The following is a 59,281-nucleotide window of genomic DNA, read 5'->3' as shown; positions in this document are numbered from 1 at the left end:
CCGAAACAAACAACAGTGGTGTTACTCTGTAATAACTTAAACTGAATGTTTAAGAAAAATGTTTGAAAGCACACCAAATTATTTTGCATTTTGTGCTTTGTAAATAAATTTAACATCTGCATTTATAGATTACACTAAAGATTAGTAAAAACATATTTCTTCAGTGTTATTAAAAATTAAATGTAAGTAATAAAAATCGATTAAATTAATTTTTAATTTCTAGTTACATAGTGATAATTTCTTACAGTTGTGCGTATTTTCTGACCAGCGAAAGAGAGATGTAAGATCATGTGCACAACAGAGGCAGAAATAAATAATGCTCATTCGGCATATATTTGTCGCTCTCAACTTTGATTTCGTCAACCAATCCGCCGTCATAAGCAGAAATGCGGTTTCTACAAATAAAACGTTGACAAGTTTTTGAAACTGCCACAATGAGTTTACTGTTCGTTCTTACTTAGATTTGAAACATAGAAAAGTAACGAATATACTCACGCTAACACGGACATTTCTTAGATCGCTGCATAAAACTAGGGAAAATAACAAGATCCACTCATTACGTAATTCGTAGATGCCACAGTTCTCCTTATGATGGCAGTATAAATATACAATTGTAGACCTTCTTTATTTTATCACACTTCAGTGTAGTACACACAAGTGTATTATACTACTTTTTTAAACAAAGTAAAATATTGCAGAAGTTGTATTTAATAAATTGAATTCATATAACATTTGAATCGTCAAATAATCATGTTTCTTTTCTCTCTAAAAAATGAGGTTCTTCCTTTCATCGCATGCATAGTAACTTTAAGAAATCAATAATGTATCAGATCTGATTGTAAAATACTTGAAAAAATAGTTTTATTTCCAAGACAGGTAAAAATAAACAAGTAAAAATATGATTTTTTATAATCTTAATTAAAAGCATCATCCCGTGTATTCAATTTGCAGTAAAAAGTATTTTTTTCATTACTACGAATATTTTAAAGCAAACTTTTAATCGTTACATTTTTATTGACAACGTAAATAAAATGACAATAGAGTACACTTCAATAAAAGGTCTACTTGGGTGAGGGGGGTAAAAGTGACTTAAACTTCTTGGATCGAAGAGTAATATAAAACGATTTTTTTGGCTGAATTTCAGGTTTCTCGACTACCCTTGGTAGATGTGATCAGTCAAAACGTGTTTTCTAATTTTTTGTAGAATTGTTGAAAATTCTATAAAAAATAAATTTTTCTAACCAAACATGCATTTTGCTCTATCACTAAAAATTTTTATTTAGATTTTTAATAGTGTTGAAAAAATAAAAAAACCTGTCGTTATTGGAATTTTTTTGCATTATCACTGCGACAACTAAATGCCCAAAAGAAAGACTCTGTGAAACTATTACTAAAAACTTATTGTTTTATAGATGTCTTACGTTTATAAAATTTATTTGTAGTTGTGACAATTCGAAAAAACGTAACTAATAGGAGTTTTTAATTTTGTTGAACGTGTTATACTATTTTAAAAAATTTTTAAAAAATTCAAGGTAATTAAAAAAAATTTTTCGTTTTGTAAACAAATTTTTTTGGTTATGTTACTTAAAAAAGGCTTTTTTTATAGAATTTTTGGAAAATTTTAAACATACCTAGAATTTTTTACACTTAAAAATAAAATTTTCTTTATTAACCAATCTTTATTACCTTTTTATTCACAAAGTTGAAGTGAGAAAATCATTTAAACCGTTGACCCGGCTGGACTAACAAAAAAGGTTTCCTGCCAATAAGTAAGCTTACATGGTTTTACATAAAAATAGTAATAGTTCAAGTAAACGGTTTGAAAGTTAAATGCTTGTTGCACATCATCAATGGATTTTATTGACAGCTATTTTATTGGTAAAAAAAATTAATATCCAACAATTACATGGACATGCATTTTTCTTAGAAATATGAAGTGACTTATAAATCATTGGAATTAGCGTTACTGGATTAATTACACAGGACTGCACAAAACAATATGTAAGGGTTTTGATTAGTAAATATATAATATCTAAATTCAAAAATTTGTACAGAAAATTTGCATGGGAGTCCATTTAGATTATTTTGATTAGGCGAAATTCTAAATTTTACAATAACACTTAGAAAAAGACAGGAATCTTTACGATTTTTTATCCAGTTTTAATTTTTAAAAACTTTTTCTCTTTGGACAGTTTCATTTAATGTTACCTTAGAAAATTTTTATTATTATTATTATTATTATTATTATTATTATTATTATTACTATTAAAGCTTAGGTAAATTAATTTATCTCACTTAAAATTCTGTGACATTCGATTAGTTTGGATTTTGAGGTTAAGATAGGGGGCTACAGGAATTGAATCTTATAATATGTAATGGGGAAAATCAGGACAATAGACTATGCCAAAAAAGCTTATTTAGTTTATAATTCTGTGATATTTGGTTATTTGGGATCTCGAGGTAAGGTTAGGGAGATGTGGGGTTTTAAGGTTAGATTTAGGTCAAGAGGCTATTGGGTCAAAACTGTAGGCTGAAAACTTTGGACACTAAATTCTGATTGAGCTATAAGGAATACTTACAGAGAGTATCTTTACAAATTGGGACCTTTCCACTTTTTTTTAAGTCCTGTGTTATTTAAATAATTTAAAAAATTATCACAGGATTATAATCTTCTTTACAATATTCTATTTTATATACACGTAAAGCTATTAAGTATTAGAACCGTGCAACAATTTGAAAGAGCGCCACCACTGGCGATAGTTGGAATCACTGGACTGGAGATAATGCACGGAAGTAAGTGACAATGTCTCTTTAATAATTTAATCTTACAAATCTATCGAGTTAAAAGACGATTATACAAGTAATAATGAAGTTTTTTTATTATCTAATTCATTATTTTTTGTCCATATGTTTTGGGGTTGTATATTTTTTGTTATATTTGTTTTCAGTTGTTATTTAAAAATGGATAAGGTTATCACAGATAATGGAAAATTCATAATTACTTGTATAAACGTCTTCTAATGCAATAGATTTGTGAGATTAAACTATTAATGATAAATTGTCACTTACTTCCATGCATCATCTTCGGACCAATGACCCTAACAATTGCCAGTGGTGGCGCTCTTTCAAACTGTTGCACGGTCCGAATAGTAATTTATAACATACAGCTCGAACATCGTTGCATAGACTCCATTCTAGTTTTGAACGCACTCATTCATAAGTCAACGCTACTGCTTGAACTAAAAGTTGTTTTTTTATTTTGCACAGTCAAAAAATAAGATATAATATACTGCGAAGACATTGTTCCTCGCTATATAAATACGTAATTTATAAATTCGAGTCCACACTATAGAAACAAAAATATTGGCTAAACTGAATACAACCAACTGTTTTCAATTCAACCAATCTCGACAAATTTCTCACACGACTGAAAAAAAAAAAAAAATAGTCAAACGTGGATAGACAGACCCGAAACAAAACTCTCGGGTACAGTGCCGTTCAACTTTTCACTCAAACGAGAAATTGCTCGCTGGTGAAATGCTCCGAAAATTGAATTTTAAAACTAGCGTTCAAGAAAAAGCAGCACCAGCAACGGAATAAGAGACAGAAGTAGCAGTGATGGGAAAGCTCTCTCCACAATAACAAAAAAAAAAAAAAAAAAAAAAAAAAAAGGAAAAGACCCACCACACGACACGACAAGTCACGTTAGCGGCGCGATGAAAACATCAAGGCAGCCTAAACGCTCCATAAAGCTCGATCTCTCCCCCCTTTCTTTAGCATACGCGAGCTTTTGCTTTTTCGGCACCCATCGAGGAACTCACTTTGTCCCGTGGAAAGCCGTGTTGCCGTCTGCTGGCGTATTAGATTTATGATAGTGCGCACCGCACATTTGCCCACCTCTCTTAGCCTTTCTAGATGTACAGTTTCATATACGCAGAGCTTTCCTATGATGAGTATCTACAACGACAAGGGGTGTGGGCCATTCGAGGGTACCTATACACACACACACACACCAGTGTGCGCTACATTAACTACAAGTGTATCCGCAATCTCTGCAGCAATTTCCGATGTGCTTAGCGCCACTGACGACCTCTACAAGCTTGGGTATGGAAAGAGAGAGAGAGAGGTTCGAGGGGACGACGAGCTGTACGTGCATATTCTGAGCTGTGCTTGCTCATTTCAGCGCAGAAACGAGCGTGAGCGGGAAAATAAGGTCGGAGATCGTTTGGCGTGCATGCACTTTGAATCCAAATTTGTTATTCAAGCTCACACAATGGACCATAGCAGTTACACAGTGAATTTGCAGGGTTAAGACTTAGTTAGGCTGGTTCATCCTGCCTACTTTACTTTTTATGTTTTGAAGTTCTTTTCAAGGGGCTGCGCATTCTTCAAAGTATTAAAAAAGACTTCGTAAGTCATTCTAAGTCTTTCAAAGCCTTCAGAAGTCTTCAAAAGACTTCAGACATTTCACCAAGACTTCAAGAATGCCTTTAGCTTAAAGTCGTTAAAAAAGACTTCATAAATCGTTCTAAGTCTTTCGAAGCCTTTAGAAGTCTTGAAAAGACTTCAGACATTTCACCGAGACTTCAAGAATGTCTTTAGCTTAAAGTCTTTAAAAAAGACTTCATAAGTCGTTCTAAGTCTTTCGAAGCCTTTAGATGTCTTAAAAAGACTTCAGACATTTCACCGAGACTTCAAGAATGTCTTTAGCTTGAAGTCTTTAAAAAAGACTTCATAAGTCGTTCTAAGTCTTTCAAAGCCTTCAGAAGTCTTCAAAAGACTTCAGACATTTCACCGAGACTTCGAGAATGCCTTTAGCTTAAAGTCGTTAAAAAAGACTTCATAAGTCGTTCTAAGTCTTTCGAAACCTTTAGAAGTCTTGAAAAGACTTCAGACATTTCACCGAGACTTCAAGAATGTCTTTAGCTTGAAGTCTTTAAAAAAGACTTCATAAGTCGTTCTAAGTCTTTCAAAGCCTTCAGAAGTCTTCAGAAGACTTCAGACATTTCACCGAGACTTCAAGAATGCCTTTAGCTTAAAGTCTTTAAAAAAGACTTCATAAGTCGTTCTAAGTCTTTCAAAGCCTTCAGAAGTCTTCAAAAGACTTCAGACATTTCACCGAGACTTCAAGAATGCCTTTAGCTTAAAGTCTTTAAAAAAGACTTCATAAGTCGTTCTAAGTCTTTCGAAGCCTTTAGAAGTCTTGAAAAGACTTCAGACATTTCACCGAGACTTCAAGAATGTCTTTAACTTAAAGTCGTTAAAAAAGACTTCATAAGTCGTTCTAAGTCTTTCAAAGCCTTCAAAAGTCTCCAAAAGACTACAGACATTTCACCGGGACTTCAAAAGTACCTATAGCTTAAACTCGTTATAAAAAACTTTGTAAGTCATTCTAAGTCTTTCAAAGATTTTGGAAGTCTCCAAAAGACTTGAGAGTGCGCAGGCCCTCGGTTCTTGTTTAACAAGTAATTTAGACGCATGAATACTTACAGAAGGATGCATTTGTATTTACGTATGTAAGAGCTTGGCAGATTTGGAATTTGCAAAATTTGAAACCACAAACACACATACACAAGGATGTACAAAATTATATTATATATTATATGAAAATTATCTTATTAACTATGATGATAACTTTTCTTGCATGTTGTTTGATTTGTATTAAAAATTGGAACCCAAAAATGAAAATTATTCAAAAGATTAGCAGGTAATTGAACAAAAAGTTGTATGGAAGAGAAAAAAAAACAGTCATTCCATTAATTACATTTTAAATGCATGAAGGCTGGATTTCAAAAGTATTTGTTTGACGTACAGTCCCTGATCCATACAGTTAAAAAAAAATCTCGAACGTGCTTTTCTCATCCCTCGAACGTAGAAGGTAAGTAAGTACATTCACTAAAGTATTCTCAGTCCGATCCGTCGGTTCGTTTCGCACGTCTTGCTCATCCATGGACAAGCCGGTATACACGTAACCATATTCGCATATTTCCGCGATTCGCTGACGGCTGCTGCCTCGAGTGAAGCAAACGGAAGCGGGGTCTGATCGAAATCCGGGCGAGCGGAACGCGGCCTGCCACCGCAAATCCGTCCCAGCCACTTCTCCCCAGCTGTGTGTGTGTGTGTATCGCATCGATTCGACTGGACGCCGTTACTACGGCTTAGCTTCTCCTCTGGATGAATAATACCGCGGGCCTTCCATCAAACTGCGGAGTGGGTGGATGGAGAGAAGGGGGGGGGAAGATAGAGCTGCTCCTTCGCGATATCCGATCTACGACACGCGGGTCGATCGGGGCGCGGCTGATTTGGTTTCGGGGAAAGTTCTGACGTAGCTTCGACATTGTTCTCAGAATTCTATCTCGCGGATGAAGAAAGTTCAAGGAAGGGAGCGGGGGAAGCTGGTGCTACCGGGTGGTTCTCTCGGAATGCCGGGAGCGTGGGATGATGACCGAGCGTGTACACCGGGGTTGAGCGAGGGGATTATGGCTTCGAGTGGGGAAGAGCTTGTTGAGCTAGCTTGGCTGTGGATTAATGTTTGTAAACTTGATTAGAAAGCTGGCGCATCTTACGGTGTTAGACAGGTAGCCGGGTCATAACTTGCGGTGTTACCGAGTACGTTGGAGGTGGAGTTGTTGGGATTGGATTCTTCTTTGCCTCAGTTTTTTTCGTACGGAATTACATTTTTTCGTAGATCAACCTGTTATGAATGGTATATGATCTGATGTAGCTTACATTAAATTACTTAATGGGTGATGATATTTTTTAGAGAGCCGTTCTGACTTGTAAATTATGACATGAACCATGTTTTTTTTGCTCTGTTTCTTCACTTTTACGTAGATATGTGGAAATAATGAAAACTACATTTATTCACCTGGAATACGTAAAATTGTACATTTTTTTTACACAATGCGATTATTAGTTTTCTAAAAGCTTCTATTGAACTTAATTAAAATTGACGTCAAATGGTGGTACTGTTATATTTTTGTATTTATTAAAAACAAAAACAACGTTTCAGCCGTTTGGACAACGTCCCAGTCCTCATGAGGTACAAAAAGCTCTGACTCTTTCGAAAGGGCTGTGAAATCGTAATCGTAATATTATTAAGCTTATCTGTCCAAGATAAATCTAGTAATCAATTTTGCGACTTATTCCTAGTATCTAGCATTGCTCAACTTCTGCTCGCATCATTAGTTCTAAACATATTGCAATACAGTACATCCGATACGACGGTGTATATCTATTGAGTCAAATAGTTCTAAGATTTTTTAAACATGAATTGATTTATGTGAATTCTTGATTCAAAATGGAGCCAAGACCTAAAATCGACTGAGCTTGTCATTGGGACATTGATCTTGTTTGATTTTAGAATTTGCGATTCGAAAATTATAATTTTTATCATCATTTAAAAGAATTCTCTTTTCAACTTGATACTCACTCTAATGCATATTCAATAAATTCAATTATTGTAATAAAACGGCAAAAATGGAAAGAGACAGTATAAACACGGCAAAGAAATGACCGAAATTTTCAATAAAAATACGTAAATTCCATTACAATCAGTTTTATTCAACCCCACTTGGTATGTTTGTCATCGCAAGAAAATACAAGTACGAAAACCATGTGCTGTCTGAATCGTTGCGTTAATCAACATAATGTACACTGAAATATGTATCTACGCACGTATCTACATCATAAAAATGTCACGCGTAATAAATTCCATTCCAAAAATTGAAAGCTCCACATCAAATTTAATTTCAAAGTGTAGACATTGCACTCATCACGCACACGAGCATCCTTCAAAATCACGAGCAAGAAACAACACACAGCAGCGACGTTATTTTTTTCCTTCACTCGTGAAACCACGCATTCGCTCTCAAGCTTTTTTCCCACACGCGGATACCCGACCGGTATTGTACAATATGCATAGCATCCGCTTATAAAACCCGGCTACAGGTATACAAAAGCCCGCGCATTATACGCAAAAGCAAAGCGCTGCTCCCGCGCCCGCGAGCTTTTTCCGCGATTTCCGGCCTGTCACAACAACTTCTCCCTCTGCCTTCACGTGCAGCTCTTCTCGGGCGCACTGCATAAAATGAAAATGTATGGCTGTACGAGCACCTACACCCACACACACAGTATTGTATCTAGGGTACGTTCAATATCTTCCAGCAACGGCCCCTGTGGCACGCGAGGCAGTGACAGATGCGCGCCTGCAGCAACGGCAGCTCCGAGATCCTACGTATGGGTACGTAGTCTGTCGGTAGGAGCGCACCGCACATAAGCGGTACCGAAAAACAAAGTGTTGACTGCTCACGGCATGGGTTGTACTGTGGTGTGTTGTGTGTGCGTATATAGGTACGCTCGTGAAAGACTGACGAGATGCGCGACGGACGTGTACTGCGATATGTTTTGGGGATACACATTCAGAGATGGGTTCGCGTTTTGGTGTTTCAGACAGGTGGGGGTGGGAATGAGGGATCGGTTTTTTCTCGCGCTGTTTCGAAATTCTCTTTCACTTGTCGATGAAAAAGAGAGGTTCTTCAAATAAATAGAAAAAAGATTCAGTTAACGTATGAATGAAAGTTATTAAATGAATAGCACTAATATTCTAAGTTACGATAATTTAGCTGTACAGGTTTCGATTGACAATACGTTACGTACTCATTATCACCACACTGATATTTTACTCGAGCCAAATAACTTCATCATAATGAAGGTTTTGATAACCAAATAAAAGGAATGTTTTGGAAAAATTTTTTATGGTTAGATTTTTTCTCTCGAAATGATGACTCTGAAAGAAAAAATATAATAAAAATTATAAAGAGATTCTAGCGCCATTCTTCACAGTAAATCGGATGCAAGGTGGCAAACTAAGAAAAAAATTATTATCTTTAATAGTAAAGATTTTTGTTTCAACAGTAAAAATTATGGTTCAAACAGTAAAAATTTACATGCAGGAAAGCTAATTTTTTTGCCAGCTTGCATCTCATTTACTAAGCAAAGCAATTTTTCTATAATTTTCATTATTTATTTCTCTCAGTGTATACTTATTATTATGGTTACGTTTAAAAACTTGTTAAATACAAAGTATTTTCGTCATTACTTTTAATCTGATGGTTTACTATTTTATGATGTAATTTTTATTTTCATGAACCTTACTGGAGCTGTATCTCTGGCATAATTAAATTTGTTTGTCAACTCGTCGTGATATATGACGCATAAGTACCTTGACTACCGAGTTGCCTTAAACGTGAAAGAAAAATTTACCACTTGACCGAAATGTATTCGTGAGGAATATATGTCCATGAGTAGAGTGGATGGATGTGTTTTAAGAAAAAATAGTGAACTTTTGCTAAACACTCTATTTTCTTTTAACAGTACACATTTTACAATATTCTATGCTTACGGGAGTAATGAATTCCCTCAAATTATTCAATAGTTTGAAGTCTAAAGGCATACCACATTTATTAATCCTAAAAATCTTGATAAATCATATACATCCAACCATCTAAAAAAGCTTCAGTTTGCTGACCTAGTAATTATACCTCAACTCATACCCTTTAAATTTACTTTTTCCATTCTCAACGAAGGACGTTTGCAAAGATTTTCTACTGCTAACTGGACTCGTATTCCATCTGATTATACCAGGTCTGTTCAAAAATTACGTAGGCTGTTTAGGTTAAAGTTAATATTCTGATTCGAAAAAATTAACGTCTGACTGTCAAAAAGTTTGTTAAATGAAGTGGGCCATTGTTTACACCATGATGATGAAAACTTCTTGTCAAGGATCATATAACGGGTGATGAACCTTAGGTGTACGGTTCTCATATCAAAACAAAGATTAAATGTTCCCAGTGGGTGGACAAAACATCTACCAGATCAAAAAAGCTTACCAGGTTTGTTGCAATGTCAAAGTGACGTTGACAGTTCTCTTTGAAGATCATGGTTTCGTCTATTACAAGTAATTTTTCCAAGTCTTCACAGTGAATCAAATTTACAATACAGAAGTTCTTCAGCGTCTAAGAGATGCTATCCGGTGGAAGAGGTTAGATGATTAGTTCCAAAGAAATCCAAATGCTTTTCGAAATTTGGATTGTAGTGCGAAAGTCATCGTTAAGTTCGTCATTCAATTTTATATTAATTTTTTTTTTTTTATTAACTGTACTTAGAATCTCAATTTTACCGTAGTATTAACGTAATGATAGCCTAATACAAAAAAAAAAAAAAAACGTAATGGTAGAAGTATTTAGGGATTTAAGCTGACTTGTCCAAAATGGGATTTAGGACATGACTTTAAGATGTAGCGTATGTATTATAAAGTTTATGTATTACAGCGGTTAACTTGATTTAATCATCAATAAAAATTTCAGAAGCGTTAAAAATTATTAAAAACGTTGAAAACTTACTGAGGAAGAATTTTAACGCTTTAAAGGCATTTTTTTACGACCTAGACTAAACAGCAATCATATTTTTTCAATAGAATAGTTTTAACACAATTGATTTCTATACAGTGAAAAATTAACTGAAAGTTACAGGTTTAAAAATATGTTCAATACACAGAATTTTTTAATATGTATGCAGTATACGATTCTACTTAAGTTCGTCGAATAATTTTTTGTACGCATAGATTCAATTTTTAGGTAACTAAATGATATGAAAAACATTGTAAACTATATTTAAAAAATGGTTTTATTGAATAATAAATATTAATACGCCAGACACAAAGTCAGGTTTAATCATACTATGTTATTTGAAAGATTGTTACTGATAATTGGTTGGTAACATGTTGCTCAGATGTAATATACATGTTATTTCTCATAGTCGAGTCGTAATGAAATTATTTTTACTTTCATAACTCTGAAAAATTTATGCAATGTTTGTAGTTTTAAGTTTAAATTATTTATAGTTTTTCATAAAATTTATTTTTTAATTACTCACAGATTTCGCAATGTCATGCAAACTTTTAGCCATAAACGCTCCTGTCTGTTTTACCATATTGCTGAAGATTCCGTCTTTTTTTTGCAGTAAAATATGTGGATGGTCAAATTCCTATTAAAATAGTTGATTAAAAAACAAACAAAAATCGTAATATAGTTGCCCATATTGTAATAGAATATTATAGGACCCTACCTTTACTTGTCCAGCATCCATTACAAGAATTTTGTCACTGTCTATTACCGTATTTAAACGATGAGCAACAATAATTACCGTACAATTCTTTAACTTTTTTCGAATCGCTCTCTGAATTAGTTCGTCAGTTCCTGGATCAACATTTGCAGTGGCTTCATCAAGAATAAGTATTTTATGATTGCGAATGATAGCCCGTGCTAAACAAAGCAGTTGTCGTTGTCCAACGCTAAAATTTGAGCCTCCCTCCATGACCAACATATCAAGACCCAAGTCTGAATCAAGACATTGTTTCAACTCTACATCCTCTAAAGCTAGCCACAATACATGGTCTGAGTGCTCTTCAAACGGATCCAAATTATTTCGAAGACTTCCAGCAAAAAGCACTGGTTCTTGAGGAATAATGCTAATTCTTGATCGTAAGTCTTGTAGAGGTATTTGATCCGTAGGAACATCATCAATAAGTATTTCTCCCTTAATATCTACTAAGCGGAATATGGCGCTTATTATTGATGATTTACCTGCACCAGTTCTTCCTACAACGCCAATCATTTCATCTGGTTCAGCTATAAAATTCAAGTTCGTAAGAGCTAGATTATTTTGGCGATCATAAATCAAATCAACGTTTTTAAACTCAATTTTCCCATTTTCCGGCCACTTATCTAAGGGTCTACTTCCAACATTATTGTCTAATACAGGCTCTTGAGGAATATCTGCATATTCTAAAATTCGTTCCACAGACGTCATTTGATTTTCTAGTTCCGTTGTTTGTCGAATACCCCATTGCAATGATCCCGATAGCATAAGTATTTGAGTTACAATGAGACCAACATCTCCTGCCAATGAGATTTCATGTATTGCCAATAAAGAGTACACAACTATCGCCAAAAAAAATGCAGTAAGCATTTCGATGTACATTCCAAACGCTCTTGAACCAGAGAAAAACAAGAACCATGCTGATGAATGTAAGTCTTGATGGTTGTCGAATTCTCTTGTTAATATGTTCTGAGCATGCAAAGCTCTTATAGTTGTGAGACCTTGTATACTTGCACTCACGTGATTGAATACTGGCGATCGGGCTGAAATAATAATAACGTTGAACAAAAACATTGATATATTCTACTTATAGTTGACTTAAGCTGCCGTGAGTATATTTCTTTATATGACTCTGTCAATATTATAAGTTATGATTGACCTAACAATTTTTAAGAAATTTTATATCTAAATAATAAAATAATTTTATCATTACTTATTCCCTCCAATCTCTTGATACTTCGACATGGTTTTATGTAAAACTTCCGTAAGAGATATGCAGTTATAGAAATGAAGACTACTGGTAAAATAAACCAAACATTGACAATCAAAACTAAAATAATGACAGATATTGTTTTCAAGCCAATTGTTACAACATCCATCAATGTTTGAGGAAGTCGAGTATCAATTGTACCCATATCCTTTGAAAATCTAAAACGAGAAAAAATATGTATTTAGATTTTATTGCAAATTGTACGTATCATCTTACCTGTTCATAATACGTCCAACGGGATTTGAATTAAAAAAACTCATTTTAGCGTGAATTATACTTTTGAGTATCCAAGCATGAAGATTTTTTGAGATCTTCATACACATGTCAAAAAATATGCATGATTGAATGAGAGTAATAAACACAGTAAAAATGACAATGGATCCATATACGTATATATACCAGCTTCGTCCTCTAAACACATCATCCTCTAATATTGTAAAATTTGCTCCTTTTTCTTCCATATTAACCCAATAGGTTATAAAATAATCTGAGCCAGTTGACGCTAATTCACAAGCAACACAAATTAAAAGAGCGAAAGCTACAAGTAAGATGCTACCTGCTGCCGCAAGATATTTTGAATATGTTTGTAATTTAATTTTTCCTAAGGTTCTACTTTCCGATTCTTCATTTTCTTCTTGGTAAAAGTCTGTTGATTTAGAAGCCACACTATCCTCTGTAGCAGCTCTCTCATCGTTATCGGGGATTTCGTCAGACTCATTTTCAAACCGCATCGTTTTCTTTAAATCTATCTCAGAATTAAGTAGTTCTGAATATGTTCCCTCTGTGTAAGTTTTACCATTTTCAATGTAAATTATGTGATCAACGTGCTTTAAAAGGTGACATTGGTGAGTAATTAAGACAACGGTCTTATCCTTTAAAAATGTTTTAATACATTCTTCGAAAATGGCTTTGCTGACATGTGTATCAACTGCAGAAAGAGGATCATCCAAAAGATAGATGTCTGCCTCGTAATAAATAGCACGAGCTAAATTAATACGAGAGCATTGTCCACCACTTAAGTTGGCTCCTTTTTCACTTGCCAAGGTGTTGTCACCACATGGAAGTAATTGTAAATCTCGTCTAAGTTGACATACATCGATAACTTTATTATAACGATCTTTGTTCATTGGTTTACCAAATAGTATATTTTGCCTAATGGATGAAGTAAAAATCCACGCTTCTTGAGATGCGTATGAAATTTTTCCATTTATCTCAACTTGTCCAGTTGCCCAAGGAACTTCTGATAATATTGTATGAAATATTGTTGTCTTTCCAGCACCTACTTGTCCTATGATTGCCGTAAGGGATTTGGGTTTAATTCGCAAGTTGAGTTGTTTTAGAGCTTCAAATTTTGATCGCGAGTTCCATTTGACAGTGACATTTTTCATAGATAATGCATCACTATTTGATATCTGTGATTTTACATAATTTTTATTTATTAGTAAATTCTGAGTTTCGTTGGACATCAAAAATATCTGAAGACGTTTGAGAGAGACTAAAGCTTCGGACAGTTCTTTGATAGCTAAAAGTGATAATCAAATGTTTTCGATATCAATTTTAAAAAAATTGTTTTAAGTTCGACTAAAAATGCACTCAATTTTTACCTAGTGGAAACATTCGATACAAAGTTGTTCTTATAATGTTATAGTAAGCTGTGACCATATAAACTTTTTCAGCGTTAATATCATTTCCAAAAAAGACATAGGCAAGTATTGTTAGAAATGTACAAATTCGAGGAACATAGAGATCAAAAGACCAACAAATTTCTGATGTCACTAAATTATTTCTTACAACTTTTACTTCTTTTCTGAAAAACAATCACAAATTATTCACTCAATTTTTTCCACTAACACTGGTGGTATAGAACAAACAACTTTTAATCATATTATTTTTAAATATACAAGAATTTTTCGAAAACTCTGCGTACTTTCGAGATCTGTTGATAAGAAGTGCAAATGGTTTCTCCCAAGCATACATTTTAATGACTTTAATACCTTTTATGATTTCATACGTCAGTTTCAAACGTTCATCTGTCTTGCATACGAGCTTCGTTATAAAATACGACACAAGTTTTCCGTACACAACTGCAGATACAATTAAAATGTTTAAAGAGTAGAGTAGCTATAAAATAAATAAGTATTTAACATCTAAATATTACAACTATGTTTAACTTACGTAGAATGGGTACAAATAGCAAAAGTGCGAAAAGTCCTAGAGATGCAGCCATATCGACCTCTTTGTAAAGTAAATATGCTATTATTGCTGTTTGAATAGGTGATATCCATAAATAATGTGATGATAGAACTGAGTAATCTAATCGATTGACGTCATTACTCAGCAAATTTATTATCTGGATAATGTTTGATTTTAAATTTAAAAAATTGCTACAACCGTAAAAATAATTAATAAGTATAAAATATAATTACTTGACCAACGCTAGTCTTGCTATCAGGTGCAGATCTTGAAATTTTTAAAAGTTTCCTATAAATAAGAGAACAACAGGCAACTCTTATTTTCATACCTATGTGCATCATACCATACATAATTGGATGGTACGTGAGGCATTCAAGGAGTAATTCAATCACTATACCAGATCCCCAAATAAACGCTTCGGACTTATCCATATCATGTTGTCCACTAAAGTATCTTAATAAGTACGCTAATATAATAGGTTGAGCAATTCTGCAATGATAATTAATATATTCTATATATACACATATATATTCGAATTTTAAATAATTTTCAACATATTTATTTATTTACCTTATGATTAATTCAAGAATTCCTAGACACACACCAAAAGATATGATATCACAGCTAAAACACCTAACTAATGTTTTTGATAGACTTGGTGCATATTTCTTTTTTGTCTTTTGACATCGATCGTACTCTTCCTGCCATAAACATGATAACTGATTTCCCAAGTTGTTACTCGAATGGTCTTTTAAAGGTGCGTAAAGATCAGATATTTCGAGTTCTCTCTTATACCCGGTGTAATAAGTTCCAAATAACCACCTTAATAAGTAGCAGATGTACAATATCGTCTTTTATTAAGTTTTATGATTTTATATTATGTATTTTATATTTAAATGGTTATCATACTTAAATAAAGTTACTGATACGATGTTAGCACCTTCTCTTGGATTTGGATTACGTCTTGATTCCTTGTTTTCCATGCTTTAATATTATTCTAAAGCATTTTATTAAATCAGCCAATTGCTTGGGTGTAATTTATACATAAGTTAATTAACGCATAAACAAAAATTTACAAGACACTAATTAAATAGCGTTAATAATATTCACCTCTATTATATTTATTCTCTGTTTTCGCCTCACCAAAACGATCGTCAGCTTGTCTTGATCTCATTCAATTAAACCAATCTTAATAACATGCTACTTTTAACAATAACAAGTTTTACGTCTGTCTTAAACATAAGTTTGACATCCAAATTTTTGATTTAATCTCATTGTCAAATGATATTAAAAACTGATTTTTACATTAAGGTATAAATTCTTATAAAAAAAAATACTTTGAATGCATTCAAATAAAAAATATATACTCTTCAGACAATATTTTGAGAAAGAATTTAGGAATCTCATTTAAGAAAACTTAAACGTTATCAAAATGAACCAATTTCATTGAATTACAAGAGTTACTGTCATAAGAACACGTGAAACTGAAGACCAAAATGAAACTATCACTTTCATATAAATGTGTTATCTGGATTTCAATGCAGCTGGCTTTTAAGTTTACAAATGAATTAACTGACAAACAAGATGTATTTGAGCTGCATTAAGCATTGATTCATGTGAGTAATCTCTGTAGATATAACTATGAAAGTTAATGTTCAAACAAATTACAAATCTATCTTTGAAATCATTCAGAGGCACTTAGTAACATAAATAAAAAATTTTTTTTTTCTTATTTTATAGTTTACAATAGTAAAAAAATAAAAAGTTTTATCATGTAATGTTAGTTAAATAATTATACCCATTGAACGTGGTAAATTACTAAAACTTAATTAGGATTCTTGCAAGTGATTCAATTGGTCATGAATTAGTAAAAAAATAATTAGTATTATTTACATGTAATTTGATTATTATAAACATTTAGTACAAAAAATATTTTTTTATTGTTAGTCGAAGAAATAAGTAAGCTATTTTTGACTTATACCTTTAATAAAAAGAGTTTATTGAATGTATTCCTTCTTTTAGAAGCTAAAGATTATAAGAAATTATAATAGAAATTAACTACAATTTCAATAAATAGATATTATACTACAGGAAATATGCCTTAAAAAATACCGTATACTTTACAACAACAAACATGGATAAATTACCTTGTCTTTTTTACGTATCTTCATCCATTTATGTATTTAGTCTTTAGGCAATGTACATTCGCCCCAGTTGCCATAAGAGACTATCAAATCAATATACTGACGATGTACCATTGATTACATTGATCAAACGTAGTCCAAAGGTGCTTTGCTTTGCGTTCTATAAATATACATTCAACGGAATCTCTTTCATATCACCAGAGAAAATGGAGAGTATACTCTTCACATATTTATGTGTATACGTAGTAGCTGGGGTTGTTGGCGAGCTGTCACGACCAAAGTATACACGTGTACCGGTTTACACCCATAAAGGGGTCTTGCCGCGACTGTGTGAATTCATTGGTGCTGCTCTGACGATTCTCATATAGACATTTTGGTAATGCAATTCAGGCTGTGATCAATGTAGACACAAGTGCAAGTAAAATGAGAACTACGAGAATTTTGTTACGAAATTTTGGACATGACTGTTTACTGTGTATATTTTTAAACTCGTTTTATTTTATAATAATGGAGCAAAGTTAGAAAAGTCGGTTAATTCTTGTAAATTAAATATAGAATTCATTAGTCATTTGCTAATAGAAATAAAAGTACTTCAATAAGTGATAATAGTGTTGTAAGGATGATCCATCATAGCTTTAAAAATATTATTTTTCTATCTAAAAATCTTAAGACATCTGTTCCTGAAACATTCATTCATTTATAATGATCAATGAACACGTGGAAAAGTAAAGGTCAAACAGATCTTTTGAAGACAAATTTGCTCTCCTTTTTTATCAGTCTAACGATAATTGACTTATCTGTGATAAAACTGTATGACAACCTTGACTTACAATTTTTATTTTTCATCATCGGTATTAGACTATTTTTGGTTTTAGACACGGATAATAATAGTAAAATCTATAACTCACTATTTTTTGTATTGTACAAAAAAAAATCAATCCTACCAAGAAAAATGATTCAATTATAATCCATACTCATTTTTCAATGCATGTTATAATACTAAATACAAAAAAATATTACAATAAAAATAGCATAGTTGACACGTGTTTTTATAGGGCAGCTATAAAATTATTATATAGTAAATACTATGATACATATAACGTATGATAATAAAATTGCAGGGATACATTAAAAAATGAATAAGAAATAATCATTTTAAGTTTTAATTCATGTTATAAGCCTATATCAAAAGGAAGTAATTAAATACTACTATAAATAGGTCAAGTAAAAGTACTGCGGCAACATTGGTTTTTAACACGAGATTTTTAATAGATATTGAGCTTAGATCTTAGGTATATTCAATAAAATTTGTACCTCGAGATTACGAGCCAGAATAATACAAAGTTGGCGTCTTATAAAAAAATAGAAAGTAACTGTAAACAAGGCAAACGAAAATTATACAGAAATAACAAATGAGAGTTCCATGTGTGAGAATCTTGATCTATGCTCATTTAGTGTGGTCCCTACCACGCATTAATAGTAGGCGATTCATGCACTGCACGATTTTATCGCGTGAACCCACTGAATTTTTCAGCGTTAAGGGGGCTCCTTCGCGAAAGCCCCCAAACAGAGATATATTATTTCTTGTAAATAAAAGTCTACTGAATTTAATGGTGGTCTAAATTATATTTCGAATGGGTCAAAATTTTGAGAAATCCAAGCTCAAAGTTGTAACTATTAGCACGTGTTCCTATGGGGCAGCGTGAAAAACAATTTGTTTTCGTTTATAATAAACCTAAATTAAAAGTCCCAGCAGACTGAATATATACGTTTTGTAGATGAAGTCTTCCTCTGTAATATGTTGTATTAAAAATTGTGGATAAAGGACCATTTTAGCGAGATATTTGTGATGGAAATAAATAAATAGTGTCCGGGAGGTCAGTAGCAGACGTACTTGTTCACGACATATATATACCATATACCTATATATTACATCGCTATACTACACCAACACAGGTGGTCTGGTCTGGTGGTGTACCCTCGTATGCACTAGACTGGTCAAAACAATAATTAATTTTTCGTACAAAGTTAAACTGCACACATAAATATCATTTTTCCCACTTCATACGTTATTAAAAATATCATAATGATTTTCAGACACATTTGTTTATTGAAAAACAAAACTTTATTTTTTGTTTGTCTTTGACCTCAGCAGTAGTTGTAGGAGCCCCCTTAAGGAGGCATTTTGCCTTATTATTTGAGATCTATAGCTCAGAGATCCTGTGCATGGCGATTGGTATGGCAAGCATGCAGTAGGCAAAGCCCTACTATCACTGTATACATATAAATATACTGGGGCTTAGCACCATTTCGTGACTTTCACGCCAAACCTCTCTTTTAAAAATTATTTTTATTATTATGTATTTGTGTTATCGGGACGCATTTATCAAAGCTTTATGATCAGTTTTCTTGATTTACTTCTTTCCATATGTATTGATAAATACAAAAAATAAATTAATCGCTTACGTACCTTCAAAGATATTAATTTGATATTAATAGGAATAAGATACTGGAATTTTTTAAATAAGGATCAATTAAATTGTACAAGGAATATCGTTATAAATTTTTTTTTATTTTAGTTAAGAGTAAACTTCAAGATTTTTTCCACTCCACAAGCTGTACATAAATTTTTTCTCGTTAATTCTATAAAAAAACTATTTTGATCACTTGTATTGTTTTTCAACGGTACGTATATATTTCTCAAGATTGCATAAAATAGTAAAAATATTTGTATAAATCAATGGCAGTGATTTAACTTCACATGTGTAACATAAGAAAATTATTCGAATTGTTTAGTTTCTTACTCAAAACAATTCAAGCGATTTTTTATATGCACACTTTACAAAATATAAGCATTTAAAAAAAAATTATTTATTCTTAGGCGATTCATTTTAGTGGCTGAGTACTTAATGAGACGTCATTTTGAGAAAAAGCGTTATACTTTTAACACACACAAATTGTAACACTGCTTCTTGACCTGAAATAAAACGAGGCGCCGACGCAGCGCTAGCAAATCTCGATCGCGTTCGTCACCGTTGCCCCTCTCACCTCTTGGGTTTCTGCTCCTGAAAAAGGGGGATAGGCGCGGGAGTTCTCCCGTTCTACGGGAAAAACTATTAATTTACACACAACAAATTAATACCTTTCACTATTTCTTTATTTAACACACTTAACACTAATACACAGTATCTTCTTTCACAATACACGACACAACGCTTCACCTCGTCTTCTGGACGGCGCTGCAGTGACTTCGCCTCGCACCCCGCGAGCCGCGAGCGCTCGTCCACCACGTCCTGCTGGTCCAGGACCAGGAGGGGCTCCTGCTTATCCTCGACCCACACTACTACGCACACACTCACACTCCGTTCCCAATCTCTCACACTGCTATACACTCTTTCGCTCTCTCTCTCTCTCTCTCTGCTAGACTATACACTCTTTCTCTCACTCTCAACTCTACTCTACTATCTATCTTAACTATCTTAATACACGACAACACGCACGAAAAATGGCGGCCCTCCCATGCACCTCGCGGTCTCTCGTAAGCCTCGACTCGTCAACCCAAACTCTCTCTCTCTCTCTCTCTCTCTCTCTCTCTCTCACTGTCTACACTACAATCTCTCTCTCGCACGGTCTACGCTACACACTACTTCTCTCTCTCTCAATATCTCTCTCTCTCTCTCTAGCCTCACCTCCTGGTCAAAACGTCCGCGAGTCCAACCCGGCGTGATGTCGTCCGGTGTCCTCGAGCGGGTCGTTCGTCCTGCGGCTTCACCCTTTCTCTTCTCTCTCTCTCTCAACTCTTCTTTCTCTGCTCCTTCTCTCAGCGGCCGTAGTCCTCGACCTGGAGACCTCGTCGTCCTGGGAGAACACAGCAGCTTCTCGTCTCGCACGTACACTTCTCTCTCTTCTTTCAACACTCAACGCACCTTCTCGAAAACTCTCTCTCTCTCTCAACTCTCTCTCTCTCAACTCTCGCCACGAAAACCCGTCAAGTCACCGAAGCTCTCGCTGCTCGCGCTTAAGCGTGCAGTTTGAGGCTCTACTCCCGACTCACTCACGATCTCTTGCTCAAGCAAAGGCCGCCGCCACTGCCACCGCCACGTATCTCCTCTCGCAGTCACTCTCATACATAGCAGCTGCTGTGTCTCGGTAGTCGCGTTCGCACTTTCCTTGTCCTTTTCTGCTGGCGTTGCTGTGTCTCTGCATCTCAACTGTTTGTCCGTTGGCGTCCTCGTCCCCTCCTCTCAGCGTGTATACAGCTCCCGAAAAACAAACAGTTCGGAGAAGCGCCAAATTAATGCTCTTTGCATACACGTCGCATCAGCGAGAGCATTTTGGAATATAGAGGCCATTTTCAAGGGATGCCATTTTGTCACACTGCCTTTGTACCTGGAAATAAAAAGGGGGGGGGGGTACGCAGGAAGTGGATTGCCTCGTCTCGTACGTCCTCCGGGTCCCTCGTCTTCTTGGATTCTGCTCCTGAAAAGGGGAGTTTGTACGGGATGTCTCCTCTCGTTCTACCGAGAGGAAATAATTTTGGGAAATGCTACCGTGTCAAGTAAGGAAATTGTTTATTGCACTCTCCACACGGCTCTACACAACTCCTCGACGGCGCTACAGCGGTTCCGCCTCGCCGCGCGAACCGCGAGCGCACGTTCGGGGTCCTGAGACCAGGAGGGGCCGCTGCCCTAACGCTCCCAGCCACGTCACGCACGCCTACACACGCGCACCCTCACACGTAACCTATCGTCCCTGTCCTTTTCCCCGCCCACTACACATCTGCTCTCTACTATCGCGCCCGTTTCTTCTCGTCCCTTGGCAACCTTTCTCACCCTGTTTTTCTCTCTCTCTCTCTCACACTATCACTGTCCCTCGTTAACCTGCTCCTTATCCCTCTCAGTCCCTAGTCCCGGTCCTCTCTCTCTCTCTCTCTCTCTCTCTCGTCCTTTCTGCACACCTAGAGCGGAAAACGCGCGAACACCCCCAAGATTCGGCACTCCCGAGCATGCACCCGCGACTTCCTGTAACCTGGCTCTCTCTCTCTCTCTCTCTCTCTCTCAGTCCTCTGTATACTCCGGGACTTAGTCCCGGAGGTCTACCGGCGCTCGCGAGCCCTAGCACGACGCACAAAAAGAACGGAGGAAAAACACGCTACCTTTCGGCTCTCTGACTCGCGACAACGGCGTATGGCGTCCGGCTGGGCCTCGGGCTGCTGGTGAGTCTGTGAAGCTGACGGTGGCGGTCCTACTCCCTTTATCTCGTCTTGTAGCCGCTCTGCTTCTCGTCTTCTCTCTCTCTCTCTCTCTCGTCCTGCAGTCGCTCTGCTTTTTGTCCTGGGTCTTCTCCTCGCGGTGATGATCTCCGACGACGGGGACACAGCAGCTTCCTCTTCTCTCTCTCTATCTCTTGATCTGCCACAACTTTCTCTCGCACTTTCTCTCTCTCTCTCTCTCTCTCTCTCGCTCACAAATCTGGCTAATACGCGCGCGAAGGCTCTTGACTCGAGACTAACTCTCCGTTCCCTTGCAACTACAGCGCGTACCTCTCGACTTTTTCTTTCCTTCTTTCTCTCTCTCATACCCGAGGGCCGCCGCCGCGACCCGAACAGTCGTGCGCGCGCTCACGTGTATTCTTCTCGCCGCTGTTGCTACTGTGTCCTGTCGTCGCATCGTCCTCTTATTCTTCTTTTTCGGGAGCCAAAACAAAAGAAGAATTCCGGGAAGGTAAGTCTTTGCCGGTGATGTCATATGCGTTGCGGCAGCGAGAGCGACATGAGCCGGGAGGCTCAATTTGCCTTGTTACAAAATAACGAAAATAAAAAAAACTGTTGCAATTCTAAAGAAATTGAGTTTACGATAATTCTAGGTTACTTGACATTATCAAAAAAAAAAAAAAAAAAAATAATAATAAATACATAAATGTCAACAGTCAGCTCCATTACCTACAGTGAAGAAATAGATAGTGTTGCCTGCTGCTGACGTGCATTTTTTTGTGAAGCAATACTGCCTCACGCAATGACTTCTAAATATTAATTTAAAGAATAACAGGAAGACTTAAAACTTAGTAACCAAATCCTTAAAACATGAGGAAGAATTAAGTTATAAAAATGTTTTCAATTTTCAATAAGTACTTTCTCACCCCAATTTTTTTTTTATTAAAGTTATCGTTTTCCGTAAATTTTAGGTTATCATCGGTTATCATCGGTTTAGTTACGAAAAATTGATTTTTAATTAATTTTACGGGAAACTACAGGTCTTCAAAAGTACTTACATACTCTTTAAAATTTTTATCTCACACTATTTAGACAGATGGTGGGCTGAAAAATTATAATCGGCTATGGTTACGTCTTTGACTTCTGAGTTAGTACTGAATCACACTTATGTATATTCTTAAGTAAAATTAGATCTGATTTTAGTTTGGTGAACATGTAACATCAATGTTGTACTCTACAGTAACATTAAAAACTTTAATTTTCGTCATACTTTGCAGTACAAACAGTAATACAATGCATCAAAGCTTTTTTTTTTTCAACTCAAACAGTGTATTAAAACTTTTGTTATAGTAAAGACATGGATCAAAAAAATTATTTTAGACACTGATTTGCAACTGACTAATATAATACTAAACGAGTTTCAGTTGCTTCTTCATAGCTCTTTTGTATTCTTTGTTCGTTTTGGTAGAGATTTTCAAATCGTTCCAAAATCTACTGGCTAAGACGTACCAACATAATCCCACTTTAATTTATTTTATTGCTTTTTTACAAATAAATTTTCTATTGGCGTGTACGATGTACTGGGATTTTTTGAAGTGCCAAAATTTTTAGGTCTTACGTTTGGCTCTCTTTTTGTTTAAAGCGACCCAGGAAAAAGTAAAAAACATAGGATTTAATTTACAGTACTATAATTGTTACCTTATGTTTAATATTATATATATATATATATATATATATATATATATATATATATTGACAAACATTCAAACATAAATATCAACATACATCGTTTGATTTAAGCAAAACACAATTCTCATGAGTATCGTCATTCAGTGAGCATATTGTACCTAGCTACTTAACTAATTAATTTTTTAAGATTTTTTTGTTTATATTGTTAAATTTAAAATTGTGTAGGTTCAATTTTAAGGCATAATTGACAAATGTATTGGTACAAAAAGTTGAAATTTTAAAAATTTTAAAAAACATAGTTTTCAGTGTCATTTTCGACTGACAAAAAATGTTATAAGAAAATTAAAAAGGTGATTACAAAAAAAAACATCTTTAAATTATTATTATTTTACTTATAATTTATTCGTTAGTTGGACGTGGTTTTAGTTCTTCGTATACTAGTTATGTTCTAAATGGACTGTATTTCTTTGATTTTCTTCTTCTTTTTTTTTATGAGGAGCGAATGACTCAGGGAGCCGGGTACAGGTTGAGGAGACAAAGAAAATGTAGAAGAGATGCGGAGAGAGAACGACGAATATCGTTCCTCTGTAATAGAGCATGCACGAGACAAATGTTCAAAGTTCACTATGCTTTATTATGAAAAAAAACAAACACTCGATTTGAGTTGAGAGGTCTTCGCGAATAATTACAGTTAACAATAGAAAGGATCGCACTAACGAAGTTCATTAAATTGAATTGAACGAGGAGTATAAATCACCGTGACTGATACACAAGGTGACGAGAATTTATGGCGACTAAAGTAAAGTACGCCTATATGAGACACAACACTAGAAGCAACTGGACTGCACTGTGTGAGCGACGAGGGCGAACTGCTGTCGCTACCGCCTCTAGGCTTATTCTTACCTCTCCTGCGTGACTCACTCGAGCACTCATTGGCTAACGCTGACATTAGTTGATACGAGTGTCTCGAACACCGTGAGGCGCGTGCGCCGCACCATATCAATCCTGAACAAGTTACATCTTAATTGTATCAAATCAATCACTTAATATTATTTTGACATTCAAACACAATTTTTATTTTACTCTAAAAATTATTCATAAAAGTAAAACATTTCAATAATGGATTCACACAAACAACTTTTTTTATAAATCGTTAACATTGATGTCTTGTAATATTGAAAAAAATATTTAATACTTCCTTTTTATATTTATAAAAAACTTGACATTATACACATTTTTTCTAGTTTAAGTAGTAATTTTCTTCTACTCAAATGTTTAACACAGTATTTATCTATATACAAGTTTGTTTTTAACACATGTAAAAATATTATACGTAGTCTTAATTGACTTGCAGATGGAAATATTTTCTGAAGCTTATTGATCACTTTTCTGTCGATAAGTTTAAGTACTTCATACATATTTGAATATTTTGGGAGTAATTGCACTTTTGTATACATAGTATACATAACGTAATAGTATTGTTATCAACGATAATGATTTGTACTTATAAACGTATACTGATATGACTTTCATAGTTCTGTAAAATATTAAAATATAAAGTGTGCGTTCAAGTTATACTCGTAATGTTGTATGGTGTTATCATGTTTCTTACCGATTCGGCTATTTCGCAAAGATTTTCAGCCATAGCTGGGCCAGTTTGCTTAACCATATTGTAGAACACTCCATCTTTATTTTGAAGTAAATTGTACGGGTGATCAAATTCCTAATGAAAAATTTGATTATTATGAATTTGAACGTAAGATGTAATTAATGATTGATTAACGTTAAAAAACAAATGAAAGCACTTACCACAATTTTACCGCCATCCATTACAAGAATTTTATGACTATCCATAACTGTATTCAGACGATGCGCAATAATAAGTACAGTACAGTTTTCGAACTTCTTACGAACAGCCTTTTGGATGAGCTCGTCAGTATGTGGATCGACGTTAGCCGTGGCTTCATCCAAAACGAATATCTTGTTATTCCTAACAATGGCACGAGCTAAACATAACAGTTGTCTTTGTCCAACACTGAAATTCGAGCCACCTTCCATAACCAGCATCTGAAGACCTAAATCGGAATCGAGAAATCCCTTTAGTTCGACATCTTCTAAGGCTTGCCAAAGAACATGATCGGAATACTCCTCGAAGGGATCCAGATTTTTACGTAGAGTTCCGGTAAAGAGAACTGGTTCTTGTGGGATAATACTAATCTTCGAACGCAAGTCTTGAAGAGCTATCTTACTCGTGGCAACATCATCAATGTATATCTCTCCCGTGATATCTGCCAGTCGAAATATAGCATTTATAATGGAAGATTTACCTGCTCCAGTTCTTCCAACAATGCCAATCATTTCGTTCGATTGTACAGTGAAGTTAAGGTTGTTTAGAGCAGGTAGTTCTTGTCTATCATAAGTTAAACTGACGTCTTCAAACTTTATACACCCCTTTATGGGCCAATGATCTGGTGCTTTGTTTTCAGGTGTACGCTTTAACATTGGTTCTGGAGGAAGATGGGAGTATTCTAAGACTCTTTCAACGGATGTCATTTGACTTTCTAATTCCGTGGTTTGTCGGACACCCCATTGCAACATGCCTGACAACAATATAGTCTGCGTAACGACGAGACCTACATCTCCGGCTCTTGTCAGATCATTTATTATTAGTAAAGTGTACACTATGATGGCTATGAAAGTCATACAAAGGAGTTCGATGTACATGCCGAAAGCTCTTGAACCAGAGAAAAAAATGAACCAAGCCGAAGAATGCAGATCTTGATGATTGTCAAATTCTTTTGTTAATATGCCTTCGGCACCAAAAGCTCTAATTGTTGTCATGCCATGAATACTAGCACTCAAATGGTTTACAACGGGAGATCGAGCTGAAAATATAGAATAAATTAATGATCGTCTAATTAAAAATTTTCCGATACATAAAATACACATGATTATGAAGAACGGCATACGTACTCATTCCTTCCAATCTCTTGATGCTTCGACTAGCTTTGATGTAAAACGAGCGAAAGTAGTAAGCTATTATACCTATGAATACCGCTGGAATTACAAACCATACATCAACAATTGCGACCAGAAGATTCACAGCTATTGTATATAAGGCAATTTGGGTAACATCAACCACTGTTTGGGGTATTCGGGTATCAACAATCCCTATATCTTTAGAGAACCTGTAAGAATCGTGAAATTATAACTTTTTATTTGTAGTTAAAGCTTATTTAATTATATCTTATTTATTATAACTTATTTTTATTTATATTGGTTTGTACCTATTCATAATTCGGCCAATAGAGTTGGCGTTGAAAAAAGCCATTGTTGTATTTACAATACTATTAAACATTTGAGCATGTAAATTTCTTGATATTCTCATGCTCATGTAAAAGAATGAATAAGCTTCGAGTAGCGTGAATATCACCGTCACAACAGTAATCGAGGCATAAAAATAAATGTAATAACTTCGGCCACGTAAGGAATCGCCTTCACTTATCGATAAATTGGAGCCTTTTTCCTCTTCCCATTTCACCCAGTCATTGATAAAGTAATCTGCACCAGTTGACGCCGTTTGCGTAGCTATGGTGACTGCGCTCACTAAAATTACTAATAAAATACTTTTTGACGCACCAAAATATCGCAGGTAAGTTTTTAAATTAATTTTTCCTTGAGTTCGGCTTTCTGTTAATTCTTCTTCTTCGTCTTCCGCCATGGCCGATTTTATCAAAGTAACATTTTCTTTGGTAGGTGTCTCAACTTTATCATTAATCTCACTGGACCCGTTTTCATCCTGCAACAGGTCAAGTCCAGAATTCAATAACTCATTGTATGTCCCTTCTGCTTGAACCGTGCCATTACTTAGTACAATGATCTTGTCTACATTTTTCAAGAAATGGAATTGATGGGTTATTAAGACCACAGTTTTTTCTTTCAAGAAGGCCTTGATACAATCTTCAAAAACACCCTTGCCAACGTGGGTATCAACAGCAGATAAGGGGTCATCCAGAAGATAAATATCGGCGTTGAAATAAATTGCACGAGCGAGATTGACTCGAGCACACTGACCACCACTCAGATTGTGGCCTTTTTCTCCAACCAAAGTGTTATCTCCGTAAGGAAGTAATTGAAAGTCCCTCTTTAATTGACACACATTGATAACTTTTTCGTATCGTTGTTTATCCATGGGCTGGCCAAAAAGTATGTTTTGACGAATTGTTGATGTAAAGAGCCATGGCTCTTGACAAGAATAGGAAATTTTCCCGTTGACTTTTACATCGCCATCAATAGGACAGATTTCAGATAAAATGGTATTGAAAAGAGTTGATTTGCCAGCACCAACTTGTCCAACAATTGCCGTCAACGATCCAGGTGTTATTTCAAAAGTTACTTCTTTTAGAGCTTCGTGTTTTGATTGTAAATTCCATTTTGCAGTCACATTTTTTAAAGATATTGCGATATTTTTGTGAGCTTTCGTAACAATTTTGTCGTTGTTTATCGTCAATTTAGGCTGAATCTCCTCCGACAGCATAAAGTTTTGTATACGGTTTATCGATACCAAAGCTTCAGCGATTTCCTTTATACCTATGTATTTAAATATAATTCAATGGTAATATTTAATAATTTCCAGCTAAGAAAAACTATTTCTTTGAACTAATACTTACTCAGTGGGAATAATCGATACAAAGACGTACGTAATACATTGTAATAAGCTGTAATTAAATATACTTTTTCTGCGTCAATGTCCTTTCCAATCAAAATATACGCTAAAATTGTCACAAAAATACAAATCTTAGGAATATAACTTTCGAAAGACCAACATATTTCTGTTGACATTAAATTGTTTCTTATAGTTTTCACTTCTTTTCTGGAAGACAAAATGATGAAATAGTGATAAGTCTACGAAAAATTGGTGATACAGATAATATAAATACTAGTAATATTTACTCTCGAGCCTTATCTATGAGGAAGGAAAATGGTTTTTCCCAAGCATACATTTTAATAACTTTGACTCCACTAATAATTTCATTGGTCAATCTCAATCGCTCATCTGTTCTAAATGCAAACTTTTTTGTAAGTCGAGATATTAGTTTCCCGTAACCTCCTACATGTGTACATGAAAATTGACAAAATAAATAATGTGAAGAGAAAAACTATTACTACAGTCGATACAGTTAAAAGTACTTGCCATGAACCGGTATGAAAATCAAAAGAGTCAATATACCACCTAGTGCGGCAATATGAACTTTTCTGACTAACAGATAGGATACAAGAATAGTCTGAATAGGTGCTATCCATATGTAGTGTAATGTAAAACATGAATAGTCTAATCGGTTCACGTCATTACTTACAAGATTGATCATCTGAAACGTCATTGGTCGTTATTAAGCTGTGCGTGCAAATTTTAGTATCTTAGATTATATTAAAAATGTTTCTCACTTGTCCCACACTGGTTTCCCCTTCGGATACAACCTTTGAGATTTTCAATAGCTTTCTATAAATAAGTGAACAACATGCCACTCTTATTTTCATTCCCATGTGCATCAATCCTTGTCCCGCAGGATGCGATATAAGGCAATCCAAAAAAACGCCAACTACTATGCCAGTACCCCAAATCAATGCTGTGGATTGCTCCATCTCACTGTCTTTTTTAAAATATTTCAGCAAGTTGGCTAATATGATTGGCTGAGAGGTTCTATGACACGAAATTGGAAGTGTTACGATTGGATTATTTTTGTGAAGAAAAAAAAACATGAATTTTACCTTATACAAAATTCGAGGAACCCTAAACACAACCCAATCATCATTACATCACAGCCGAAGCATCTTACTAATACTCTAAACAAACTAGGTTTTCTTTTTGCATGTGATTTCTCGCATCTGTCCAACTCTTTTTGCCAGTACCTAGATATCTTATTACCTAGATAACGACTTGAATGTTCATGCAAAGGCGAATAAAGATCTGTTTCTTCTAGCTCCCTTCTGTATCCTGTGAGATATGTTCCAAACAGCCATCTAGAAATTTTAATTCATTTCATCAATTTTGTGGTAATCAGTCATGAAAGTTAGTTACAAGTACAATTTCCTTCCATTTTTGTAATTTTGAGTTTATGGTTTCTTATGTCATATAATGAAATTGAAATTAACATGGGTCTTTCATATTATGATTTTTAATAAATTTGAACGATTTTCATGTTATGTATGAGTCTTGGTAGTTATGGAAATATCACTTGTCATTCCAATTGGTTAAACGAAAACACTTTTATTTTACTGTAAACAAGAACATACAAATTCAGAAGTAAGATCAAATTTTCTTTAAAAAACAAATAATTGTTTCATCACAAAAAAATTTTTAACTGAATAGAACTTCACACGGGTAGATACCAATATGATTTATCAATGTACGTAGAAAAATTTAGCAATGTATATGTGTTAACACTAACAAAAAATTTTTCTATTGATTTCCATTCCATTACAGGCCACTAATCAGTTAAAAACACTACAAAAAAAGTATAACCTCCAAGTACAGGTATACAGATTCTTAAGGATAAATATAACTGAATTAAAACAAGATTCATCACTGCAAACGTTATTGGCTTAACGCGTACATAATCTTTTTTAACGTACTTGAACGTGATGGCTGATAAGAAATTGGCCCCCTGCCTCGGGTTTTTCACATCCTGTTTTTCATTTTTTTCCATGGTTAAACGCTTTCACGTGCACTTGTTTTCACCCGGTTAAATTATAACGTCCAATCCCACTTCACTGTGTACTCGGAGTAACAATTTACTTGGTTTGCTGGAAACAAACAAAATTAAATTCTTGATTAAGTTGAAACGCGTCAACACTGTGTGATAATTTATTTTCCTCGCACGCAATATTGTGCACGGGGTAACTGACGCGATAACCGGAGTTTTGGTACATTTTTTAACTATTCATAGTCACTGACTCATGACCGATTATTTCATTAACACATATTGTACAGTTAGAAAAAATTTTACAACTTAATAACGTACTCTAGCAGCATAAAAAAAATATTTGACGATAAATTCTAATTTTCACACGTGTGCTATTTCAAGCTATTGGCACTGGTCACGTAATTACTTCTTCATCACATAAGCGTTTGCTTTCCAAGGGGAAAGCCTTTTTTGACTCACGTATGATTTAAAAAGTATCCTGATAATCCATCATTACTAAAAAATTCAACGACCAGACATTTACAAGCACTGTATCGAGTAAAAAATCGCTAAGCCGCATCTGCCAGCGATGTGCGTTCATTTACCCCATGCACTAAAGTTAAAAAAAAAAAAAAAAAAAAGAGACACGTTCACTTGTACTTCACACGCTACACGTACATCCAAACTGTTCGATCAGCAACCTATCAATCAAGAGACAATCGAGATGCGTGAACACAAGCGTGACCGAACGGCTCATACTGAACGAGCACCAATCATCAGCCGCGAGACCAGGACAAAGTCGGATTTCTTCCACCCAAGAAGTAACAAAGGGAGCGCAGGTTGTGCGCTGTTTCGCGACAGAGCGAAAATCAGCAGTATAACGGTACTTAATCACAGGCACCACTGCGTGGAGTAAACTGGCCGCTGCGCGAGCCACGTGCTTATATAAACGCTTGGAAGGCCTGCCAAAGGGAAAACCGAGAGAGCGCCGAACCCGACGGTCGTCTCGCGATGTGTCAGAGTGTGTACACGCGTACACAAACGAGACAGACTCTAGACCCGATTGCTGAAAAGGAGCGACAGATGTTTCTGCTATCTGTGGCACTCGTGGGTGGCTTCTTATCGATTTGTCGATTTGCCGACTCTTTACCTTTATCTGAGAAAAATGATGATTTCTTCCTCCGATGAACGAGACTGATGGAGTGAAAAAAAAAATAAATAAATAAAAAATTAGTCCAAGAATCGCCGAAAAGGTCTTTCACACTCTCTATTGTACATATACGAAAGCAGTTCGCTTATCTCTCCGTTCTCCGAAGGGCCTTTAGAGATATTCAAGAAGCGTTCTGGTGATACCACGATAGGTAAGCTTTCGTTATACCTGGAATTTTCAGTGAAGTGACTCATGTCGTCCGTCGACTGAGAAATATCAATGTTTTGATTCAAACGCACAAGTGAATGCATCTCTTTTCCCGTCCCTCTACGTTGCAGCCCATACAAATTTCTGCACCACGGCAATGATGTACATTATTAGTCGGGTATTCCCCCGAGCGAGCTCCCGATGATGATTTCCTAAACAAAACCGACTGCGTCACGGTTTGAAAGTTTGTGTCGAGAAAACCGCGGCTGAGCTGACAAATCACTCGGACAACAACGAACAATCCATTGCACGCTGGCATTGAAACAAATACGAAAAAAAAAAAAAACAACTTTATGACTCACGCGACTGATTTGACACCTGCGCGGTTCTTGTAATTGTATTTTTATCAAGCCAGCTCGCTTCCCAGCGCAAATGTTGCGTAAATGACACTGGTGGCCATTCCAACGTGCGACAAAAATGGTCAAAGGTCCATGGAGGAGCACCAGCATCTATATCGATGCACATGCAACAACGAGCCAAGCTGTTATCAGAGTGCTGCAGAAAGAAAAAAAATGAATCTGGTGTTGTCGGTGTGCACGCGTGTAAGACTCTTTATCGAGAGTTTGCACTTGCGCTAGCAGTGTGGGAAAAAAGTGTTTCTATGCAAACGATGAGAAAAAAAAAAAACCCGAAGCAATCTCGAATGCCGCATGGTCGTGTACTTTTTGTTTACCAATATGCACTGGTGATGGGTATCATTGCGACGAGAACGTACAATATTACGTGATACACCGATAGCGATCGAATTTGAGTGCCGGCAATCGATCGAACAAGAAGTTCTTTAATAATGAGAAAATCAACTTTAAGTAGCAGTACGGAAGTACATGGAACAGTCGAACATTATGATCTCATTGTCTGGCTGTGCTGCGTAACCAGACTTTACGTATATATATACATGTGGCACCAAGAGGAGATGTACAATATTATAATAGCGCTGCTTCGGGCAGGCGTGGAAAATTTATCGAGCAAGTATATAGTTTCGATAAGCCGTATCATTTAGCGCGCGCGTTATATTTGCGGGAGTCGGTGATTTTTTCTTTTCTTTTTGTTGTCAAGCCGCAAGTTACAATCGACCGTGTTGGATGAGGTAAGTCTGATTGTATAGATTTTTCGATTAAAATTAAACGCAGCAGTAAAAATAAGCTACCTCATGTTTGTTGTATCGACACCTTAAACCGTACGCGGAAATTGTGTTTGATTATCATGAATTGTATTTAAACACACAACGTCGTGGGATTTATACTTATGACTACATTATTATCAGTTATAAGCTCGTCTGATATCAATATCCAATGTTAACGGCTTTATAGCGTATGAATATTGTAACATTACATATTACAATAATAATAATAATAATAATAAAGTATCGTGCAAAATAAGAAAGGGATATTCCATTTTATAGTTTATAGTTCAGGTTATAATCTGGAATTCATGGGAAAAAATACTTTGATTCAGTTTTTTGCATAATCTTGGGTAAACTTATCTCCTAAAAACAAATATATATGTCGCTACGTCTAAAAGTTGGTCCATAGTTATTTAAACAATTTTCTTTTAACAAATTTTGAAAATTGCTTATTATACCCCAGAAAATTTTTTAAAGAATTTTTTAAAAAAGTAAGGGGTTACAGTAAAATACTAGCCTAAAACGCTTTGGAAATGTGTTAAAGGATGGTTATAAAATATTTTCAAACTTTGATAATATCAAAATTGTTGGTTTTTCATATTGTTCGTCATGGATGAAAACAGCCATTGTCACATTTTATCGAACTTTAAAATTAATATTTTGGAAAACGTTAAATTTAGAAAAAAGTTGCTAAAGATTTTTCTTGTTTATAGTATAAATATCCTAAAAAAAATTTCTAAAACAAAATAAACAATGTACAACATTTGTTAAAAAAATTTTGTAAACAATTTTTGATCAACTTTTGGACATGGAAACATGCAAATTTGTTTTTAGGAGATAATTTTACATTAGATTACGTCCAACGTAGTTTTTATGAATTATTTGCTTTATTTTGTAAAGCACAAATTAAATAAATAACAAGAATAAAAGAAATCAGGTGACAAAATAATTGACGAATGAATACAACAATTAATAGTAACAAAAAAAAGTCATTATTTTATAAGCCAATATTACAACACGGTTTATTGTCTTTTGCAAAATATTCTTGTATTTTGATGTTTCACTTTGTGTTCACTTGGTTTACATTACGTCCTATAAAAAAGGAGGATAATTTCGAATCAAGGTCAATTTATTTGTGATGTTATTGACTTGAGCTAGAAAGTGCCAATGATTAATATGGAATTCCCGAGAAAAAATGTTTGTACAGGAAGATGTTACGTCATTTACTGGAAAATTTTTATCAAAATAAAAAATCGAAATAGCTAATCAATTAATAAAGTTCCTTTCTAGTTAAATTTATAGCTACAAAGAACAGAGAGATGGGTGATGACATAACAAGAACATGGTTTAGGTATCTGGAGAATATTCTTAAGGAGTTGCATCATAAAAAAATTTAATCACTAATTATGAATTTATGTGTTATTCAATTATTATAGTCAGTAAATTAATAAACCTTTTCAAAGTCTTCACAAATTACCCTTAGATTTTTATCTGGTACTTGATATTTAAATTCAAATTATTTTTAGAACAGGTTCATTAGTTCCTGTGTCTCAAATTCGCTAGATTGCTGTAAAAAAATCACCTGATTAACATTAAATTATGTATATATTGATCAAAGTATAACATACAATATGGTTACTGATGCAATATTTAATAAAATTAGACAATTTCGACGACGAGTCGGCTCTTATGGAAATAAGTTTAAACGTTTTAGTTGTTATCTTAGTAGGGGGATAGTCGAATACATCAATATTTCAAAGGATACTTTAGCAATTGACTGATGTTTAATATTACAGTATTATTATAAGATACAAATATTATTACCATTATTTATATTGTGTATTAATGCTAGTCCATCGAAAATCATTAAATTGTACTTCTACCAACAGAAATGAATAAAAATTCTAGTCATTGAATAAAAAAGGATTGGAACACATATCGTAAAAAATATTTTAGTAATAGTGCACTTAATAAATATTACAGCTATAATTAAATTTTTTATTTATTGAAAATATTTGCACTGTCTTCATTAAGCGTACTATTAGAAAATATTACTTATCATTAATTTGTCATTTAAATGCAAATAACGATGGCTACCACAAAATTTATAAATATTTATTAAAATTGAAGACATAATAATTAACAGTTAATGAGCAATTTTTCTTGCAATCATCCAGTAAAAACTTCGTAGTGAACAAAAAATTTTAGTTGTAATGAATTTAGAAAACTAGCTACACCCTCTGAAGTGTATACTGACAGAAAAAATCACTTGGATTTAGACACTGCGTATAAACTGTTCAGAAATCTTAAAATAATCAAGCTTTTGATCATTAATAGCTGATGTACGAATAATTTGAAACAAAAAATCAATATTTTCCGCAAAAAAATAAGATTTATGAATAGTAAGGACGAGACTTGTTTACTGTTGGTGAAAAGATTATTTAATTATCCTCGAAAGAATCAAATAAGAGGTTAAACATTTTTAAATAATGAATCCATACCGATTTTTAAACGATAAGTATTCGCTATCACCAAAGATTAAAAAGAATCACTCGAATTCGAGAAATCGATTTTTTATTTATTTCGATCTACATAAAAAGTAATGCACTCATTACTACATTTAATGCTAGGAAAGATTTCTAACGTTTAATGCTGGTACATGCATAATTATTCAATTATTTTTTTAATGATAATCTCGTACCCGCACTTGGTACGAGTTTTTTTACATCCTCGTAACTTCTATAAATCGTTTAAATTGTTTATACTTTTAATATAAATGTCTACAAGATGTTATTTTAAGATAAAAATAAAACTGATTTTTGAAGATAATGACATTGTACTTATTCAAACGAAAAATCTGATCTACAACGCTTGAAAAGAAATATCATACATAACTCATAAATGTACCTTAAACGATTTTGAAGCCGCTTAAGAGTGATTCATTTTGAGTTTTAAGTAAAATGAACTAAAAAGTCAATTGATCATATTGAAGATTGAAAAGCTGTACGTTGCTTAACGTAACTAAGTATGTATACATCGGAGAGTAACGTTTGCCTTCTAAATTCATCGTAACTATATTTTATATTATTTCTATGATGGTAGATTCTACGATTTCTGTGGTGCCGAGCTATACATAAATATATTAGGTTATTGGATAGTAGAGAACAGAAAGATTATTTTGGCGCCACAGAAATCGTAGTCATGCCAATATTGTGAAAGTGTCAAATCGTCAATTATAAACGATAAGAAAAATTCATCAACTGATAAGTTTTTATCGTTAGTCAAGGTGTCTCAAATATTAATAAACAGTTTTTACATCAGTTTTGCATTACAAAGAGTCTGCATTGCATGGCAGAGTAAAATGTATAAGACAAAAGTTGTATTGTATTATGATCCACAACTTTTCCTTTAAACACAAACGTGTAAAATGTATTTAAGGAAACCGACCAAAAGTATCCCGTTTTTGTCCCCAATTTTAATAAAAAAAATTTTTTCGAGGCACACCCTTGAAACAAGACTCATTTTACTCGTAATCCCATGTACTATGAGGAAAAAATTTTGAACACGGGTTTAAATGAGGGCGACACCCTTTTTCCGCGATTTACGTGTTAAAATTACATCTATATACATATACGATAGCTATAATAGATGTAATATTAACATGTAAATAGCGGAAAAAGGGTTTCACCCTCACTGAACCCCAAGTTTAAAATTTTTTCCTCGTAGTACATGGGATTACGAGTAAAATGAGCCCAATCTCGAAGGTGTGCCTCAAAAAAATTTTTTTCCCGACAAAAAACGGGATATTTTTTGTGGATTTCTTTATATGTTGAAACTTGAGCCAAAAAACCTGTTCTTTACGACTCTACTAACTATCTTGATAATTTACATACATACACCAAGTGACATACAACTCAGATCACATTATATTTGGTTTAAAATTTGTTTTACATCAAAAAAAGATGATTTATAAGCGGTTACACGTTTTGTTCTGACAAAAATATAAGGCCCACCAATACATTGGTCGTGCCTAATAAAGTACTCAAGACTTCACTAAAGCCACTGAAACAGAGAGTACTATTGTACTACGAAATCCAATTATTCACCCCTGTGCGGTCAAGCGATCAGTCATGTAACATTTATTGGAGAATCAGTACCGAAAAATCCCAATCCCCGAAACAACAAGCCTCTTCCCTCCATCCAAGAAAAGAAACAACAACCAAGCAAACACGCGAATCCAATTGCGTGTAAACACAAAGCTCCCACGATCGATAAGCTTTCAGTCCTTGTCGAGTATCATACGCCCATCTGGTTACCAATTTTCTCCCTTGTATACTTTCTTCTCCCCCACCATCCTGTACAGCCCCGGCCTCGCAAACAGCACCTCTCAAGCTCTGCCGTACACATTCTACAGACGTCAAGCCTTTCGCGCCAACCTGTGTCCAACCGTGAATCGAATTTGACCAACTAATGGATAGTCCGGCCGCGATACGTTAGCAAATCCACCCGCCTCCTTATCCACTTCTCCCCGACAACCACCTCCTTTCCAGGGGCGCTCGCGCGTCCATTATGTATTGTGCACTTGCGCACGGCCTTATAAGCCCATTGGCAAAGTCCCTAATTAAAGCACGGGGCTCCTGTCTCGCCCTCTATTCTCCGATGCGAAGGCTGGCTAGCCACTGGCACTGCCTCGAGTATTAGCTGAACTCGATTAGAGCTCATATCTAACTTCCTGGCTTCCGTCTCTCTCGTCTCCCCTGTCCGGCGCTCCGTGTGGGAGGGCTTTTGGCCCGTCGCCGTACACCTTCCACATCGGACGTGCAAAGTGCTTGTCATCATCTGTTACACGTTGTTGATTGCAGAAGGGTCGGCGATGGGAAACCAGGGGGCGGGGGCGTGTGCGGGCACTTGTGCCAGATGCGTCGAGATTCGCAACTGTTGCGTCTCCGAGAGCTGTTATGGAAGGGTCCGTACGTGGAAGGGAGTTGGTTCACGAGTGGGAGGCCAATTATGTACGCGCAATATTTGAGCACTGTCGTTTAATACTCATGCTGCAGATTGGTGGAGGTAAATGCTTTTACCTAGGACGTGAATACACGGTGACAGGACTTTTAGGGATATTACAAGGGGCGAGCGAAATATAAATTCTTAGAATTTTACTTGAATAAAAGAATTTCGAGTTTTTTTTTGGCGATCGTATTCTGGTAAGTCCATTTGTAAAAAGAGCAATGATTCTTTTGAAATTCGTCTCGGATGTTTGTACATGGATCATTTCACAGAGAATGCGATATTCCATGAAGCCTATGTTTGAAAATGACGGATCAATTTATTTCGAGTCGGAACATTTTTTAAACGGTGTGAACCAATTTTTCCTAAATGCATTTTTGAAATCAAGTCGAAAATTTTTTGTGCGTGGCCGTAGGTTGGAAAAACAGGCCAAAATATCATTACCACAATGCAAAGCATTTAAAAATTTCATTTTTTGCGACTTCTGGTGCCTTGGTGAAGCCTAATTTTGACACGTGAATTGCGCGCCACAAATGGTTAATTTGGCCAAGTGATTGATTTTCAGATACTTTGAATTAATCGTTTTGTACTCGGTTTTATATTCCGGAGTGTACGAGAAAACTGTCAATCTTTTTCAGATTCAAATCTAAGTATCGCTATTTGTAGTGTCATTTTAAATACAGAGAGTTTTTTGTGGTAAAATAAGTGTTTATAACCGTATAACATATCTACTCTTAAATGGATTTGAAGTTATCGATAAGAAAACTATAGTGTACGAAAGGGTCTGGGGAGCAAATGTGATAAACGAAATTTCGTTAAAAAATTTCGACTTGGGCCAAAAAAAGTACCGTTTCGGTAATGACAGGTTTGCATGAAGTACCAGCCAAAGGTCAATACTACTTTGTTTGATTTTGTTAAAGTACGAGTACTAGACAGTATTATACTACAAATGTCATACAAAATTTATGTTGGGACGAAAAAAAAAAACTTGACCGTTTTTATAATTTGATTTCAGAGCTGTTTAAGGCTACAGATTCATTAGGAAGAGTACTGTACATTACCAATGGATAAAGGCTTCAGACATTCCTTACAAAGTATGAACCCAACACATCAAACTTACCTAACATTTTAGTTTTGTTAAAATCTATTTTTAAGGAGATTTATATTACGTATCATTAAAAATAACTCACCAAGTAAGTTTAATTTTCCTAGTAATTGCATATTTAAGTTATATTGTAGGAATAAGAATTTTAAGGTTGTTTATTTTAACCTCATTAAATAAGATTTACGTAGGATGATTCCAAGGTTTTCATGATTCTTATCCGTACATAGTAACTAAGGTTTCGATTGATTATTTGATAGTCTTCAATTATAAGTAATTTATAAGGGACTTATTGGCGTTGGTAAAGGCCTATTGAACTAAATCTTGCCCTATTGCGATGTTTATAAAAAATGCTTGGATGAAAAATAAAAAAGTTCCGCTGTTTTGACTGAGCAAACTCAGCTGCAATGTCACAAGAGATTTGGCCTCTGATTAAGCGATATCTTGCCAAGTTTGTCAACACTTTTATCTGATAAGACCAGTTTTCAGCAACTTCCACTGTTTTTAAACTAGAATGAGCTTTCGAAATGGCGTTTGATGCAAAATATAATTGAGTATTGAGAAATTCATACAACAACGTCTACTTTTACGTCATCTGATTGATTGTGAATGAATCGAATAAATATCTATGAAAGCTAGCATATTTTGCGTTGTCGATGTCTCCTAACGTATTACAATCTTTTAATTTATCAATCACTAAATATAAATAAATATAATCTTTATATTACTTCAAGCACCTATCAACGTTAATTTAATCATACTTTAATTTGTATTAATAACGAAATTACACAAATGCTTATGTAAACGAGATAAACCGTATCTAACAGTATTATTACAAGAATTTTCATTGAGAAAGCAAATCGTTTAGTAAAGCGTTTCAAATAGCGATGAATTAACTTGAATCATTAATCACCACAGAGACTTATCGCTATTCTTTGGTGAAATTGAATGGACCTTAATCGTCATAAATGCAAAAAATTAATTATAACTGAAGTACAAAATTGAGTGGCATTCACATGCAACGTCCTCATACATCAAGTCTCTATAGCGAGAGAGAATACATTTATGCACGTATATTCTAGTGCTAATACAGTCAGCAGAAGGATTACCAAAGATTCCATCAGGAGTGCATCGTCTCGTGTCGTTTCCTAATTCATCACGCCACGCAACATAACTCAAAGGGGACAGAGATGTACACATGCCCCATACGTACGTATAAGTTGCTACTGAGCTAGAGCAATATCATTACACGGCTCCTCACGGGAGTTTAATTGTGTCGCGCAATTCAATTACAACTTTTAATTTCTTTGTTGGTGGCGGACTCGACGCCGATAATTTTTCTTCACGCCTCTTGCACAGCGTGAATTATCGTCAGCAGAGAGCTCAGATTCAGTACTAGATCCTATATAGGTGCAGGGATCCCGCCAGACGGGCTGGATTAGTCGATTCTTTATAATTGTCTGTCTGCTCGTTCAGCGACTTTCGATTCGTAATTCTTGGAGAGGAAAGATATCGAAAAGTTTTGAGGACCAATAATTGGCTTCATAATTAATTAATCTTTTATCTCCTGCATAAATTTATTTCTTTTGTACCTACTGAGATGGTGAGATGTCAAGTAAGAGAATTGTGAAGATTATCATAAGCGTAAATGTACTTTTTTAGATACCAACATATAGAGAAGTATTAGAAGTGCTTAATAGTCTTATCCTGCCTGGGAATAATTATCCGAAGAGGAATCATCATGTAGCTAAGGCAAATTTAGTCAACACATCATTGATTTGGAACTATCTGATTAACAAAGTGTAATAAACTTTTGATGGACACTAGAAAGGAATGAGGTTAAACTTCGGTATTATTTCAAGATAACCTCATGTTAATTAATTTTCACTGATTTTTATATGAACTTTATGAAAGTAACTCAGCACAAGTATACGTCATTTTGCTAGATGAGAATGTATATTATGATATGGCTGTGATTTTGAATGTTATATAATCTGAAATTTTTTAATGTTCAATCAACAGTAATGCCATCTTAACATTGTAATTGCTGATATTTCATTAATTTTCGTATGCGTATGCGTTTTCATAACAAAACGACGGGATTTCATAAAGTCGTCTCAATTATAAATAAACAGAAGAGTAATGAAAGCACTTGCGTACGTTGGCCGATTCCATCACCAAAGCGTTAGTAAATGAGCCACAATTTCTATAATGGTATGATATGTACAATGACAAATACAGTTATAATAAGCTATAAATGTATTTTTGTTTAAATTCTCGTATTTAAGTATCTGTCTCAGGGTGAATTTCTCTGAATTTCCATCTTCATATGTCTATTTCTCCTTATTTCTATATGTTGTCTATTTTCCCATTCACACAAAACTGTTTTGGCATTGATACCTCTTCATTTTTGTCTTTCTATGTATCCACCTCCTAATCATTAAACTGGTTTTTTTGTCTTTAAGTATATACCCTCTGATTATAGATCTTCATTTTTAAGTCCATGTGACTCAAACTACGTGCACCTGTCACTCTCGTTTTTGATAATTTTATTGATGCTACAGTTTGTTGTTACGTGCATGTCCACGATTCTTTTGCACCTACACATGCAGAAAAAGTACGAAGTTAAAAATCTTTGTCTTTTTTTCTTGACAACTCCTTTTTTTTAGCATTGTTATTCTTTTTTCACTTTTTCAACTTAGTACGTCATTTACGGTTTCAACTTTTTCATCTAAGTTTTTCTTCTTAACTTTTTTTACATGAAAGATTTTTTTATTTTTCTTTTGTAAATATGTTTCCACGTGAGATGTTTTTTTATCTCAGCCTTAGAATCCTCATTATTATGATGTATAAGTTTTTCTAATTAAATGTCCATTTTTAAGACTAGGTAAGTCTGGCTGCGCTACTTTACTAACTGACTAAAGGAATTCTTTATACTCCTTGGAGAATGATTTCTTGATTTAACCTTCCCTGTATCAATATCTTTAACCAGTCCCACTTTTACTATCTGTTTTGGTGACTGTGATTTTGTTAGTAAATACGTCTTTATCCAAGTTACAACGCCGATTAGAATAACTATTTTTATAATCTAAATATCTTTACATCCATACGTACATTTCTTTTTTCAAGAGACATTTCATAGTCTGCGATTTTATATTAATTTGTTTCTGTACTAATAGAAATAATTTTAAGAGTTATAGAGGAATTCCATTCAAAATTACTACTCTTTGCAGTAAACTGAAAGTAAGATGGAGAAATGGAAAAAATTACTGTGTGAACAATACAAATTGTCGTTTGAATGGTAAAAACTATTGTAGTTGAAACAGTTAAAATAAAAATTAACTAAATGCTAGTGATGTCGTTTGAAAGTTGTAGGTAAGAATTAAATTTAACTGTTATATTTTTTTACTATATTTTGTTACTTCGACTGTCTTAACCATAATTATTATTGTCCAAACTATCATTTTAACATAGTTAATAGTAGTAGTCTCCACTTGATGAAGATTCATTTCAATAAATAGGAAAAATAGTAAATACAGTTTTAACGTTTATTATTTTTCTTATCTATTAACGTATTGAAATTTTTCCAATTCGTTTTATGTAAATCAGAAATACGTTATAGCTGTTTAGATACACTGATTAGATATCTTCCTCAGACGTAAAAGATTACAAACTAAATTTATACTACTAAGTAAGTAATCACTAACATTCATACATGTAATTACTATGCTAACAATATTATTCTACACATAGACATTATTATTACAAGTTTTAAAGCAGAGAGTTATTTAAATCCAAGTCAGTTTAGCAAACGATCTGAATTTTTCAAACCATTAATCTCTGCTATTGTTAATAATTCGAATAATCTACCTTTAATTGAGTGATGTCAAGTTATTAAAATTATGATCAAAACTTGTGGTTGAACTCTAACAAATAAGACACATAGTGCGACTTTGTAATCATAGAGCTTTAACAAAAAAGCTAACACAAGACATTTTTATAGAAAAAAGAAAAAAAAATGGGTAAAAAATATAAATAAAGGAACAAGTCTCATTAAACAACATAGCACATATAAGATTACTGTAAACATAAAAAATAAAATGCAAGAGACTAACGTTTTAATGACAAGAGCAGACAGAGGAAAGAGCGTAGTGGCTATCGACAAAGAAAGGTGTAGTTCGAAAACATTAGAATTTTGGAATACAGATAATTTTAAGACCCTACTAATAAATCTAACTGAATAATTTCAGAAAGAAATCGTACTAGTTTATAAGGATAGCTCTTTATTGAGTCGTTTCCCATACTGTTCAGTTGTAATTATAAATCCCCAACCTTACGAGCAAAATATAGTTAATCACTCTAAAAAGCCAGTAGTTTCGTTTATAAGTACTTTATCTTTGATATATATTTTAATACAATATTTCATTCTACGTATAGTATAAATAACTCAGAAGAATTAATAGAAAAAAATTAAAATATTTAAGATTTGAATAATATTGTAGTTTCGTGATTTTATTTGATGTTAAACGTTTATTTCCTAATTTTCCAGTTAACAACATTTTAAAAATTCTGATAATACTATGATAAAAAATGGTACTAATAAATTTTTTATCAGTAATTTAAAAAAAAGGACTAAAATTTTTCATGAGTCATAAATATTTCTAATTTAATAATTGTACATGAATACAAATGAGTAATAACTTAGTATGCTGGTATGTATATGTAGATGATTTTTTTTTGTTTTTAAAGGTTTATTGAGACAAATAAAATTATTTTTAAAATTTTCTTAATAGTCTTTATTCTAAAATTGAGTTTAAATTAAAATAAAAAACAAGTACTAAAAATCTCAATTTCTTATACGTATAATAAGTACAAAACATAGTTTAGAATTTCATAACTTTATACACCTAGACACACTGATATTACTATCCAAAACAGATATATTTATCCGTATTTACATAAAATAGCAGTATTTAATAATTACATACATAAAATGTTAACAGTACTAATATCACAGTTTAATTATAACAAAGAATTAAATATTACAGAAAAAATTGTAAAAAAACGGTTATCATTAAGATTTAATTTCTACAATCATGAAAAACATTGAATTTAAAAAGCCATAAATATCGTACATCGGAAATCTATCAAATGAAAGAAATTTTATTATGTTAATACATACTTGGAAAAAATATCACAAATAAGAGCTAAATACTTCAAGAAACATAGTGTTGAAAAAGCTTTACCTCCTTTCGGGGGGTAAAGTAAAGGCTTAAAGTACTTTCAGTGCTTTTTTCACGGGTGGAAAGTACATTCTTATCCACAAACAAGAAAAATGGGTAAGTTTGTTAATTGGTGCTGCATACGATAAACGTATAAAATGGTTGAGTTTCATAAACATTTCTCAAGCACTAAATATCTTCCTTTGAAACATTTTTTGAACATTTTATTTACAAAAAATTAAAAGATGGCAATAAGGGAGTATCAACAGTTTTGGCTTTTGGTCAGGCATCCAACTTTTACCCATGGCAGTTGCCACTGGGTTTCAAATAAGGCTACACTGTACTCGCTTGCCTCTTCTAGATTTCATGTATGAGTATATAATTCACTCAATCACACGTGTATAGAAAAGTAACAACTTTATGTAGTTATACTTCTTAGTTATAAGAGGTAAGTTAGTTAATTTCTTTTATTGATGTTGCAATAGAGTTTTACATATGTAAGTATATAACGGGAGAACGTTAACATTCTGTTACATATGTAACATTAGTTTAAGTGTAAAAATACAATACCACAAAGAATACATACGGGTTTCGGTTTTCTATATAGCGCTGAACAGCTAATAAATTAGAGACAGATAACGTTTGGTTCTTATGAGTACTGAGCCTAGCCCAATGTTGCCCTCTGATGGTACTTTCTTTTGTACTGATACTCTCATCTTATTAAGCCTTTTTTCCAGAAAATGGTTGAAAAATTATTTTTTTTAACAACGATTACTTTTTTGCAGTGAGGTGGGCTTTGCCCCGCTACTCCCTACGAGGGGCTCTGCCCACTGACCCTCTACCAGAAGCTGACACCCCTAGACCCCGTACAACATTTAATGTGAACCTTTCATTAGTAACAATAAATTTTTGTTCGTATTTAAAAAATTTCCTACTTCACTGACCACCTGTTTAGTTGTGTTTATTACTTGTATTATTTCTCTCACATCTGAATAATTGATATTAATTTTTTTTTGCAAGAACATACTTTTTTTTTATGAATACTTTTAGAAAACAATAAGCCTGTATAACTTGGTTGGTAGCTAAGGAACTTTATTGGTACCACGATTTTTTATTGTTTTTCAAGAAAAATTAAACTTTCAAAATAATTTTGTTTTTATAAATTGTTTATCTAAACTAATTGATTAAATATCTGTTGAAATTGTTTATTATTCCACGAAATTTTAAGAATACTTGTTATTTATATAGAATAGTAAGCTTTTCGTACATTAAATGAACGTATTAATAAATATTTGTATGATTTTAATGCCGTAGATGATTTTTATTACTTTTTCATTAAATTAATCATTAACTGGACATTTAGTATAACCCTGATTTGCACTCTTAAAGAAAAAAGTAGGTTATGCGACTCGGGTGGAGGCCTTCACGCCCTTGAGCATACTTTTGTCCCTCGGGTGGGAATGAAAATTCCCGCTCAAAGGAGAAAAGCACTTGGCAGGCGAAAAGTGCCCCGTGGGTGGGAAATAGTACTTTCTACCCTAGTGGTGTAATAAGCTTACCTACTTTGGATATTTTTAAGTGACTGATGTGCCCTCAATAGGAAAAATAGGGATTTTTTTACACATGTGCATCCAACTTCCCTGGTGAGATGCGTATTTTTGATGAATAGTATATTACTTACCTAGGAAGGAAAAATAAAGAATGTCTCAGATTGCAGGCAATTGACCAAAGATCGGACGAAAGTTTCTACTTTCGGCGCAGTATGATGAAAAACTATTTTTTCTTTTCTTCGCCGAAAATATATTTTTCGTGATTTTAGGGAGAAAAATGGAACACCAATTCTTAGGTGAAAATCGCATTTACTGCTTATTACGAAAAATATTTTGGCATACTCGGTGATAAAATTGCTTCCCCCTCGTGCCAAAGGCGAGGGTGGCAACTATTTAAAAGATAATGAAATACTTTTCCTACAAGCATAACATGTGATTTTTTAACTTCCTGTTCTCTTGATTAAGATTTTAAACTAGTCGTATTTTGATGGATTAACCTTCAATTTAAATTAAAAAATTGTTTGGGCACAAATTTTTTTATTCAAAACTAACACTATTCAAAAATTAAAGACAATATTACGTCAACACGAAACATAGATATGTCAAGACCGAGGCTACGAGTATTTTTAGAAGCTTTTTAAAAGCCGTAAAACATTTGAAAAAATATTATCTCATCTGGATTCTCATACAAACTTTGAGTTCTCTTTCGTGTCACATGTATTTTCCCATTTGATATTTAGAAATTGTATATGTTTAAACTATACGTTTTATTTATTTGTTTTGTTTTTAATAAGTGTTTGCGAGAAATAGGTATTTCCCACATTTGATTTCATTACTCATGTGATGAGACTCGCTCTTGTTATCGATGCCGGTACCTCTGGACACTCGTGATCGTCATTCTATTAGTCTACTCATGCAGAAAACCGTCTTTCCTACACTTGTGTAAATAATCATCATTCAATACCATTCTATATTTTAAAAGGAGTAGTCAAAATTAATTTTTTTTCCCCTACATTAAATGCCAATGCATGTAATTCAAGATATCTATTAAGTTACAAAATGTCCCTTTGCCACGAAAATGAAAATAAAAACGAAACGTAAATAAAATAGAACTGTTCAGTACAGGATATACTTTTACAGTTCATTATACCGGCTCCCCCTTTTGAACATATATTTTGTAAATGTCCTTCCCAAACTCAAAACAACAAAATCTCTCTGGGTAACATGCAGGTCTCCCTCAGCTAAGTTACCCATAACATAACGCGTTCGTGTTTATTCCTTTCACCTTTAGGGCTAGCTGGCGTAGTGGGGGACGCTGCCACACGCGAGCCATGTGGAGGAAATTGAGGAGAGATTGAGGAACGAAAAGAATCCCTGAACGGAGCTACGGTGAAAACACGGCTGAGGGACGACAAAGACGAAGCAAGAAGATAAAGAGAATAAAAAGCGAATGAGAAGGACAAGTGAGGCTGGGTGTACTGTGTAAACAGAGTACATTCGACAGTCCTTTCGTAGAAGGCGGATAACGTCGTGCATACTCCTCCGCGACCTCCACGTGCGTGAACACAATCAACGATATACACGAGTCCTTGCAAATACATACACCGTCCTTGTCGTACGCTCGCGCGTTATATAGTAATGAAAAAAAAACCGTCTTCACGATAATAGACTAGTACTCAAGTCTATTCGTACTACTGCTGCAGGGCGTGTGCACTTTATCTATCCTTGAGTTGTATCCTATACAAATCTCCACCAATGCACCAAAACTCCTATCCTTGCTCATGCACACTTTGAAATTTTACATGCACGTGGCTGCACGTGTGCTTCACCCACACTAACATACTTACCCTTTCCTTCGCTACACACGTACAGACTAATCTGGCGATGGCTCAGCTGGTGCTGTTCAAGTGTTGATGCACGCGAGTGCGTTTAGTTGTTCACTTTTGTTATCTGACAGTCCTTGTTGTATTTTTTTGTGCACGTCAATGACAACACGATGAACAATGACAACAGGTTAGGGTGAAATGTTCTAACTAAGGGATTTTACGTTCCGTGTCGCGTTCGTTCGCGTTGTGAGTGCTAGTTATAGTTGAGGGTTTTCCACACGTATACAAACGTACGAGGTGAAAGTGAAACACATTATTCGCATGTATTGGTATACACACCCCTGGCTGGGAGAAACGACATCTGCGCAAGGCTCGTACACTACCACCAGGGCAGGTTTTCTGGGGCCACTGCTGCTTTGTACGACGCCTGGCTCCCTTCACACTCCCAACTACGTCGGTCTGTGTGCGCGTATACGTACAGGCGCTACCGCCAACGCCACGGTCGAGATATTGACATTAACGGCGCATGACCATTTTACTGTGACGCACACGCACAGCAATTCAAGGAACTGGGAGAGGAATTCAGTCATGGATTACAATATAAGCAGGTAAGTCTATTGTCAGGTACATGGTGTTTTGGGGGTCACGTACTCGAACAAGTGTAGACGTCCTTGATCAAGGTTGATGACTTACTTTTTTATAATGTACTTTTTAAATACATTGAGTCAAATCAAATGGATTTATTTGAACGTTAATCTTTTATTTTCTTAAAAGAGAGTTAAACAAAATTTGGATCTCTAGAAAGAAACTGAATCCAAATAGGTTAATTTGTCTTCTTTTTTAATCATTTTTATGTATGAAAATGTTAGTGACCCTATTATAAAATTTTCTATAAGAAATATTCCAGTTGAGTCATTTGGTACTTATACTGTCTTCGTCAGAAATAGTTGAAGATCCATTACTTTTTATAGTAGTACATTATACAACTGAAGCTGTCAAGAATGTCCCATGTCAAACGTTTATTGCCACCCAAGTCATAGTTAAGAGGGCAAGACCTGTGGTAGTACAGTATTCTAAGTTTCAATTATTCCATAGGTTGTACACTGCATATACTTACAATATAGATTTTTATCAAGTAAACAACAATTCAATAAATTATTAAATATTTTTTAATTATTTCTATTTTAATTCATGATTGTTAATACCCAAACTAATGAACTTTATTCCAATTAATAACATTAAAAAAACAGCCAAGAAATTTGCATTTATTTAAACTACAAAATAATTTTTTCGCTATTAAAAACTTCAAAAAGAATTTTTTTTAAGTTTGTATTTTATACTAAAATGTACAACACTAAATAACGCATTTTACTCCATAAAAAGTAGAACAAAATTTTTTTATTGCCAATGGTGCCCCTTGACATTTTAAATTTTAAAGATTATTTAAATAAAATCCAAATGTTATTTTGCAAATAGAACAAAAGATTTAATTTGTTTACGAAAAGACTACTAATTCTCATAGTTTGGTTAAGATTGTCCATTTACAATTAGTTTTGCGGTAATTACACAACATGAAGATTGAAATAAAATTTTACGTTTTCATGCAAACAAAAATTTGATGATGAAAAAAAAAAGTATATCTTGTAAAGCATTTTCTGATAAGCAATTTTACTTCTTATAGGACTTTTCTGCCTATAATAAGTTTAGATTCAAGCAAAAAACTGGATGAAATACTTTAATTTACTAATAAATTATTAATTAACAATGCGGCTGACACTTGTATCGTGACAAGACTATTTTTTTCGTATTCCTGAGGTAATTTTGAAGAGTTATACAAATTTCCAACGAAATCTAACATTGTTAGTTGTAATTTTCCCTTAAGCACCGGGCTAATACTTAGTTATCAATGAAAAATCAGGGAAAATTCAATAATAATCCTCATTATATAATTACTTACATCATGTGTCATTAGTTAGAATTTTTTTTTTTTTTTTGATAAAATTTAATTAATCCAGTAACCACTTTAACTGAAAACATTGTATGAAAGTTTCAGTAAACGAAAATTCTCTAATACTGTACTGTTAATGTAATGCTGAAAAATACGTGACTAAAATTTTTAGTATTAATATTGTGTAGTAGTTTAAAAGTTTAAAGTTTAAAAAGCAATTGAGCAAGGGAACGCCGTGGTAAAGTAACTATTTTAAACTATTTTTCATGTTTTTATTTTATTCCTAGTACCCAAACTATACACTCTGGTGCTTAACTATTTTGCAAACCATAACTTTTCTTGTCTATTATTTTTTTCAGATTATGCATTCCAGATACATTTGATTTGCAGTACATATGATTCTTCAGAAGCACCTTTGGTTAATCTATAAAAATAAATCGTTTAATAAGCCTTTGTCTCAAATGTCCTTGTTGCACAAAATTTTAAACAAAATATTTTTATATAAAAATCTAACAGCAAGAATCCATCAATATCTGAACCGTAATTACTACTGATAATACTACCTTTAAAAAATGATCCAAAGAAATAATACATGAATAAAAAAAAAGAAACAAAAATATCACACTGCAAATACACTAGGGTACATCAATTAAGACAGAGTAAAAGCTCATCAAATAAACAGATAAAGTGATGGACTTGAAACAAAGAGCTATATTGACAGTCACAAATATCACTGCAAAAACATTTCAACGAGATAAATCAGCTAAAAAGTGTTGCATTATAGAGGCACTGGAGTAAATAAAGAAAGTCCAATGTATGAACTTAGTTGAAACTACAAAGACTTTTTGATGTCGAAGCGAATGATGAATTTATAGACTTATAAGTACAAAAACAAAAAAGGAAAAGGCAAATAATGACTTAGAAGTAATGAATAACACGAATGCAGAAAAGAGAATTCTCTTGGAATAACATACATGTTTGGAGACAGAAATGAAGTGATGAAGAAAATTAGTCATGATGATAACGAAATCGGAGACTGTGATTAACAAAAAAAAAATTACAAAGACAATGGTACACAAACACTTATAAAAGCAACAATGTATGTATGCATATTCTAAGAAATCAATTAGAAACAAATCAATCAAAAAAGAAAGCGGTTAGGTCAGAGAAGTAAGGAGATAAATTATTCTACTATTATAAATAAAAAGTGGAAGAAGAAAGTGAAGGTACAATAGTCAACAGGTGACCAAGAGGAAACCATAAAGAAAATAAGAGATGTATAATCACTATAAGCCTGAGATAATCAGTTACACAGTTAGACACCATTAAAACCAGATACATAGAACTAACCTCTTTTTGACATAAAAAGATACTAAATTGATAATCTCACAGGAAAAAATCACAGTAAGGAAATAAAGATTGAAACAATTACAAACTGTTACAGAAAAAAATTAAAATAATTCGATAAATAAAGATAAAATTATTGAAAAAGACAAAACATTGTAATTACATACAAATGTGGAAACAAAAATACAGTTACAAAGAAACATTGACAAAAAATTATCAATTAAAATAAATCCAAAATAGTTTGGAATAATTTTAAGAAAACCAATATAATAATTGAAAAATAAAGATAAACACTAACTTAAAAAAAAAGCGATCAAAAAAAATGTAAGTACAACTCATAATATCCAATAACGGAAATCTTAATAGAGGACAAGATATAAAGACATGAAAACAAAGTTTTGTTAAAATAATAATAAAAGAGAAGACATACTTTTGGTTTGACGGGGAAAAGAAAAAAAAGTTTAGAGAGAGAGAGAGAACAAGAGAGAGAGACAGAGACAGCCAACAAAAGATACTGATGAGTCAAATCACATTAAAAAAAAATACTAAAATTATTGAAAGTTAACCAAATACTATATGAAGATACAGCCAAATAAGTAAATTAAATAGATAAAGAGATAGAATACAATAAATATAGCCACAAAAACTTCCCACATTTTATGTAAAATCATGAGTGCAGGAACGAAATATGTAGATTAAGAGAAAATGAGATAATAGTAAAACAAACCAAGAAATATAAATAAAGAACATCAATAAGAAATACAAATCAAATTGATAAAGAAGCAAGTGATAAATAAAGCGACTTCCAAATAAATTACTGTTTTTTATAAATAAATAGCAACATTAATATAATTGAATGTTAAAAAACGTAGATATTTTTAAGCTATTGTAAGTAAAAACTGATAGTATACTTTTTGTTCTAATTATATTATTGATCTCAAGTAAGATACAAAAAGCCTTCTCGTTTAAAAAAAAAAAAAAAAAGAATGAAAAAATACAATTCATTGAAATATTTTTACGGTCCAACCCGGTCTAAACAAATAAAAGTCATGTCTTTTATACATTTAGTTTTTTGGCAACATTCCCATAAAATATGCTCTATTTCATGTATAGTGTGTGCGAATTCAATAAAATAATGTCAATGACAAAATTAAAATACAAAAGCAAAAAAAATTTGTAAAAAGCGAAGTTAGCTTTCATCCTATTAGAGATATTGTGACACTTGTAATGGATTTTTCGTAGTATATCAGTATACTAGCTTACTCGTACATAACTGGTTGGATGCCATCAAGAGGAAATCTAGTTGTGGTTTCTTATTGTTATGCTGTGTGGGAAATCATGCGTGTCAGGTTTAAACTGTAAATGTGCTGTAGTAGTAGTCATTATTTTCTGCTGATGATCTAATATGTGGAGTTTGAGGTATGTTGTTTAGTGATATAATAAAGTGGTAAGAATCGCAAGTTTTAAAAGGGATGGTTAGCGCAAATCTTCAATACAAGGAAGTCAGTCGGCCATGGCCATTAAAAATAACTTTTGTTGTCTACAAGATGTGATTTTTCAATATAGTTTAATTTCTCGCCAGAATTCTGCTTTAATAACTGATGTGATATTTTTTTATGTTAATGAGTAAATATAATTAATTATAAACATAAAGTAGAATTTTGAACAATAATTTCTTCCTTTTTTACCAAAATTCAAATAAACAATTTTGTTGATGAATTTTTATGTACCAAGTACAACACATACACAATTTATGAAGATAGAGAACGATTGTCCATTTGTTAACAATTCCATAGATAGTATGATCCTATTTCATGATACATGTTTTAATGAATAAATTTCAATCCGTTCGTAAAATTTTCATATTACTTTTTTTGTTACTCTTAACGAATCATTTGAATCTTAGCTTAAAGTAGACTGACAAAACCATTTATCGATGTTTAAGTGTTTTAGAGATTTTTTCATACTTTTCGATTTTATTGAGTCTCGTTAAGAGTTTGAATTTAAAATACTGGGTTGTTGAACTCATTGTCATTGTAAGTAATACTAATTACTATTTTAATTATAAGGTAACATATACGAATTCTAATGGTTGTTGTTTTTCCTTTAATATAAGCTTAAGTTGACCTGTAAAGTTAAGGATTTTTAAGAAAAAAATTTTTACGGTTTCAAACTACTTATAAATACTTTTTTCGTATATATTCATTAATTTTACGAGTTACAAAGTTTTCTAATTTTACAGAATTTTTTATGAGCTGAATTATTGACCGGCGAATTTCTATCAAGAGTAATATTATGACGAGGTTTATTGCCAAAATATAAGCTACCATAAAAACGCAAAATAAGATGTTAGTAATGCCTATTAGGAACAATTAAATGAAATTTAATGACTACAAGTATTAAACTAATATGTATCACTTGCGTTGCAATTCTTCACTAAGAGACTATCATTACCAAGGTATTAACTATTTTTTTTTTCTCATAGAACAGTCCAGAAACACTTTTTTCTTCTTTTTGTAAAAAAAAAAAAAAAAAAAAAAAAAAAAACTGTCTTCTATAGAATCCATTACTCTGATGATTGCAGGAGTCAATATGTGATTTTTGAAAGAGCGAATTAAAAAAAAAAAACTAATATCTTTAATGTTTTGCCATTGCTCACTAGGAAAATAACAATAACAAAAGCTCATTATCTTAAGATTTCCAGCGTATGTTTGTAAATTTATCAAAAGTGGATACTTCCGTTTTATAACATTAGCAAACTGAGCATAGATACATGCCTAGAAGACTTCCACTACAATTTTCCATGATACCCTTGAAGGTTTTTGCCTTCATTAGTAACGCAACATGATTACCACTGCTGTTACTTCTAAGCGAGCCTCAACACGCAGTTTCGTGGCTCAGCGCATCGCAAGGCTCGTAATGTCCAGCTATTTTTTGTTTCCTTTCTCATTTTTTGCCCAACGTTCCTTTCTCTTGGCTTGACTCGTTGCAGTTGCTTTTTTTTTTCTCATTCCACCTCATTCGTACTTGAACTCGGTTTTACGTAGTTTCTTTACTCCTTTGGATTAAAAATTTTTTTCTCATTCTCATAGTACAAGCTTTCTCTTACCCTTGCGTTTTTATCATGTGTTACATTTTTAACTTCCTTTTTATGGACCTTAAAAAAGAAATTTTTTCATATTTTAAAACTTTTTCTCATTTCTCAGAGCGAATTTTCATTATCAAATAAATACGGATAAAAAGGCAACAGTGATATATTAAGAGAAACTGTAATTTTTAATTTACATGCTGGTTAATTAAATGGATCGTAACTAAACGAGTATAATCACGTTGCTCTATTAATGTAAATTATATTAGTGCTATTATGACATGAGCAGTATGTAGTCATTAAAGTCACGTTATTAAACGCACGTGTAATTACAGTGAACATTGTACTTTGTAATTTGAAATGCTGATAGTAAACTAAATATAAAAAAAATTATCAACAGTAATTATTTATAATAATAACAAACCAATGTACTTTTTGTTTGTGTGTTCAACTAGCTTTTTTAAACTTCCATCATCGTTTTATTATAAATGTAAGTTTAATGTCTTGTTACCAAAATAAGTCTAGTTAAAAAAAAGTGATCATGACATTCTCTAAACAAATTTATATTTTTAACGTATTAGTTTCATCAATAAAAGATGATAAATAATTACACTTTTTTTAAATATTTTTTTCTTAACAGGTATTTCTTATTAAAGTAGAACGTACTGAAAAATCAACAAGTTATAATAAAGGCAATTTAAGAGGTACGAGATGGGCGAAGTATTAGTACACCAAAAAACGACATTCCATCCAAAACAAGTAGAGATCGTAATCGCATACACAAACATTTGTGGATTAAGAACAATAACGTGTTTTGATAACCAGCCAAAAATGAGGGATTTGAATTTTAGATACGTTATTGTAAGGCTAACTTGGAACCGTGCCAATTTGCAATCCTTCGAGATTATATGAAATTGAAACCCGAAATACTCTGTTTGCTCAATTTTTTTTTGAAATTTATAATGAAAATTTACCAATTATTTAAAAAAAAAAAAAAAAATCTCGTGAACAACGTACTCTAGAATTGATAATTTTAAGCTTATGCATACACATGTCTTGATACACCTAACCATCAACTCTGTAAAAAATATCAATGTTTTTCTGTTGGTTGGGAGCCCAGGGATATAAGCCTTTGTGAATTATGTTTTTATTTTCTTGCCAGACGCAATGCAACCAGTGCTCATTTAACTCGTATTCACAAGAAAAAGAGAGAATCGGTCGTGTACCATTGCTTTTCTCATTATGTCTATTCATATTGGGTTTTTTTCTTCGTTTTGTACTACTTTTTTAGCCTTACTGAATCTTCCTTAAGAGCCACATTTTAGCCACCATCAACGCATTGTTGGAAACAGTCCAAAAGTAAGAAATATGAAATTCCTTTCGAGGAAATTAGAGAGAATTGTGAAAAATGGGACTGGTCTCTTAGTAAGGAAAGATTTTATACATTTTGGCAAATTAAAGAAAGCCACATTTAACCTACATTTTTGCATATTTGACAGTTGCGTTAACTGAGTATTCGTTTGGTATGAAAATTTTAAATCTATTTTATAAGTGTAGTGTAGAACCTTTAAAATTTGTTTGATCATTATTAGGGCACTGAAATATGAAAAAAATGGTAAATAAAAACATTGAACTTTATTCCTTTGTCTTTTGATTAAAATATGGGATTTATGTCAAGTGTAGATTTTCAAGATATACCGTTTAACTTGCCCGGCAAATAATAACAAGTACAAATTTTTAATCGTGAGATATCATCTTTTGTGAATTGAAATAGGAAAGAAACGAGATATTTTATTAATGAATTCTGTTTCAAGTTTAAGATTCTTTATATTTGATACGAATTAAAATTGATTTATCATAAATCTGTAAAATTTACACTTTGTCAAGTATCCAAGTATGCAATTAAATAAGCCCTTTAATGTATGCAGAACATTTTTAGCATGTTTAAAAATTTCTTCTTAGAATATTACATTTTGTGATTTGCTATAGAATTGGAAGCTATTGAAAGTATTCGACTATTACAGAATCCGGTTATCAAACGTATTCTTTTTTATTTGAAGTATGTAAAATATTTTCTATTAAATATCTGTAGTTTGATTAATGATCCAAAACTAGTACTATGACTTAATATTATATTAACACAATCTATGATGCATAACGCGTGGATTCATTATCGGATGAAGATACAAAAATTAAATTAACGCCGAAACAGTTAATGCACACACCCCTAAAAATTCAGCATATTTCTTATTATAGTTCATCACCTTAAGTTTTAATTTCAAAGATAGATGGAGTTGGTCATACACACCAATCTTTGGTAATGAGCAAAAAATCTCTGGCCTAGTTAAAGGTGAGACCAAGACCTATTCAGGTATGTCATAAATTTTGTGACGGTGGTGCTCATCCTATGCTCAGCTGTGATAAAAAGGAACTTAAAACTGATGTCACTACTACTTGAAAGTATAGAAATCGTAGCATAAAATAATTTAGATCTACTTTAAGCTTTTAAAATAAAGATTCTATGAAAACAAAAACAAATTTAAGACGATCAGTTTCTTTCAATGTAAATAATTATAACCAACGTTAAATAAACGTATACGTCTATAACTATGTTTTATCATTAATAATGGGCGTCTCGATCGCACGTTATTTAAGGTAGATATACATCATTATTCTATAAATGAGCAGGTACTTAGTACCAGTTTTTCAAAAGAGCAAAAAACAAAATATGTTCAACCGTATAATAACATTGTGAAAAAAAACTCACGCATGTAAAGTAGACACGTAACTTTTGTCGATTGGGAGTTTGAATTATCTTCAAGTAAAGCAGAAAAAAAGAATGAAAACGAAAGTTTGCGAGAGACATACCGAGACATCCGATATAGTTGTACGTATACATTAAAATTGCTTCAAATATAAAACTTTAGTCGTTTTGAAATAATACGAAAAATAATACGGGTGATCCTATTTTTGCATAATTAACACGTGCTAAACGAAAAAAAAAGCCAGAGAAGTAGAAGAGGAGATAGGGTATAAAAAACGAGGAAATCCCAGACTTCGCAGCGACAAATTTAGCTCGTCGCATGGATCTGCGCATAAATGTAGCAGCACCGTACTAATAAGCTACTTGAAATATGTATACGTCGAGCAGTAATTATCTATGAATCCAACGCCCAAGAGGAGTGTAGCGTTCGTTGACGATTTGGATCTGTACTCGAAAGCCATTTATGAGCTGGTAGGCTATTACTATCACGTTTATGGATGTAGTTTCAGAACTTCTTTCTTTACTTTTACTTTATCATAAATTCATTGTTCTGACACTTACCGTATTTCAAATATTCCTTAAATTCTTTGATAACCTACTTGGAATAAGAGATAAAGGGGTATAGGTATTGGAACAAAATGATGACTGTCAATCTTTGGGAGGTTATATTTTTTATATCAGACAGTTAATAAGACATAACCATCAAACTGCAACAACACCATAATCTTGTGACAAAAACTGATCTTTAGTTGCACTAAAAAGTTCAAAATTGGGAAATATTAAATTTATTTAGTATACTTTAACATCATACAATCTATGAGTGATGTTTTTTTTATTTATTTGAGGAAATATAAAAAGTTATTGTAGATTGATCAAATTTAAAATTTTCTCGATCACAAGCTTCAGCTTATTTTAATGGAACTTATCTTATCCATCGAGCGACTTTCGTCTTGAAAATTTTTTTTTTTATCCATACTTGAACGTAATATTTATTTAATAAAGCCACATGATGGCTCTATCGGTAGCGTGTCTGCCTACAGATCTTGATGGCCGGGGTTCAAATTCCACTCTGGACAAAAATTTCATCAATGAATGAGGTTTTTTTCTGGATGGGATTTGTACTTCAATAAACCTACCGATCTATCTACCGTTTCCCCCTACTGTTATTAAACCCAACGTATGGCTAAATACACTTTATAGTGTCAAAATATAGCTATGTCTGAGTCCTTTAAGGGGCGATGAGGAATTAAAAAAAAAAAAAAAAAAAAAAAATTCATTTAATGAGCAACATCACAAGCTCTTATGAGTGTACATTATTGATATGAAGATAATTATCATTCTTTACTTTTTACAAACGTAATTTCATCATTTCCATTTTAAACAGACATAGTTATTAAATATCATTAAAAACATAAAATGCTAAATGGTAGGTTTATTACAAAATATACCTGCACTTCTGATCAAAAAGCATGGTATATCTTGTTTGTTCGTTGAACCAATTATGTACAACCCATGTGGATGCCATCAAAAATAAATAACGATTCGTCGTAATAACCTTCACGTTCTCATGAGTATAACAAACAGTATCACATCATCATGTATTCCTCGCCTCGAATAGCGGGAAGCAATTTTGAGTTCGTTATATCCGTCCATTGGGTATCTACGGCACCAATAGCACGGGTGTATAGCATCCGTCTTTTCCGAGCGTATTAATATTCCCAATACACACTCGCTGTATACGAATGCGCGAGTCATAGTCATATATTGCCGGGTAGCTCGATTCTCTCGTCCCTCGCCACTCCTTCTTGGTTTGTCGCGCGTCACGAGGGGAAAACGCCGGTGCCTTATACACAGGAAGACCGAGATGGATATGATCGCGTGAGAGAAGAGATATCGCCTAGGCAACGAAAGCTGATAGCTTCCTCCGTCGAATCAATAGATGTCCTGTAATGCAATACACATCGAGTGCCTCCTCCTGCCCTTTATACCGTTTTCTTCCCTTTTTTTTCTTGACTCTGACTCACCTTGTTATCGACAGCAATATCCTCCAAGTCACACTTGCCACTTGCCGTCAGAGCCGTGATCTTTTTTTTTTGTGTAGGTGTACATGCCCCTTCCATCGATACTATCATCATTGTTATTGTTATACCCTTGCTCTCCGTCCTTTCTAGTCTCAACCTTTGTATTATCTCGTAGTCGAGACTTCTTTTTTCCCATCGTATTTTTCCACTCCCTATTAATGTGATTTTTGAGCCTTTGCTGACAGTTTTCTCGTGTGGACATGCATTTTATCGAGTGTCTTCCTAATTTTTAAATAATATCAAATGAAGTATAAAATCTACTGATGGATTATTATTAGAGAAGCCATGTCCTGTAAGAATTTGGAATATTTTTTTGAACAATAAAATTAATGTCCGTACATGTTTAGGTGAAAATTCGTTTACAAAATTCTAATCTTACTACAAACACATTAAGCACACCTATTACACCCTCGACCTCGTCGATGTTTGTTTGGCAAATAGAATATTTTTTTACG

At 33.5% G+C, this 59,281-nt stretch overlaps 2 protein-coding genes across 4 annotated transcripts; both read right to left on the bottom strand.

Moving 5' to 3' along the window:
* Nucleotides 1-10,772: 10,772 nt before the first annotated feature.
* Nucleotides 10,773-15,890, bottom strand: LOC106643946 (putative multidrug resistance-associated protein lethal(2)03659). The gene is made up of 12 exons (XM_089593812.1): nucleotides 15,734-15,890; nucleotides 15,533-15,620; nucleotides 15,194-15,445; nucleotides 14,857-15,112; nucleotides 14,606-14,780; nucleotides 14,358-14,514; nucleotides 14,035-14,237; nucleotides 12,647-13,952; nucleotides 12,374-12,588; nucleotides 11,128-12,203; nucleotides 10,936-11,046; nucleotides 10,773-10,854 (listed from the first exon to the last, which is right to left on the bottom strand). The coding sequence occupies exons 2-12, from the start codon at nucleotides 15,604-15,606 to the stop codon at nucleotides 10,813-10,815; spliced, it is 3,867 nt and encodes a 1,288-aa protein (XP_089449938.1). The 5' UTR covers nucleotides 15,607-15,620; nucleotides 15,734-15,890; the 3' UTR covers nucleotides 10,773-10,812.
* An 8,477-nt stretch (nucleotides 15,891-24,367) lies between these two features.
* Nucleotides 24,368-47,982, bottom strand: LOC106643944 (putative multidrug resistance-associated protein lethal(2)03659). Of its 3 annotated transcripts, none has more exons than XM_014359277.3 (12): nucleotides 47,620-47,982; nucleotides 30,302-30,472; nucleotides 29,438-29,689; nucleotides 29,114-29,369; nucleotides 28,863-29,037; nucleotides 28,622-28,778; nucleotides 28,339-28,541; nucleotides 26,956-28,258; nucleotides 26,642-26,856; nucleotides 25,478-26,553; nucleotides 25,281-25,391; nucleotides 24,368-25,205 (listed from the first exon to the last, which is right to left on the bottom strand). In XM_014359277.3, the coding sequence occupies exons 2-12, from the start codon at nucleotides 30,373-30,375 to the stop codon at nucleotides 25,173-25,175; spliced, it is 3,855 nt and encodes a 1,284-aa protein (XP_014214763.2). In that variant the 5' UTR covers nucleotides 30,376-30,472; nucleotides 47,620-47,982; the 3' UTR covers nucleotides 24,368-25,172. The 3 variants fall into 3 exon arrangements, with proteins under 3 accessions (XP_014214763.2, XP_089449937.1, XP_014214762.2); XM_089593811.1 differs by lacking the exon at nucleotides 47,620-47,982 and adding an exon at nucleotides 31,502-31,528; XM_014359276.3 differs by lacking the exon at nucleotides 47,620-47,982 and adding an exon at nucleotides 31,030-31,266.
* Between the last annotated feature and the right edge of the window lie 11,299 nt (nucleotides 47,983-59,281).

Source organism: Copidosoma floridanum, unplaced genomic scaffold (genome assembly GCF_036245765.1).
Source record: "Copidosoma floridanum isolate Cflo_tuat_1 unplaced genomic scaffold, Cflo_Japanese_pri ptg000020l, whole genome shotgun sequence".
Classification (NCBI taxonomy): Eukaryota; Metazoa; Arthropoda; class Insecta; order Hymenoptera; family Encyrtidae; genus Copidosoma; species Copidosoma floridanum.
The sequence above is the reverse complement of the archived record's forward strand: the minus strand, read 5'-3'. Positions and strand labels throughout refer to the sequence as shown.

Coding starts and splice junctions, on each gene's coding strand:
- LOC106643944 (XM_014359277.3), bottom strand. CDS start 30,375: ATGGAAAAAAATGAAAAACAGGATGTGAAAAACCCGAGGCAGGGGGCC. Junction 29,038..29,113: donor GGGAAACCAGTGTGGGACAA/GTGAGAAACATT, acceptor ATGACGTTTCAG/ATGATCAATCTTGTAAGTAA. Junction 26,554..26,641: donor CAAGAGATTGGAAGGAATGA/GTACGTATGCCG, acceptor CTATATTTTCAG/CTCGATCTCCCGTTGTAAAC.
- LOC106643946 (XM_089593812.1), bottom strand. CDS start 15,606: ATGGAAAACAAGGAATCAAGACGTAATCCAAATCCAAGAGAAGGTGCT. Junction 15,113..15,193: donor ATTCTTGAATTAATCATAAG/GTAAATAAATAA, acceptor TTATCATTGCAG/AATTGCTCAACCTATTATAT. Junction 11,047..11,127: donor TGGATGCTGGACAAGTAAAG/GTAGGGTCCTAT, acceptor CTATTTTAATAG/GAATTTGACCATCCACATAT.